This window comes from Heteronotia binoei, chromosome 16 (genome assembly GCF_032191835.1).
Source record: "Heteronotia binoei isolate CCM8104 ecotype False Entrance Well chromosome 16, APGP_CSIRO_Hbin_v1, whole genome shotgun sequence".
In the NCBI taxonomy this organism is placed as follows: Eukaryota; Metazoa; Chordata; class Lepidosauria; order Squamata; family Gekkonidae; genus Heteronotia; species Heteronotia binoei.
In genome coordinates, this window is record NC_083238.1 from 55,528,714 (window position 1) to 55,598,875 (window position 70,162).

General features: G+C 48.9%; 2 protein-coding genes across 2 annotated transcripts; one reads left to right on the forward strand and one right to left on the reverse strand.

Annotated features, from left to right (window-relative positions):
• Positions 1-2,984: 2,984 nt before the first annotated feature.
• Positions 2,985-39,962, reverse strand: LOC132585258 (ribosomal protein S6 kinase 2 alpha-like). Its single transcript, XM_060257061.1, has 3 exons — positions 39,027-39,962; positions 5,212-5,351; positions 2,985-3,901 (listed from the first exon to the last, which is right to left on the reverse strand). The coding sequence occupies exons 1-3, from the start codon at positions 39,856-39,858 to the stop codon at positions 3,023-3,025; spliced, it is 1,851 nt and encodes a 616-aa protein (XP_060113044.1). The 5' UTR covers positions 39,859-39,962; the 3' UTR covers positions 2,985-3,022.
• Positions 39,963-46,452: 6,490 nt separating this feature from the next.
• NABP1 (nucleic acid binding protein 1) lies at positions 46,453-66,255 on the forward strand. Its single transcript, XM_060257113.1, has 6 exons — positions 46,453-47,033; positions 48,845-48,983; positions 55,790-55,861; positions 60,760-60,835; positions 61,048-61,114; positions 64,091-66,255. Exons 1-6 carry the CDS (start codon positions 46,949-46,951, stop codon positions 64,279-64,281), a joined length of 630 nt encoding a protein of 209 aa, XP_060113096.1. The 5' UTR covers positions 46,453-46,948; the 3' UTR covers positions 64,282-66,255.
• Positions 66,256-70,162: the final 3,907 nt, after the last annotated feature.

Below are 70,162 nucleotides of genomic sequence, written 5' to 3' on the forward strand. Positions count from 1 at the left end.
CCCCCCAACCCCCCCAGTAAAAATTTTGCTGAACTCTAAGATTTCTAATATTTTCCCTCTCACAAAAAAGGGATGGGTGGGAAAGAACCAAAACATATAAGGCCACATAGGAGAAAGTAATTGAAAAAGTCCGATGGGAGTAAGGTTTTATTCCAACAAAGTCTCATTTATGTCAGATCCGGCCCTCATAACAAATGCGTTTGATGCCCCTGCTGTAGATTTTACTGTGCTTTCTTTCTTAACCCGCCCCGCCTCAAAAAAAAGTTTGCTTCTGGGCTTCGTTGTTCAACACTCCCCCCCCCCCCCAGTGAAAATTTTGCTGAACTCTAAGATTTATAATATTTTCCCTCTCACAAAAAAGGGGTGGGTGGGAAAGAACCAAAACATACAAGGTCACATAGGAGAAAGTAATTGAAAAAGTCCGATGGGAGTAAGGTTTTATTCCAACAAAGTCTCATTTATGTCAGATCCAGCCCTCATAACAAATGCATTTGATGCCCCTGCTGTAGATTTTACTGTGCTTTCTTTCTTAACCGGCCCCGCCTCAAAAAAAAGTTTGCTTCTGGGCTTCATTGTTCAACACTCCCCCCCTACCCCCCAGTGAAAATTTTGCTGAACTCTAAGATTTCTAATATTTTCCCTCTCACAAAAAAAGGAGGGTGGGAAAGAACCAAAACATATAAGGCCACATAGGAGAAAGTAATTGAAAAAGTCCGATGGGAGTAAGGTTTTATTACGATTCGAGAAGCATTTGAAGGTAGATGCTGAGCTGAGTAGATGGTGGGTCATCCAGGTCAGGGGAGAGACAAACAATGGTGGCTTGCCATTGCCTGCCTTTGCGTAGCATCCCTGGACTTCCTTGGTGGTCTCCCATCCAAGTATTAACCAGAGCCAGCCCTGCTTAGCTTCCAGGATCTGACAAGATTGGCTAGCCTGGGCCCATCCAGCTCAAGGCCCAACAAATCTAGATGACTCCTTTTAAAATCAGGAGCGGCCCTACACCATGGGTGTCAAACGTGACCCAGGGGCTGAATCAGGCCCCCAGAGGGCTCCTATCAGGCCCCCAAGCAACTGGCTCTTGTCTGCTTCCTTCTCCCTCTCTCTAGCTTCCTTCTGCATCTCAGCTTGCTTTGCCAGGCTTGCTCAATCGCACAGGAGCTACAGAGCAAAGCTTCTATTTTCTCCATTGGCTGAGGCTCCTCCCTTGGGGAGGAAGGGAAGGAGGAAGAGTTTGTTTTTCCAGGCTCTCCCAATCGCACAGCAGAGCTACTGAGCCAAGTCTCTCTTCCTTCTACTGGCTGTGGCTCCTCCCTTTCTCTGTCCTGAGGAAGGAAGGGAAGAGCCAGAGCTCCTTTGCCTATTCCCTAGCTCCCATGGGAGAGATACAAAGAAAGCTCCTTTAAGATCTAGTGCTAACTTTTAAGCATGTTTTTAAGGGTTTTTTAAAAAAAATTAATTGTGTTTGTCTGTGTCCTTTATAAAGTTTATCTCTCTGCTACCTAATCTTAAATAGGTACACACACGGCCTGGCCTGACATGGCCCAGCCCAGCAAGGTCACATTTATGTCAGATCCAGCCCTCGTAACAAATGAGTTTGACGCCCCTGCCCTAGACTGTCTGGCACGCTAGGCAAGGCTAATTTCTGCCCCCTCTCCCCCCGCACTGATAACATCACCAAGTCACATGGGGGGCCAATTCGGCACCCCCCCCAGAAGGCCGACGCCCTTGGCCAGCGGTGTCGAACTCATTTGTTATGAGGGCCGGATCTAACATAAATGAGGCCATGTCGGGCCGGGCCATGTGCGTACCTATTTAAGATGAGGTAGCAGAGATATAAATTTTATAAAGAACACAGACAAACACAAATATATATTTTTTAAAACTTTAAACATGCTTAAAACATTAGCACTCACTGGTCTTAAAGATGGCTCTTTCCTTCCTTCCCCAGGGGACCAGGAGGGGGAGGAACCTCAGCCAATAGAAAGAAGAGAGGCTTGGCTCAATAGCTCTGCTGTGCAACTGAGAGAGCCTGGCTCTGCCTCCCCACCTTCTTCCCCTCAAGGGAGGAGCCTCAGCAAATGGATAAAATAGAGGCTTTGCTCTGTAGCTCCTGTGGGATTGAGCAAGCCTTGCAACGCAAGCTGAGATGCAGAAGGAAGCAAGAGAGGTGGATAATAATAATAATAAAATTTTATTTATATCTCGACCTCCCCGCTGAGGCGGGCTCAGGGCGGCTAACATTTCACAAAATTATACAGAGTTTAAAATCACATTAACTTTAAAGAAGGAAGGAAGCAGATGACAGCCTGATAGGAGCCCTCTGGGGGCCTGATTCGGCCCCTGAACTGCATGTTTGACACCCCTGCCCTAGGCAATTGCCTAGTTTGCCTAGTAGCAGGGCCGACCCTGTTTAAAATAAAAGCACTCCTGGGTGCGCGTCTCATTACAAACTTGAGCTTGGGAAGCGAGACAAGAGATGAGGACAAGGTTCGGGAAAAGATGAGAAGCACAGAGAGGTCGCCACAAATGGGAGCGTCAGGGTTTATTTCTATTAGACTTCAGACAACACTTTGCAGCGGTAACGTCTCACTGCCTCACCTGCCCGTCAGCAAGCGGGGGGTTCTACGACCAAGTCGAAGTCTTTCGATGAGGGCCACGGCCTGTTTCTGCTGCCACGGCCTACGCTGCTGTCCACTCGTGCTCAGCTTTGGGTAGTTCGATGTTCTGTGTATTCTTTGGTCAATTTTTAGTGGCCCCTGCTTACTCGTACAACTGCTGATATACCGAGACGTGGAAACCTTTGGATGGAGCTTCCTATTCGAGGCTTCCTATTGTTCTGTCCAAGGCTCTCTCTCTCTCCTGTAGCACCCAATTAATATCATTTCTCTGAACACCACAAAATGGCCTCTCTCCTCTTTTTCCCTGGCTTCTGTCTGCTCCGCTTGGTCAATACTGATTTAAGCGTCCTTCCTTTTCCCGTCAGGTCAAGGCTGGAGCTGCGCAAGTTGATCTCAGCGCTGGTCTACCTGGGAGAGGCGTCTTTGCTGACATGTCCGCTTTTCAGCCAGCTGTTTTTGGCCACTTGACCCACCGCTGGTCGGGAAGCGGGATTGAACTGCAGCAACTGGGCGATCAAAGCTTTGCAGGGGTCGGACAAGGGGGGAATACCCTCTGGGTAGAAGACTCCCTTCTTTTGGCAGCGAGGCATGCTGTGGATGTGCGTGTCATCAAAGGGCATGCAGCCGGTCACCATCACGTACAGCACGACCCCCAAGCTCCAAATGTCGTACTTCTTGGGGTCATAGGGCAAGCCCAGGAGTACCTCGGGGGACGCGTAGGCGGCAGATCCACAGTAGGTGGTGCTCAGATCTGTATACCCGTGCGATTCCCTGCCAAAGCCAAAGTCGGTCAGCTTTGCCCTGCGGGTATCTGCGGACAGCAGCACATTCTCGCACTTGAGGTCGCGGTGCACCAGATCGCGGTCGTGCAAGTAGCGTACGGCTCCCACGACCTGGGAAAAGATGTCCCGGGCTTCCGGGCTGCAGGGCAGCGACCCCAGCTGTTGTACCAGTTGGAGCAGGTCGGTGGAAGCAGCTTCCATCACGATGTACAGTTTCCCATTGCACACCTCGATGAACTCAAAGACGCGCACGATGTTGGGGTGGCGGATGGCCCGCAAGATGGAGAGCTCCCGGGGGAGGAACTTGTGCACAAAGTCGGGGGGCGCCCGGCGTCGGTCCACCACCTTGATGGCCAGAGGTCCTTTGTACTTGGCTGAAGTGGCCACCTTCACCTTGGAGTAGCTCCCCTCTCCCAGCGTCTGGCCCAACTTGTAGCCGAGCTCGCTGAGCCACCTGTCCCCTCCGGAAGTCTTCGACATGGTGCAGGCTGCCTCCGAGAGCTCGGAAGGGAATCACCGGGGCCTGGATTTTAGAGCTAGGGTGGGCGGCTTTAACCCATCTTGTGTGGTAGGTGTTGATCTTCACCCCCCCATTTTCCTCACTAAGCGCCTAAGGGGAGGAGCATGATACAGATCAGCCAGGCATTGTGATGTCCCAGGGGTGTCATGGGTCACTCCCTCATCCAGTTGCCAGGGACATCTGGACTCTCTTCATTTCCTCTGTCTTTAGGAGAGCCAGTTTGGTGTACTGTTAAGTGTGCGGACTCTTATCTGGGAGAACCAGGTTGGATTCCCCACTCCTCCACTTGCACCTGCTAGCATGGCCTTGGGTCAGCCATGGCTCTGGGAGAGGTTGTCCTTGAAAGGGCAGCTGCTGTGAGAGCCCTCTCCAGCCCCAACCACCTCACAGGGTGTCTGTTGTGGGGGAGGAAGGTAAAGGAGATTGTGAGCCGCTCTGAGACTCTTCGGAGTGGAGAGCGGGATATAAATCCAATATCTTCATCTTCTTCTTAGGACATGTACGAATCCCAAGCTGTGTTCCCTCTAAACTGAGTTAGCGTGAGCTAGCTCACAATTTTTTAGCTTCTGGCTCACACATTTTTGTCTTAGCTCAGGAAGGAAGGCCTCAGAGCAAACTAATTTATGCAGTCATAATAAAACGTTACTCCCACCACAAATTTGTTGTTGTTGTTCAGCCGCACAGTCGAGTCCGACTCTTTGCAACCCCCTGGACCAAGTCACGCCAGGCCCTCCTGTCTTCCACCATCCTCCAAAGTCTGCTCAAATTTGTGCTTGTTACATCAGTAACGCTGTCCAGCCATCTCCTCTTTTGCCGTCCCCTTCTCCTTTTGCCTTCAGTCTTTCCCAGCATCAGGGTCTTCTCCAGGGAGTGCTCCCTTCTCATTGGGTGACCAAAAGATTGGAGCTTCAGTTTCAGCATCTGAACTTCCAGGGAACAGTCTGGGTTGATTTCCTTTAGGACTGACTGACTGGATCTTCAAATTACTTTCTCCTATATGGCTACAGATGAAGATTTCCATCTGTCTGCGTATGGGGGAGGAAGGTAAAGGAGATTGTAAGCTGCTCTGAGACTGATTCAGAGAGAAGGGTGGGGTACAAATCTACTGTCTTTTTCCTCTTCAACCTCATGCATTGCTTTTTGGTCGCCTGTATCCCAGCATCTCACAGTTGGCAATTTCCAAGGAAGCAGAAGGACTTAATACAGAAGTTATCTGTGTAGGAATGAGAACAGAGAAGGATTTATTGTGCCCTGCTCCGTGTCTCAACCCCTTTCCTGGGGCCAGACCCACAGAATCGTAGCGTTTCTCTTGAAGTGATTGAGCCAGAAACGTCTCTTGCTGCAGAGGCATCCCTCTGGCTTCTGAGGCCAAGAGGAGACGTGGAAGAAACGGGAGGTTACAGTCGCTCCAGCTGATAATTAAAACCAAAGCTGAGGAGAAAGAGCGGAGGAAGAAAGAGTCCAACTCCAAGATACAAAGTGAGGGAAAAGAGTCCAGCTCAGAGCTGAGGGATGCCACAACAAATATTCTTATTTTAGTATGAGGGGAAAAATCGAGTATTTGGCCAACCATAGGAAGCGCTTGCCTTTTGAGGGTAGCTGATTAATTCCAGGCGCTTCCTGTGAATCATAGCCACTTTGGACGAACTCTGGGAGAGAGATGCTTTTCAGCGTAGGCAAATGCAGAGGGGTTAGCTAAGAACGGCGAGCGGAACCCTTTGGAGCCAGTTTGGTGTAGTGGTTATCTGGGAGAACCGGGTTTGATTCCCCACTCCTCCACTTGAACCTGCTAGCATGGCCTTGGGTCAGCCATAGCTCTGGCAGAGGTTGTCCTTGAAAGGGCAGCTGCTGTGAGAGCCCTCTGAGCCCCACCCACCTCACAGGGTGTCTTGTTGTGGGGGAGGAAGGGAAAGGAGATTGTGAGCTGCTCTGAGACTCTTCGGAGTGGAGGGCAGGATATAAATCCAATATCTTCATCTACCTCACAGGGTGCCTGTTGTGGGGGAGGAAGGGAAAGGAGATTGTGAGCCGCTCTGAGACTCTTCGGAGTGGAGGGCGGGATATAAATCCAATCTCCTCTTCTTCTTCTTCTTCTTCTTCTTCTTCTTCTTCTTCTTCTTCTTCTTCTTCTTTTTTCTTCTTCTTCTTCTTCTTCTTCTTCTTCTTCTTTTTTATAAATCCAATATCTTCATCTACCTCACAGGGTGTCTGTTGTGGGAGAGGAAGGGAAAGGAGATTGTGAGCCGCTCTGAGACTCTTCGGAGTGGAGGGCGGGATATAAATCCAATATCTTCATCTACCTCACAGGGTGTCTGTTGTGGGAGAGGAAGGGAAAGGAGATTGTGAGCCGCCCTGAGACTCTTCGGAGTGGAGGGCGGGATATAAATCCAATCTCTTCTTCTTCTTCTTCTTCTTTTTTTTTATAAATCCAATATCTTCATCTACCTCACAGGGTGTCTGTTGTGGGAGAGGAAGGGAAAGGAGATTGTGAGCCGCTCTGAGACTCTTCGGAGTGGAGGGCGGGATATAAATCCAATATCTTCATCTACCTCACAGGGTGTCTGTTGTGGGAGAGGAAGGGAAAGGAGATTGTGAGCCGCTCTGAGACTCTTCGGAGTGGAGGGCGGGATATAAATCCAATATCTTCATCTACCTCACAGGGTGTCTGTTGTGGGAGAGGAAGGGAAAGGAGATTGTGAGCCGCTCTGAGACTCTTCGGAGTGGAGGGCGGGATATAAATCCAATATCTTCATCTACCTCACAGGGTGTCTGTTGTGGGAGAGGAAGGGAAAGGAGATTGTGAGCCGCTCTGAGACTCTTCGGAGTGGAGGGCGGGATATAAATCCAATATCTTCATCTACCTCACAGGGTGTCTGTTGTGGGAGAGGAAGGGAAAGGAGATTGTGAGCCGCTCTGAGACTCTTCGGAGTGGAGGGCGGGATATAAATCCAATATCTTCATCTACCTCACAGGGTGTCTGTTGTGGGAGAGGAAGGGAAAGGAGATTGTGAGCCGCCCTGAGACTCTTCGGAGTGGAGGGCGGGATATAAATCCAATCTCTTCTTCTTCTTCTTCTTTTTTTTTATAAATCCAATATCTTCATCTACCTCACAGGGTGTCTGTTGTGGGAGAGGAAGGGAAAGGAGATTGTGAGCCGCTCTGAGACTCTTCGGAGTGGAGGGCGGGATATAAATCCAATATCTTCATATACCTCACAGGGTGTCTGTTGTGGGAGAGGAAGGGAAAGGAGATTGTGAGCCACTCTGAGACTCTTCGGAGTGGAGGGCGGGATATAAATCCAATATCTTCATCTACCTCACAGGGTGTCTGTTGTGGGAGAGGAAGGGAAAGGAGATTGTGAGCCGCTCTGAGACTCTTCGGAGTGGAGGGCGGGATATAAATCCAATATCTTCATCTACCTCACAGGGTGTCTGTTGTGGGAGAGGAAGGGAAAGGAGATTGTGAGCCGCTCTGAGACTCTTCGGAGTGGAGGGCGGGATATAAATCCAGTATCTTCATCTACCTCACAGGGTGTCTGTTGTGTGGGAGGAAGGGAAAGGAGATTGTGAGCTGCTCTGAGACACTTCGGAGTGGAGGGCGGGATATAAATCCAATATCTTCATCTACCTCACAGGGTGTCTGTTGTGGGAGAGGAAGGGAAAGGAGATTGTGAGCCGCTCTGAGACTCTTCGGAGTGGAGGGCGGGATATAAATCCAATATCTTCATCTACCTCACAGGGTGTCTGTTGTGGGAGAGGAAGGGAAAGGAGATTGTGAGCCGCTCTGAGACTCTTCGGAGTGGAGGGCGGGATATAAATCCAATCTCTTCTTCTTCTTCTTCTTTTTCTTCTTCTTCTTCTTCTTCTTTTTTTTTTATAAATCCAATATCTTCATCTACCTCACAGGGTGTCTGTTGTGGGAGAGGAAGGGAAAGGAGATTGTGAGCTGCTCTGAGACTCTTCGGAGTGGAGGGCGGGATATAAATCCAATATCTTCATCTACCTCACAGGGTGTCTGTTGTGGGAGTGGAAGGGAAAGGAGATTGTGAGCCGCTCTGAGACTCTTCGGAGTGGAGGGCGGGATATAAATCCAATCTCTTCTTCTTCTTCTTCTTTTTCCTGGTTTTGCCTCCAGTGGGTCAGAATCCCTTTAACTTTGCTCAGTTCCCACTGAGAAACTCAGGAATGCTTTTCTTCCTTAGAGGTGCTGTTAGAAGCATCCTTCTGTGAGGGACAGTGTGGGCCAGCGAGGTGGGAATGTCTTGTGCGGGAGGACCCCCGCCCGGACCGGGGGATTTGCAGCCCTAAGTCCAGGGTTGCTACGCAGAGGCGGACAATAGGAAAACCACCTGTCCTAGTACTAACCAGCCAGAGATCCAGCCAGCCCAAGCAGGCCTAACCTTGGCCACCCCTGCCCCCCAGTCAAAAGGCCAGCAAGCCATCTGCTGCCAAAAATCACACAAGAAGTGGAGAAAGAGTGGCGTGGGCTTCTTCAGAGGTTAATAAAGGGTGCTGGAGTGTGTGGCAAAGCCCCTGGTGGCTGGCTGCCTGCCCGCTCTCCTAATCCAGGGATTGTTATGCAGCTGCACCTGCTATTCAATGGACAAGGGAGGTGGGGAGGAAGAGAGGGAACCTTCAGGAAGGTTCAGGAGCTGTGCTCCGGTGAGCTCCTGCTGAATTCAAGGCCTGCTTATACCCCAAACAAACAAATATAAAACTAATTCTCTCTCTCTTTCTCATGTTTTGTCCTGCCCTTCTTCCAAAGATATCACGGCAACGTGCTGAGTTCTTCTCTCTGTTGTTTTAGCTTTGCAACGGCCCAATATGAGATGGAGACAGGCTGCGAAAGTCAACCAGGGAGCTTCATGGTTAACCAGGAATTTGAACCCGGGTCTCTCTAGGATCCAGTCCAACGCTTTGATCGAGATACCCTGCTGGCTTCTTGGTAGTGAAAAGGCAAAGATTTTAGCCAAAGATTTGAGTTTAGATTTCAGTGGGAAAGGCTTTGCTTTTGAAATATGCTTTTCTTTTATCCGCTCGCTCACTGCCCTCTTGTGTTTATGCCTTTGTATTGCATGCACAATTGAGATGGAAGTGAAATGCAATTGCTAATGCAGTTGAGAATGAATGTTGTTCTTCAGTCGCACAGTCGAGTCCGACTCTTTGAGACCCCCTGGACCAAGACACGCCAGGCCCTCCTGTCTTCCTCCATCCTCCGAAGTCTGCTCAAATTCGTGTTTGTTACATCAGGAACTGACTGATTGGATCTTCTTGCAGTCCAAGGGACTCTCAAGATTCTTCTCCAGCACCACAGCTCAAAAGCATCTATTCTTCTGCGCTCGGCCTTCCTTATGGTCCAACTCTCACAGCCATACATTGCTACTGGGAATACCATCGCTTTGACTATACGGACTTTTGTTGGCAGGGTGATGTCCCTACTTTTATTATACTGCCCACAGCTGTCCTCCCAAGGAGCAAACGTCTTTTAATTTAATGGCTTCAATCACCATCTGCAGTAATCTTGGATCCCCGAAATGTGAAGTCTGTCACTACTTCCATGTCTTCCCCTTCTACTTGCCATGGTGTGATGGGGCTGGATGCCATAATCTTTGTGTGTTTTTTTATGTTGAGCATCCCATAGCTCTCCCCCAAAATACCCTCCAAGTTTCAAAAGGGTTGCACCAGGGGGTCCAATTCTAGAAGCCCCCAAAAGAAGGTGCCCCGATCTTTCATTATTTCCAATGGAGGGAAGGCATTTAAAAGGGGTGCGGTCCCTTTCAATGTGACGGCCAGAACTCCCTTTGGAGTTCAATGATGCTTGTCACACCCTTGCTCCTGCCTCCACCCCCAATGTCTCCTGGCTCCACCCCCAAAAGGACCGAGCTCCTTTTAAATACTTTCCTTCTGTTGGAAATAATGGTGAATGGGGGCACCTTCTTTAGGGTCTCATAGAATTGGACCCCCTGGTTGAATCTTTGTCGAAACTTGGAGAGGTTTTTTGAGGAGAGGCACAAGATGCTATGCGGAAAATCTGGTGCCCCTACCTAAAAAAAAAACCAGCCCCTCCAAAGCCCCAGATAACCATGGATTAATTCTCTATTATACCTATGGGGACCTGTCTCTATAGAGTATAACGGAGTGCCCAGTGGACACTTAACCCCTTCCCCCCTGCTTTCTGCTAACCCTGAAGTGGGGGGAGGGCTTCCAAACCAAGGGATCCCCTGCCCCCAACTGGGGATTAGATCAATAAGGAAACTTGCGGAGTGGAGTTTAGGCAAAGCAAGAAAAACGCCGGTGACCAAATGTTGCAATATAAGTGCAAATCACTCTTTTACTCAAACACTTTATCACTGTAATTCTTAAATGTCCTTTAAGGAAACATGAACTTGAACCGAGGACTCGTGTTGCTGCTACTACACCTGTGGAATTCCTCTTCCAAGAGGAACGGCCGGGCTATCTGCGTCTCTCAACAGAAAGATAAGGAGACAGCAGATTTTCACACCTGGCAACATTTAGAGTGCTTGTGCGCTTATACTGCAACATTTGGTGCGCGGCGTTTTTCTTGCTTTGCTCAACTGGGGATGGGCAACTTGAGCTCTTACCCAGTAGGGGTTTTCATACCAGAATGAAAGACACCAGGGCTTTTTTTTGGAGCAAAAACTCCTTTGCATATTAGGGCACACCCCCTGATGTAGCCAATCCTCCAAGAGCTCCTTTGCATATTAGGGCACACCCCCCCCGATGTAGCCAATCCTCCAAGAGCTGCTTTGCACATTAGGGCACACCTCCCCCGATGTAGCCAATCCTCCAAGAACTCCTTTGCATATTAGGGCACACACCCTGATAGCCAATCCTCCAAGAGCTCCTTTGCATATTAGGCCACACACCTCTGATGTAGCCAATCCTCCAAGAGCTTCCAGGGCTCTTCTTACAGGGCCTATTGTAAGCTCTTGGAGGATTGGCTACAACAGGGGTGTGTGGCCTCATGTCAAAGGAGTTCCTGCTACAAAAAAAAAAACAGAGAGAGAGAGAGAGAGAGAAAAGGAGAGAGAGAGAGAGACAGAAAGAGAGAGAGAGAGAGAGAGAGAGAGAGAGAAAGAAAGAAAGAAAGAAAGAAAGAAAGAAAGAAAGAAAGAAAGAAAGAAAGAAAGAAAGAAAGAAAGAAAGAAAGAAAGAAAGAAAGAAAGAAAGAAATCTAGGACCTAACCCAGATGTGGTAGCCAGGGCTTTTTTTTTTTTACCAGGAACTCCTTTGCATATTAGGCTCCACCCCACTGATGTAGCCAATCCTCCTGGAGCTTACAGCAGGCCCTGTGCTAAGAGCCCTGGAAGCTCTTGGAGGATTGGCTGCATCAGAAGAGTGTGGCCTAATATGCAAAGGTGTTCCTGATACAAAAAAAGCCCTGGTGGTAGCAATTTGATTAACCGGGTATCTCTAAGACCAGAGCTGGAAACAGGAAAAGCCTGACCTGACTTTGGAACCAGACCCTGTGAGTTTTGATGGGTGGTGATGAGAAAGTTGACAGCGGAAAGGACTCGAAGGTTATTTTTGCGGCCTGAAAAGTATTATGCGCATAACCGGAAGACTGTACAATTACAGCTATGTATCCAGTCATTCTCTTCCTCAGTAAATTCTTATGCCACCGTAGAGCAGCCAAGCCCCCGAGACAAGGGGGGGGGGTGGTTCTCCCAACATGGAGGTTCCCAACCTGCCAGCCTGCTTTGGGCCAGCGGGGCGAACCTCCCCCAACATCATCGGCACAATGATGTAACCTGAAAGTGATGCCATTGCGCCGGCGATGCTGCGCACCGGCTGCTCTAGGTGTTTCTGGGGAAACTCTATGGTTTTCCTGGACGCTCTAGCAATTTTTTTGGGGGGACACTCTATGGTGCAATAGGTACGATGACGTCACTTCCGGAGGCCACGGTGGACTTGGCATCCCTATGCCACCAGCAGATACACTTTTCCAATTAAGAATATTAAAAGTGTACTTAACCTTGAACTGCTGGCACGCCTTGTTATAATTAAAGACAGCCTTTAGAAGAAGAAGAAGAATTGCAGATTTATACCCCGCCCTTCTCTCTGAATCAGAGACTCAGAGAGGCTTACAATCTCCTATATCTTCTCCCCCCACAACAGACGTCCTGTGAGGTGGGTGGGGCTGAGAGGGCTCTCACAGCAGCTGCCATTTCAAGGACAACTCCTACGAAAGCTATGGCTGACCCAGGGCCATTCCAGCAGCTGCAACGGGAGGAGTGGGGAATCAAACCTGGTTCTCCCAGATAAGAGTCCGCACACTTCACCACTACACCAAACTCTTAACACTCTTAGTTAATGAACTGGAGGAGGGGGGGATATTTGGGAGATACAGGAAATCTATTTTCGGACGAAGCCGTAGGTATAAAAAGCCCGTTCTCTATTATACAGCAAGCAGAAAAGAAAATGCAAGGATGGGTAATTTTCTATTACAGTTAGATAGGAAGGCAAATATTTGAGGGATCAGTAAATGAAATAGATAAGGATTTGAATAAACGTGTTTCGGTGGCCTAATCTTTTTGTAAATTACAAAATTGTAATCGGTTCGAGAAGCACAGGAGAAAAATGCTACCCGGCGATATTTGATGAGGAACAAAACAATCCAGATTGAGAATAGAATTGCAGCTCCGTTGAAGAAAAAATAAAAGATAAGTGGCAAAGGATGCTGGTCCCATTATCGGTTTTAAAAAAGAGCAAATTGTTTTTGCATACGCACAAAACATAGGCTCCTTTTTCCTGGAGGCAGTTATTTTCTCACTACACGTTAAGGCCCCTTGTGAGATAAGAGAACCATAAAAGCAGGGTTTGGCAAGAGGCTAGTGAGGGGGGAGACGCAGAATTCCTGGGGCGATTTCCAAGGCAAAAGTAGTCAGCCGTGTTGGTCTGAAGCAGTAGAACAAAGCAGGAGTCAAGTGGCACCTTTAAGACTAACCAAGTTTTATTCAGAACATAAGCTTTCGTGTGCTTTAAGCACACTTCATGAGACGAGGAATCAGGCAGAGTGCGTAGAGCTACATATGGCTGGTAGGCAGTGGTTTAGAATGCAAAATGGTACAGATTTAAGATCCAGTGACAGAATAGTAAAATTAGCAGCATAGTAAAATTAACAAATTGAGCAAACCTTTGATCTGAGTAACATGAGCATGGGAAACCAATAAAGCAGTAACATGTCAAAATGTGAGAATGTCTGTTAATCACTCTATTGTTATAAGCCTGGGCCAAATTGAGAGCATTTCTTTCTCAGAAGTTTTTCCCATCCAACTAATTTACCTTTTAACACTTTGCTATTAGAAGAAAAATACATTAAAATATAGTGGAAGATGAGTTTAGTATACGTAATGAAATAAACAGCCAATCTCCCTATTTGAGTATGTCAGTACAGCTAAAAGAGAAATACATTGGAAACCACTGCCTGCCAGCTATATGCAGCTCTGCTCACTGTACCTGATTCACTGTACCTCATGAAAGCTGACATGCTGAATAAAACTTGGTTGGTTTTAAAGGTGCTACTTGACTCCTACTTTGTTCCAAGGCAAAAGGTTGTCAAACGGGAAGACTGCCCACTAAATAAAGTTAAATTTGCGTACATATTTATATACCCCCAAGGCTTTTTTAAAAGCAGGAACGCACAGGTACACAGTTCTGGCTGGCTTGGTGTCGGGGGTGTGGCTTAATATGCAAATGAGTTTTCACTGGACTTTTTCTACGAAAAAGCCCTATGTGAAACAACAGTGACATCGGGGTGTGTGGCCTAATATGCAAATGAGTTCCCTGCTGGGCTTTTTCTACCAAAAAGCCCTACTCAAAACAATGGCTCATGTAGAGGCATGGCCTAATATGCAAATAACCTACCTTGGGTGTGGCCTAATATGCAAATGAGTTCCTGATAGGTGTTTTCTACCAACCCCCCCACCACAAAACATCCATGTTCTCCAGGGGAACTGATCTCTGTGATCTGGAGATGAGCTATAATTCCAGGGGATCCCCAGGTCCCACCTATGACACAATGGATTCCTCACGTTCTGAGAATGGATTTTATATCCATTTATGATCAGTGCCCTTTCCCCAAATAATCCTAGCAACAGATGAAAGTGCAGAGAATCTACAGCCAACTACCTTCCCAGAACTACATTTCCCAGAGCTCCCTGGAACAAGGTAGTGAACCAGAGAGTTGCACTGTAGACATGTCCTTCCCAAGCAGCAAACCAATCCAGGCCTGCATGCGATGTGAAGTTTCACTGCATGCTGTAGGTGGCGCTGCTCATCTCTTATTCAGCAATCCCACCCTCATTCAACCTTTAGATATCTTTTTTTAATGGTATTATAATTTCTCATGGAGCACAATTTTGTGTTGTAAGCAGAGATGGAATTCTAGCAGGAGCTCCTTTGCATATTAGGCCACAAACCCCTGATGTAGTCAATCCTCCAAGAGCCTCTCTGCCCTGTTGTTGGCCCTCCAGAGGAACTGGCCGGCCACTGTGTGACACAGGATGCTGGACTAGATGGATCTTCACTGGTTTGATCCAGCAGGGCTTTTCTTATGTTCTTAGGAAGGCCTCAGCCTCTCTGCCCTGTTGTTGGCCCTCCTGAGGAACTGGTCAGCCACTGTGTGAGACAGGATGCTGGACTAGATGGACCCTTACTGGTCTGATCCAGCAGGGCTCTTCTGATGTTCTTAGGAAGGCCTCAGCCACCATGCCCTGTTGTTGACCTTCTGGAGGAACTAGTTGTCCATATTGTGAGACAGGATGCTGGACTAGATGGACCACTTGTCTGATCCATCAGGGCTCTTCTGATGTTCTTAGGAAGGCCTCAGCCTCTATGCCCTGTTGTTGGCCCTCCAGAGAAACTGGTTGGCCACTGTGTGAGACAGGAGGCTGGACTAGATGGACCACTGGTCTGATCCAGCAGGGCTCTTCTGATGTTCTTAGGAAGACCTCAGCCTCTGCCCTGCTGGCCCTCCAGAGGATTTGGTTGCCACTGTGTGAGACAGGATGCTGGACTGGATGGACCACTGGTCTGATCCAGCAGGGCTCTTCTGATGTTCTTAGGAAGGCCTCAGCCTCTATGCCCTGTTGTTGGCCCTTCAGAGGAACTGGTTGGCCACTGTGTGAGACAGGATGCTGGACTGGATGGACCAATGATCTCATCCAACAGGGCTCTTCTGATGTTCTTAGGAAGGCCTCAGCCTCTATGCCCTGTTGTTGGCCCTCCAGAGGATTTGGTTGGCCACTGTGTGAGAGAGGATGCTGGACTGGATGGACCACTGGTCTGATCCAGCAGGGCTTGTCTGATGTTCTTATTTCTATATTAAAACAGTCTCCGTCTCTGACAAACTTTACATTTGATGGTAACAACTTATTTATGGAGCTCTCTCAGCCTTGGCCTTCCTCATTTTTTTGTGGCCCTAACTGAAGAGAAACAGAAAGTGAGTCTGAAATGGGCCTTATTCCTGGTTCTTTCCAGGAACGACAACATCATCAGTTTCCCCCACATTTCAACGCCTTTGTTTCCAGTGATCCCCTCCTAGCTGGTGTTGTTTGGAAGCAGGAACTGTTTGCATCAGCGTTCCTTTTTTTATGACTTTATTTGAAGGAACCGCAGGACGGAGTGGTTGTCATAGCAGTAGAGGCCAGCCCTCACAGAGACAGAAATGTTCTGGAAATTAGGACAGGGTAGAAAGAGCATAGTCATGCTGAGAGCTGGGCTTAAGCCAGGGTAGGGTTGCCAAGTCCAATTCAAGAAATATCTGGGGACTTTGGGGATGGAACCAGGAGACTTTGGGGGTGGAGCCAGGAGACATTGGGGTGGAGCCAAGATCAAGGCTGTGACAAGCATAATTGAACTCCAAAGGGAGTTCTGGCCACCTTTTCCATTCCTTCCTTCCATAGGAAATAATGGATAGGGGCACCTTCTTTTGGGGCTCATAGAATTGGACCCCCTGGTCCAATTTTTTTGAAACTTGGTGGGTATTTTGGGGAGAGGCACTAGATGCTATATTGAAAATTTGGTGTCTCTACCCAAAAAAAACAGCCCCCCCAGAGCCCCAGATACCTACAGATCGATTCTTCATGACTTTCTATAGAATAAATCTTCATAGGGAATAACAGAGTTCCCAGCAGACATTTCCCTCCCCTCCCCCTGCTTTCTGACGACCCTGAAGCGGGGGGAGGGCCTCCAAACCGGGGGATCCCCTGCCCCCACCTGGGGATTGGCAACCCTAAGCCAGGGCAATGGACTTTCCTATAGCTTTCGAGGGCCAAAAGAGACATGAGGTTTGTACTTGCGGTCACCACGGGGTCTTGAAGCCATACACCAGCTCCAAGTACCTTAGGGGCTCTAGAAAAGGGCGAGAGACCATTTAGGGAGCCCCTATTATTATGCTTCAATGATTTAGCTTTTGTCTCTTTAACTTTAAGAACATAAGAACACAAGAGAAGCCATATTGCATCAGGCCAATGGCCCATCCAGTCCAACACTCTGTGTCACATAAGAACATAAGAGAAGCCATATTGCATCAGGCCAATGGCCCATCCAGTCCAACACTCTGTGTCACATAAGAACATAAGAGAAGCCATGTTGGATCAGGCCAATGGCCCATCCAGTCCAACACTCTGTGTCACATAAGAACATAAGAGAAGCCATATTGCATCAGGCCAATGGCCCATCCAGTCCAACACTCTGTGTCGCACAGTGGCCAAAAAAAAGGAGGTTCACAAGTGGGGCTAGAAGCCTAGTGAAAGCTGCTTTTAAAAAAGCCCTGGGGGTATATAAATATGTACACAAATTTAACTTTATTGATTGGGCAGTCTTCCGTTTGACGACCTTTTGCCTTGGAACAAAGTAGGAGTCAAGTGGCACCTTTAAGAGTAGGAGTAATGAAGGCTAGGAAGGCAAATATTTCAGGGATCGGTAAATTAAATAGATAAGGATTTGAATAAACGGTGGCCTAGTCTTTTTGTAAATTACAAAATTGTAATCGTTTGAGAAGAGCAGGAGAAAAATGATACCCGGCGATATCTGATGAGGAACAAAACAATCCAGATTAAGAATAGAATTGCAGCTCCGTTGAAGAAAAAAAAAAAGATAAATGGCAAAGGCACCTTCTTTGGGGGCTCATAGAATTGGACCCCCTGGTCCAATCCTTTTGAAACTTGGAAGGTGATTTGAGGAGAGGCTTCGGATGCTATGCCGCAAATTTGGTGCCTCTACCTCAAAAACCAGCACCCCCACCAGCCCCAGGTACCCGTGGATCAATTCTCCCTTATGCCCTATGGAATTGGTCTCCATAGGGAATAATGGAGTGTCCAGTCGACATTTCTCCCCCCCCCCCACTTTCTAATGGCCCTGTAGTGGGGGGAGGGCCTCCAAACCAGGGGATCTCCTGCTTCCACCTGGGGATTGGCAACCCTATGGAGATCTCCAAGCCCCACCTGGAGATTACAACAATAAACAAAGACCATGGAATTGTTAAGGACACCAAATTTATGAATAAAGATTACTTTGTACCCTTATATAAAATCTCAGTGCTTTTTTTGTAGCAGGAACTCCTTTGCCTATTTGCCAATCCCCAGGTGGGGGCAGGGGATTCTCTGGTTTGGAGGCCCTTCCCCCGCTTCAGGGTCATCAGAAAGCGGGGGGAGGGGAGGGGAATGTCTGCTGGGCACTCTATTATTCCCTATGGAGACTGATTCCCATAGGAAATAATGAAGAATTGATCTGTGGGGCTCTGGGGCTCACGGGGGGCTGGTTTTTTTGAGGCAGAAGCACAATATTTGCAGCATTGCATCCGGTCATTCTCCTAAAAACACCCTCCAAGTTCCAAAGAGATTGGACCAGGGGGTCCAATTCTATGAGCCCCCAAAGAAGGTGCCCCTGTCCTTCACTATTTCCAATGGAGGGGAGGCATTTAAAAGGTGTGCGGTCCCTTTCAATGTGATGAAATGGGCTCCACCCCCAAAGTCTCCTGGCTTCACCCCCAAAGTCCCCAGATATTTCTTTAATTGGACTTGGCAACCTTAATTAGGCCGCACCTCCTGATGTAGCCAATCCTCCAAGAGCTTATAGCTGGGTTTCCCAAACTTTTCTTTCCCGTGGCCTGGTTATTTTTACACTTCTCCTTTGTGACCCACTAAAATTTGGGGGTGGAGCCAGGAGACAGGAATTATGTCATTTCTTGTGGTGTCAAGGGCCAAGTGATGTCACTTCTGGGGCACACTAAACCAAAACTCCACCTTTTCCTGTGATGTCACTTCCAGTGTGGCCAGGGCACTAGAAGCCCTCCCAATGTTGCTTCCCCCCCTCCCAGCACCAAGAATACAGACAGAGCATCACTTGCAGGGAAAGAAAGAAAGAAAGAAAGAAAGGAAGAAAGAAAGAAAGAAAGAAAGAAAGAAAGAAAGAAAGGAAGGAAGGAAGGAAGGAAGGAAGGAAGGAAGGAAGGAAGGAAGGAAGGAAGGAAGGAAGAAAGAAGAAAGAAAGAAAGAAAGAAAGAAAGAAAGAAAGAAAGAAAGAAAGAAAGAAAGAAAGAAAGAAAGAAAGAAAGAAGAAAGAAAGAAAGAAAGAAAGAAAGAAAGAAAGAAAGCCTTCCTCACCATCAGATGACCCCAGCCAGCAACAATTCTGCCCAGGGGTCATTTGGTAAAAAACATAGCTACTGGAATGCCCACTCCCTGCCTCTCCCAGCTGAAAAAAAACACACACATCCTTCTTTGCTGTCCAGGCCTCCCGGGGAAATCTCCCCAAAAGAACATACTGGAAGGCACAGGAAAGCTCATACCTTGAAAAACACTTCATGGGTCTAAAGTGCCAGTGGACGCCAGCTTTTCTCTGCATAGCAGAGAGATGGGGGAAGGAAGGAAGCCAAACGGAGCTCAGGCTTTGCAGCCTGTGTCAGTCTTCAAGGCTAGCTGTTATCTGCACAACAGAGACGGGGGAAGGAAGGAAGCCAAATGGAGCGCAGGCTTTGCAGCATTTGTCAGTCTTCAAGGCTAGCGTTTCTCTGCACAACAGAGACGGGGGAAGGAAGGAAGCAGAGCAGAGGTCATGCTTTGCTGGGGGTGGGGCTAGCTTTGCTGGGGGCGGGGCTAGCTTTGGCTTTTCTTGTGACCTGGTAGTGAGGCTTCGGTACCGGGCCATGATCCTGCAAATGGGAAACGCTGGCTTAGAGAGCTCTTTGTACAAGGCCTACTGTAAGCTCCAGGAGGATTGGCTACATCAGTGGGGTGTGGCCTAATATGCAAAGGAGATCCTGCTACAAAAAAGTCCTGCAGTTCATATTAAGCTCAAGTATATCTGGTTTATAAACACGGTCCACTTCAGCCACTCACCCCAGAAAGCTTGTGAGAAGCGGCGTGTCTCACAGTGGATGGGAAAGGGTTGCCCCCCAGACTTTTTAAAAACAGCTCCCCGACTTTAGAGATCCTGGCTACGCCCTTTCCTGGCATTCATTGCCCCAACGGTTGGCTTTTCCCAGGCAAAACATTTCCTCAGAACTGTCTGTCCAACCAGCTGCCTCATCAGGCAAATATCTCACCAATAGGAATGAATCATGTAACCTCCTCATTTGAAGGATGGTTGAGGGAACACCCTGTGTTGTTGGCCGGACACAAATCATGATGGCTGAGAGCCAGAACGTTGCTGTTTTTCAAGAGGGAAGTCTGCATTTCCTGGGTCTGATTTATGTTTTCTTGAAGCTGAACGGCTTCTAAAAAAAAAAAAAAATGAGATTGTATGCTGGTACTATAAGTACCATACAGTTTTTCCCTTCCAAAATGCTAGAGCGGCTGGGAAAAACATAGAGTATTCCCAGAAATGCCTGGAGTGGCCGGCACATGACATTGCGATGATGTCACTCGCAGGTGATGTCATTACCAGAGGCTGGGGGATGACTTGGCAACCCTTAAGGCAGAGTATAAATACTAATAATCGGGCCTTGAATTCAGCAGGAGCTCACAGGAGCATAGCTCCTGAACCTTTCTGAGGGTTCCCCCTTTTCTTCCCCACCTACCTTGTCCCTTGAAGAGCAGGTGTAGCTGCATAACAATCCCTGGATTAGGAGAGCAGGCAGCCAGCCAGCCACCAGGGGCTTTGCCACACCCCCAGCAGCCCTCATTAACCCCTGGAGAAGCCCACGCCCCACCCTTTCTCCACTTCTGATGTGATTTTGGGCAGCAGGCAGCTTGCTGGCCTTTTGATTGGGGACAGGCAGCCCAGGAGAGCCCTAGGTGAGCAAGGCCTGCTTGGGCTGGCTGGATCTCTAGCCAGCCCAAGCAGGCCTCGCTTGCCCGGGGCTCTCCTTTCTTGCATCGGGTTGCTTTTGGCTGGTGGGAGGCAGCATGTGCTAATGAGTTACGCTCATGAGCTCGACCACCTATTTTTCTACAAAATGGCCCCTGCTAATAATGCTAATAATAATATTAATAAGAAAACTTTTGGGAGGGAGGGAAGGAAGTGGTCTGGACTTTGGAGCACAAAAGTGGAAGGTGAGGAAAGGGTTAAGTCCTTTGCTTCCTCAGACTCGTCACTTGTTTGCATCCCATTCATGTTTATTCAGAAGTGAGTTCTTTTTGTTCCTCTGATACGTAAACACCGAATTACAGCCTTCCTTGGTTATATTAATTTGTGTGCTCTGCTTAGGCTGGGTCAGTTGGGTTTTAACCGGTCTTGTTTAGCCACGTTAACATTTTGGCATGATCAAAAGGCTGGAGGTAAATATTCCTATGCACAACAATAAATTATTACCTCCCTTCCACTACCTTCCAATACTGCAAAGACCAGGGCTTTTTTTTTTTTTTTTGTAGAAAAAGCCCAGTAGGAACTCATCTGCATACTAGGCTACACGCCCCTGACCCCAAGCCAGCTGAAACTGCATTCCTGTGTATTCCCGCTTAAAAAAAAAAAGGGTAGGGCTGCTAAGTCCGCGGCCAGGGTGGGGTTCTCCTGCCCTGGAGGCCCCCAACCCGCCAGCCCACATTGGGCCAGTGGGGGGAACCTCCCCCGACATTGCCGATGCGATATGATGTCACCTGGATGTGACGTCATCGTGTCGGCAATGTCTTTTGCCGGCCGCTCTAGCCATTTCCGGGAAAGCTCTATGGTACCATAGAGTTTTCCCCTCCCAAATCACTGGAGCATCTGGGGAAACCATAGAGTGTTCCCAGAAATGCCTAGAGCGGCCGTCATGGGACGTCCCTCCACTGGAAATAATGAAGGATAGGGCTGGTGTGATGTCATTGCGCCACATGTGTGAAGCAAGTCCCCAGCCAGAGCCTGCAGTAGTCTTGGCAACCGTTAAAAAAAGCCCTGGTAAAGACCAAACCATTTTGCAGCTCCTTTTGCGCACAACATATGAATAGCCCATAAAAGTACTTGAGACTTTTTGGGTTTATTCACCCCCCTCTCTTTTGCCCCTCTTCCACGCAATTGTCCTGCTTCCACTCCCTGCTAAGTGGAGGAGTTCGGAAGGGCCAAACAAAAAGTGGGAAAGAAGTGGGAGGCTGAGCTTGCTTTGCCAGGCTCTCTCAATCACACAGCAGAGCTACTGAGCCAAACCTCTCTTCTTTCTATTGGCTGAGGCTCCACCCCCTCCTGGTCCCCAGGGGAAGAAGAGATGCAAAGAAAACACCTTTAATACCAATGAATGCTAATGTTCTAATCATGTTTTGCTTTAAGTTTTTTAAACAAAATATTTGTGTTTTTTCTGTGTCCTCTAGAAGTTTATCTCTGCTGCCTGGCATTACATTTTATGACACACGCGGCCCAACCCAACTATGTCTCATTTATGTCAGATCCAGTCCTCGTAACAAATAAGCTCAACACCCCTCGGGTTCCCCAGTCCCCTGCGGGCTCCAGCGGGGGATTTGCACAAAGCGCACACAGTGCGATGACATCACCCGGATGTGATGTCATCACACCGGTGACATCCCACGCCAGCTGTTCTAGGCGTTTCCAGGAAAACTCTATGGTTTTCCTGGATGCTCTAGCAATTTGGGAGGGGAAACTCTATGGTACCTCACTGGCACTGCCACCGAGAAGGCCCTTGCTCTTGTAGAGCTCAGTATGGCCTCCCTTGGTTCGGGGATGGATGACAGATTTTGCCTCCCCGAAAGCACTTCTTGTAGGGAATGCCAGCCTCCAGGTGGGACCTGGGGATCTCCCAGAATTCCAGCTCATCTCCAGACTACAGAGATTAATTCTCCTGGAGAAAATGACTACTTTGGAAGGTGGTATTCTTCCCCTCTGAATCCCTGTATTCTCCAGGCTCCAGCCCCAAATCTCCAGGTGTTTCCCAACCCAGAGTTGGCAACCCTGCCCCCTGTCCCCCACGTAGGGTTGCCAAGTCCAATGTAAGAAATATCTGGGGACTTTGGGGGTGGAGCCAGGAGACTTTGGGGGGTGGAGCCAGGAGCAAGGTTGAGACAAGCATGACTGACCTCTGAAGGGAGTTCTGGCCATCACATTGAAAGGGACCACACACCTTTTAAATGCCTTCCCTCTGCTGGAAATAATAAAGGATAGGGGCACCTTCTTTGGGGGTTCATAGAATTTGACCCCCCCAGTCCAATCTTTTTGAAACTTGAGGGGGGTTTTGAGGAGAGGCACTGATGCTGCATATGTGGTGCCTCTACCTCAAAAAACATTCCCCCCCAGAGCCCCAGTTACCCAAGGATCAATTCTCCATTATACCCTATGGGAATCAGTCTGCGTAGGGAATAATGGAGTGCCCAGCAGCCATTTCCCTCACCCTGCCCTGCTTTGATGACTCTCAAACAGGGGGAGGGCCTCCCAACTGGAGGATCCCCTGCCCCCACCGGGGAATTGGCAACCCTACGCCCTCCCCAGCATCCATTTTCTCCAGGGCAACTGATCTCTGCAGTCTGTAGACGCGCTGTAATTCCAGGAGATCTCCAGGCCCCACCTGGAGGCTGGCATCCCTTGTTCCCAGGCTCCACCTCCAAATCTCCAGGGCTTTCCCCCCCTCAGAGTTGGCAACCACACGACAAGCCAGTTTGAAAGTAAGTGGACCTTCAGCAAGTTACACCTCAGGCTTGCAGGTAATTATACCATTATGGGCTGTATCAACAGAAGTATAGTGTCCAGATCACGTGATGTGATGGTATCGCTTCACTCTGGTCTGGTAAGACCTCACCTGGAGTCTTGTGTTCAGTTTTGGGCACCACATTTTAAGAAGGATCTAGACAAGCTGGAAGGGGTCCAGAGGAGGGCGACGAAGATGGTGAGGGGTCTGGGGACCAGGTCCTATGAGGAAAGGTTGAAGGAGCTGGGGATGTTTAGCCTGGAGAGGAGGCGGCTGAGAGGTGATAGGATCACCACCTTCAAGTACTTGAAGGGCTGTCCTAAAGAGGATGGTGTGGAATTGTTTTTTGTGGCCCAGGAAGGTAGGACCAAAACCAATGGGTTGAAATTAAATCAAAAGAGTTCCCGGCTCAACATTAGGAAGAACCTCCTGACCGTTAGAGCGATTCCTCAGTGGAACAGGCTTCCTTGGTTGGTGGTGGGCTCTCCTTCCTTGGAGGTTTTTAAACAGAGGCTGGATAGCCATCTGACAGCGATGAAGATCCTGTGAATTTGGGGGGAGGTGTTTGTGAGTTTCCGGCATTGTGCTGGGGGTTGGACTAGATGACCCTGGAGGTCCCTTCCAGCTCTATGATTCTATTACTGTTAAGAGCGGTTCCTCAGTGGAACAGGCTTCCTCCTAGGGAGGTGGTGGGCTCTCCTTCCTTGGAGGTTTTTAAACAGAGGCTAGATGGCCCTCTGACAGCAATGACGATCCTGTGAATTTAGGGGGAGGTGTTTGTGGGTTTAGAGCGGTTCCTCAGTGGAACAGGCTTCCTCCTCGGGAGGTGGTGGGCTCTTCTTCCTTGGAGGATTTTCTACCAAGGCTAAATGGCCATCTGACAGCAATGAAGATCCTGTGAATTTAGGGGGAGGTGTTTGTGAGTTTCCTGCATTGTGCAGGGGGTTGGACTAGATGACCCTGGAGGTCCCTTCCAACTCTATGATTCTACGATTCTATGATGTTGTTTTGCAAAAGCTATTTTTGGGCTCCAGCGATGGTGGCACAGCAATTTCTCCCTCTAATTGTGCCATTCGGCTCAGCTGGGAAAAGGCCCTGGGTACCTCCTGAGCACTTAGGAGCCCAGCCTCCCTCCGTGTTCCGGCTGCCATGGCAACCTCTGTTTATCACAGACGAGGAGGTAAGCCTGTTCCATCCCTCCCTGGGTAGCATTGCCAGGCCTCCCTTTTTATCAAAGCAAACAGGCCTCCCTTCGCCAAAGCGGATTTAATTGCCAGTTCTGGAAATTATCAGGCTGCCTGTTTGGAGGAGCAGGGAAGATTAACCTTGAGAACGCCGCAGATTAGGCGGAAAGAAGCCATGGTTTTTTTGATCCACACGCTAACATTTTTTCTCTTGGATTTTCACTTGGCCCAAACTAACAGGAACAACAATTCTGCTTCCCCTTCCTCCCCACCAAATTAGGGTTGCCAACTCCCTCCTGGTAGGGTTCTCAGGTCCCGCCTGGTCACCAGCCCCCGCCAGTTAATAGCTAGGTTGGGGGGCTTGATTCAGCCCCCGGGCCGCATGGATTAGGACAGTGGTCTCCAACCGTTTTGGCACCAGGGACCGGTTTTGTAGAAGACCATTTTTCCATGGACCGGGAGTGGGGGGCAATGGTTTCAGGATGATACAATTGTGCACTTTATTTCTATTAGTTTGGTGTGGTGGTTAAGTGTGCGGACTCTTATCTGGGAGAACCAGGTTTGATTCCCCCCTCCTCCTCTTGCACCTGCTGGAATGGCCTTGGGTCAGCCATAGCTGTCGCAGAGTTGTCCTTGAAAGGGTGGCTTCTGGGAGAGCCCTTTCGGCCCCACCTACCTCACAGGGTGTTTGTTGTGGGAGAGGAAGGTAAAGGAGATTGTGAGCCGCTCTGAGATTCTGAAATTCAGAGTAAAGGGCGGGGTGTAAATAGAACGTCATCGTCTTATTCTTAGTATTATTACATTGTAATATATAATGAAATAATTATACAACTCATGGCCTTGTTGTTAACAGGCTACGGACCAGGACCGGTTCACGGACTAGGCGTTGGGGACCCCTGGATTAGGGTATCCATTCCCACACCCACCCACTTCCCTTCTCTTCTCAAATGTTCAGCCAAGATCTTGGAGAACACTGAGTGTCTTTCATATGCATCAGCAGTGGTGGTGAAGTCACAACTGACTTTATGGTGTCTTTCCGTGGGGTTTTCAAGGCAAGAGATGACTGGAATACTTTTGTTAATATAGCAGAGTTTGCCAGTTATAGAAGTGGGACACGGAGCGTAGTCAAGAAATCTCCCAAAGAAACGTATTGCCAAAAAAAAAGAAAGAAAGAAAGAAAGAAAGAAAGAAAGAAAGAAAGAAAGAAAGAAAGAAAGAAAGGAAGGAAGGAAGGAAGGAAGGAAGGAAGGAAGGAAGGAAGGAAGGAAGGAAGGAAGGAAGAAAGAAAGAAAGAAAGAAAGAAAGAAAGAAAGAAAGAAAGAAAGAAAGAAAGAAAGAAAGAAAGAAAGAAAGAAAGAAAGAAAGAAAGAAAGAAAGAAAGAAAGAAAGAGGTAGACTTCCATTTCTTCAAATAGATCCAGACACTCTCCCCCACCCCATCTGAGGCCCACAAATCATGTCACTGCTTCCTCACCTTTACCCTGTTGGAATATCGTTGAAGCTTGGAATCTGACCGAACGAGACAAGCTACGGTTGAAAATGCCTAACCGGGCAAACCACCAGCTTGCTCTTACCCTGTGATTTACTCTCTGCAGAAGTGCCCTGGTAATGATGTCCTGCGGAACTGGTAAAACTGGATGCTAAGTCCTCCCTGAGCCAGAGTTATGCCACTTGTGACAAAAAGCAAACAAAAAAGCCCATAATTTTCATAGAGTTCTTCGACTCCTTACAATTATTTCCCTTTAGGTAGACCCAAGCGGGCAGCCGCGTTGGACTGAAGCAGTTGAACGAAGCAGGAGTCAAGTGGCACCTTTAAGACCAACCAAGTTTTATTCAGAACGGAAGCTTTCGTGTGCTCATCAGACGAGGGGATCAGGGATTGTGGGCCGAAATACAAGCGGTTTGTTGATTAAGTACGCAGACTGATCGCATGGTAAACCGGCGTGGCTTGGCCGTTTGGCAGAATGATGTTTATAATGCATAGATTGATGCTGATAAGTAAATTAGGTGGACTACAACTAGGAAATACACGTCCTTTTGTGATTCACCTAGATTTACAGCAACACCAATTGGCGGAGGACTTTGTTACCGTTTATGGCTGTCCAGACCAAATGGCCAAGCCCGCTGGTTTACCATGCGACCAGTCTGCATACTTAATCAACAAACTGCTTGTATTTCAGCCCACAATGCCTGATCCCCTCGTCTGATGAGGTGTGCTTAGAGAGCCCACGGAAGCTGACGTTCTCAATAAAACTTGGTTGGTCTTCAAGGTACCACTTGACCCCTGCTTCGTTCAATTATTTCCCTTGACGCTTGAGGAATTCGACGATGTTTCGATCGTTACACATTTCGGCGTCGTTTCCCACAGGTCCCCATCTCATTGGGCCCCGACTGCAAGCTGCTTTGAAATCTTTCTTTGAGATGAAGAGTAGGGGGCAGAAATGTTTTGGCAAAGAAACAAATATTTTGGCAGAACTCGCAGGGCACTCTAGCCTGAGTGGCTTAAGTGGTTTGCTGGGGCCTGAGACCAAAGTTTACAGCGGTGACTAAGTACAGCTGTTGGATGCTGAGGCAAACTCTGCCGAACGGATAAAACCAGAGACGGTGTCTACTGGGCCTGTTACCTCAATACAGGCCTGTTACCTCAATACAGGCCTTTTTTTGTAGCAGGAACTCTTTTGCATATTAGGTCACAGCCTCCTATGGCTGCCAAGCCCCTGGTCCGGGCAGGGAATCCCCCCCCCCCCGGGAGGTTCCCAACCTGCTGACTTACATTGGGCCGGCGGGGGGAACCTCCCCCTACATCGCTGGCATGGTGACGTCACCCGGAAGTGACGTCATCAGAATGCCAGTGCCTGCGCGGGGCCGCTCTAGGCGTTTCCAGGAAAACTCTGTGGTTTTCCCGGACGCTCTAGCCATTTGGAAGGGAAAACTGTGGTACAATAGGTACCATAGAGTTTTAACCTCCCAAGTGGCTAGAGCGTCCAGGAAAACCATCAAATTTTCCCGGAAATGCTTAGAGCGGCCCCGCGTGGGCCCCACCATTTTGATGATGCCACTTCCGGGTGACATCATTGCAAAGCGTGTGTGCATCGCATGTACGAAAGTCCCCCGCTATGGGAAGCTGGGGACTTGGCAACCCTACACCCTCCTGATGTAGCCAATCCTCCTGGAGCTTACGGTAGGCCCTGTACTAAGAGCCCTGTAAGCTCTTGGAGGATTGGCTGCATCAGGGGGGAGTGGCCTAATATGCAAAGGAGTTCCTGCCACAAAAAAAAGCCCTGCCTCAGCGGCATGGAACCTCCATTCTGTCTCTCTCCTGTAACCCAAGAATCTGTGGTCATATCTAAGGAGGTGACAGCTACTTTTCATGCCACGATTACCCTTGTCTCACCCAACTTTGGGATTCCTGCAGTGGCTTCTGAGGCTGCCAATCTCCAGAGGAGACCTGGAGATATCCTGGTATTACCACCAATCTCCAGACGGCAGAGATCTATTCCCGTGGAGAAAACGGCAGCTTTGAAGGATGGCGTCTTTGGTGTCAACATCTCTGTTGAGTTCCCACGCTTTCCCAACCTCTGCCATCCCCCTGGCTTTGCTCCCCCAAACCTCCAGGCAGTAGAACAAAGCAGGAGTCAAGCTGCATATTTAAGACCAGCAAAGTTTTATTCAGAATGTCAGCATTCATGTGCATGCCCACTTCTTCAGACGAGGAATGAAGTGCAGTGAGCAGAGCTACATATAGCTTGTGGGGTTTGGAATGCAAAGTGGTACAAAGTTAAAAATCTAATAGTAGAATAGCAAAATTAACAAATTCAGAAAACCTTTGGCATCAGCTGGATGTCATGCCTTGAATAAATCTTTGTCCTTGTTTGGTGTGGCCGGTTTGGTGTAGTGGTTAAGTGTTATGCAGGAATGCTCTGGCATTTGGGTAAACTCTATGGTTTTGAGGGTGAAGTCATAGAGTTCCACCCAGATACCAGAGTGCCCCCACGTGATGTCCCCATCCACTCCCAGAATGCCTCCCAAATCCTTCCGCCTGATGGGTGAGGGGATCTGGCGACCCTAATGAAAACTCATACCTTGAATAAATCTTTGTCTGTCCTTGTTTGGTGTAACCAGTTTGGTGTAGTGGTTAAGTGTGCAGACTCTTATCTGGGAGAACCGGGTTTGATTCCCCTCTCCTCCACTTGCAGCTGTTGGAATGGCCTTGGGTCAGCCATAGCTATCGCAGGAGTTATCCTTGAAAGGGCAGCTTCTGTGAGAGCCCTCTCAGCCCCGCCCACCTCACAGGGAGGTGAAGATAAAGGAGATTGTAGGCCACTCTGAGTCTCTGATTCAGAGAGAAGGGCGGGGTATAAGTCTGCAATTCTTCTTCTTCTTTTGGTCTTAAAGGTCCCACTGGACTAAGAAGATGTCTCTAATATGCTTTGTGGACATACATAACACTCCCAAGAAGGGGTATAAAATTACAAGTACAGGGGAAGGCAATAGCAAACCACCCCGTAAAAAGTCTGTCGTGAAAACGTTGTGAAAGGAACGTCGCCCCAGAGCTGGAAACGACTGCTGCTTGCGCACCTTGACCTTTCTTACTAACAGACAGGGCCCTTTTTTTGCAGAAAGAGCCCAGCAGGAACTCATTTGCATATTAGAGCACACCCCCTGATATCACCATTGTTTCACAGGAACTATTTGCCCAGCAGGAACTATTTGCATACTAAGCCACACCCCCTGGCACCAAGCCGGCCGGAACTGCGTTCCTGTGTGTTCCTGCTCAAAAAAAGCCCCGCCAACAGGTAATGGCAGGGACTGTTTCTGTATGGTTGCTTATGAATGAAACTTCTGCTTAGGTGCGATACTATAAGGCAGGGGTCGCCTTTCCTGGTGCCCACAAAGTCTTTCAGAATGTGGGTGTGGCCAGGGTCAGTCCTGCAGCAAGGCAAACTAGGTAATCTCCCAGGGTGCCAGCCTTCTGGGGGCGCTGATTGGGCACCCCCATGTGACTCCATGATGTTATCAGTGCAGGAGGGAAGGGCATTAGAAGTTAGCCATGTCTAGGGTGCCGGAGAGTCTAGGGGCGACCCTGGGCGGGGTCAGAGTGGGGCTTTTGCCCAGCAAGGCTTTTGGTTGGTCACTGGCGATTTGATTGGCTGCACAGATTTTGGAGAACGTTGCTTTCGCGGTAGCTGCCGCCCCGGCACAAGGAACTTCACTGCGTAACTGAAGGTGAGCTGGTATAACGTGGCAGGACAAAAATGGACGACGCCTTTGACACAACGGCGGGCCGAATCCTCAGCTGATTCAGTATCCTTGTTTCTAAACTACTAGTCCAGGGGTGTTAAACTCATTTGTTACGAGGGCCGGATCTGGCATAAATGAGACCGTGTTGGGCCAGCCCAGGCTATGTTGGGCCGGGCCATGTGTGCACCTATTTAAGATTAGATAGCAGAGAGATAAATTTTATAAAGAACACAGGCACAATTTTTTTTTTTTTTTTAGAACTCAAAACATGCTTAAAACGTTAGCACTCATTGGTCTAAAAGATGCTTTCTTTGTATTTCTCCCATGGGATCCAGGGAACTGGGCAAAGGAAGCTCTGGCTCTTTCCTTCCTTCCTCAGGGTACTGGGGAGGGGGGAGCCTCAGCCAATAGAAGGAAGAGAGGCTTGGCACAGTAGCTCTGCTGTGCGACTGAGAGAGCCTGGCAAAGCAAGCTATTCCTTCCCCCTTCCTCCCCAGGGGAGGAGCCTCAGCCAATGGAGAAAATAGAGGTTTTGCTCTGTAGCTCCTGTGCAATTGAGCAAGCTGTTACGCAGAGGGAAGCAAGAGAGAGGGGGAAGGAAGCAGACAAGAGCCAGTTGCTCGGGGGGGCTGATAGGAGCCCTTCGGGGGCCTGATTCAGCCCCCAAATTGCATGTTTGACACCCCTAAACTAGTAAATCCAAGAGTAGAAAATATACTCATTTTAGCTAAATGTTTCATTCAAGCCCTGGGAGTTTGGGTAATTTACAAGGGACCAGTTGTCTTTGTAGCATATGTATTCATCCTTTTTGGCCTGAATTCTTCCTTTCCTGTTCCCAGTTATGTCTGATAAATGCTACTTGATATCTTTAGGTCAGAGAAGTAGAGTGAGTAAGCAGGGGAAGGGGTCACATTGACCGATCGCGGACCCGTTTGCTCACAAACATGCCCGTTTCGTCCAGCAAAAACTGCCTCCCACTTGAGTGTACCTAGGACAGCTGCCAACACAGCTTCTGCTTTTTGAACTTTAGCCACGCGGTGTATCTGTACATTCAGATTATACCGTTTCCTTTTCTGGAAGGACCTTTCTTGTTCCTGCACGCACCGTGCTTGAACGTTGTAAGGCATTAACAAAGGTACGGTCCTCGGACCCATCGTTAAGGGAACCATCCCGCGGCAGCCAATGGGACTCCTCTGGGGTAAATGGCAGGATGACGGCAGCCCAGTAATTTTGTTAGTGTGACCAGCGCCTATTATTAATGGCTCAGCTGTGCACTGAGGAATCCAGAGCCACATGGCAGAGCTGGGTGGAACGTCAAACGCATTCTGAATAGACCTGTGTCCTTTGTGAATATTTGGAGCTGAGAATCTAAAACCCATGGACAATTCTTTGACCAAACTCTCTCTTTTCCTTTCTGCGTTTTGACCAAGCTCAAAATGGAAGCTCTCTCAGCCACAACTTAGTTGCAAAGCATTTGGTAGGAATGAGGAAGGTCCCTCCGTTTGATGTGCTGGATAAGTGGGTGAACTCTAATCTGGGAGAACCGGGTTTGATTCCCCACTCCTCCACTTGCACCTGCTGGAATGGCCTTGGATCAGACATAGCTCTCGCAGAGCTGTCCTTGAAAGGGCAGCTTCTGGGAGAGCTCTCAGAGCCCCACCCACTTCACAGGGTGTCTGTTGTGGGGGAGGAAGGTAAAGGAGATTGTGAGCCGCTCTGAGACTCTTCGGAGTGGAGGGCAGGATATAAATCCAAAATCTTCATCTACCTCACAGGGTGACTGTTGTGGGGGTGACTGTTTTGGGGGAGGAAGGTAAAGGAGATAGTGAGCCGCTCTGAGACTCTGTGATTTGGAGTGGAGGGCAGGATATAAATCCAATATCCTCTTCTTCTTCTGCATTTATTTATTTATTTGATTCATTTATACCCTGCCTCTCTCTCCGATGGGGATCCAAAGCGGCTTACGCCCCTCTCCTCTTCTCCGTTTTATGCTCGCAACAGCCTTGTGAGGGAGGACAGGCCAAAAGAGTGGGACCGGCCCAAAGTTACTCGATGAGCTTCTGCAGCGCAGATGGGGATTCGAACTCGGGTCTCCCAGATACTAGACCGACTCTTACAACCATTACATCACACTGCTCTGACTCAATAGGCAGTGGACCAGGCTTGCACAGAATGAAGGGGCTAGCACGCACGGTGTTTATTCCAATATAGAGGGCTCCGGGGCTTTTTTTGTAGCAGGAGCTCCTTTGCATATCAGGCCACGCCCCTGATGTAGCCAATCCTCCAAGAGCTTACAGGGCTCTTAGTACAGAGCCTATCATAAGCTTCAAGAGAACTGGCTACATCAGCAGTGTGTGGCCTAATATGCAAAGAAGTTCCTGTTACAAAAAGAGCTGTGGAGGGCTTCCTATATAAACTGTCTGCTTTTTTGAATTCTTGGGAATGTTGTGGAGGAGGAGGAGGAAGAAGAAGGAGGAGAAGGAGAAGAAGAAGAGAAGAAAGAAGAAGGAGAAGAGGAGGAGGAAGGAGAATAAGAAGAAGAGCAGGAGGAGAAGAAGAAGAGGAGGAGGAGAAGAAGAAGAAGAGGAGGAGGAGGAAGAAGGAGAAGGAGAAGAGGAGGAGGAGGAAGAAGGAGAAGAAGAAGAGGAGGAGGAGGAAGGAGGCGGAGGAGGAAGAAGGAGAAGAAGAAGAAGAAGAGGAGGAGGAAGAAGGAAGAAGGAGAAGAAGAAGAGGAGATTGGATTTATACCCCATGCTTCACTTGGGTCATTTTCGCACTCACCTTAATCAGCAGCGACGACCCTCTTCACCGCGCAGGATCTGCGCGGATTTCGCACTAATTGCCGCGGAGCACCCAGAAGAGCCGGAAAGTCCCGGCGCTTTTGCGGCGCAAACGGAAACCGCCAAAAACCAGTTTCCGTTTGCGCCGCAAAAGCGCCGGGACTTTCCGGCTCTTCTGGGTGCTCCGCGGCAATTAGTGCGAAATCCGCGCAGATCCTGCGCGGTGAAGAGGGTCGTCGCTGCTGATTAAGGTGAGTGCGAAAACGACCAAGATGTGCCCTGTGGCACAGAGTGTTAAAGCTGCAGTACTGCAGTCCTAAGCTCTGCTCACAACCTGAGTTCGATCCCCGGTGGAAGCTGGGTTTTCAGGTACCTGGCTCAAGGTTGACTCAGCCTTCCATCCTTCCGAGATCAGTAAAATGAGTCCCCAGCTTGCTGGGGGGGGGGGGAAGTGTAGATGACTGGGGAAGGCAATGGCAAACCACCCCGTAAAAAAGTCTGCCGTGAAAATGTGAAAGCAACATCACCCCAGAGTCAGAAATGACTGGTGCTTGCATGGGGGACCCTTCCTTTCCTTCACTTGGAGTCTCATAGCAGCTGACAACCCCCTTCCCTTCCTCTCCCCACAACAGACACCTTGCGAGGCAGGTGGGGCTGTGAGAGCTCTGAGAGAACTGGGACTGGCCGAAGGTCACACCAGCAGCTGCAAGTGGAGGAGTGGGGAATCCAACCCACTTCTCCCCTATTAGAGTCGGTGCACTTAACCACTACACCAAACTGGCCCCTCTCTCAAGTTCAGGTCCGTTGTTACCATTTTTGTGGCCACACTGTTAACAGCCAGTATGGCAGCGGTTAAAGTGTCGGACTATCTTCTGGGAGTCCCAGATTCAAATTCCCCACTCTGCCCTGGAAGCTTGCTGATCCCTCTCCGGTCCCTCCCACCTCTCCAGTGCCGATCAGCTGACTGGTGGAGGAGGAACACCCGTTTTAGCGACATGCCTACGTGACTTCAACGTGACCCAGAAGCAGGGGTGGAATTCTAGCAGGAGCTCCTTTGCATAGTAGGCCACACACCCCTGATGTAGCCAATCGTACAAGGCTCTTTTTTTGTAAGCTCTGGGAGGATTGGCTACATCAGGGGAGGGGTGGCCTAATATGCAAAGGAACGCCTGCTAAAATTCCACCTCTGCCCAGAAGTGATGTAGGCATGGCAGGGACGTTGCGGTAATGCTCTGGTTTCGGGGCCAAAACACTATGGTAGAACTGGGTCGCATTGGAAGTCTTGTGGGCGCATCAGAGAGCCAGTTTGGTGTAGTGGTTAAGTGTGCAGACTCTTATCTGGGAGAACCGGGTTTGATTCTCCAATCCTCCACTTGCAGCTGCTGGAATGGCCTTGGGTCAGCCATAGCTCTCTTGTCTGGGAGAACCGGGTTTGATTCCCCACTCCTCCACTTGCACCTGCTGGAATGGCCTTGGGTCAGCCATAGCTCTCGCAGAGGTTGTTCTTGAAAGGGCCGCTTCTGGGAGAGCCCTCTCAGCCCCACCCGCCTCACAGGGTGTCTGTTGTGGGGGGAGAAGATAAAGGAGATTGGAAGCCGCTCTGAGTCTCTGATTCAGGGAGAAGGGCGGGGTATAAATCTGCAATTCTTCTTCTTCACTAAAACATCAGCTTAAACTCCCTGCTCCCAATACATACACTCTCCATCCCCCACCCACTGCCAACAGGGGCCTGGCAACCCAAGTGATACATAGAATCCTAGAATCACAGAGTTGGAAGGGACCATAGAGGTCATCTAGTCCAACCCCCTGCTCAATGCAGGATCGGCCTAGAAGAGTATCCCTTGACGAGGGTTTATCCAGCCGCTGCTTGAAGACTGCCGGGGAGGGGGAATTCACCGCCCCCCTAGGTAGCCGAGTCCACCGTCGAACAACTCTTACTGTCAAAACATTTTCCCTGCTGCCCGTTCCTGGCTCAAAGGACGTCCGACTTGCCTCCAGCAGGGTCAGGGCTTTTCAGCCCCAGCCTGGTGGAATCAGCTCCCTTTAGAGATCCGGGCCCTCACTGAATTGTTATTTTTTCATAGGGCCTGCAAGATGGAGCTATTCCTCCAGGCCTTTGGTTGAGACAGCGGGCGTCCGACTCCATCGGCTGGCCCTATCCTACGGTGCCATCTCTGTTGTAACGTGAATTTTACCCGATCTGCTGTTTTAGACTCTCAGTTTATATAACATGAGCCCAGCTGAGCTGCTATTTATAACGTACGTGACCTATCAAATTGCCTTGTTACGTTGATTTGGTTTTAACTGTGGTTTGCTATTGTTTTTAGAATGCTGTGATCCGCCCTGAGCCCGTTCTGGGAAAGGGCGGGATAGAAATTGCCTAACTGGAGAGCCAGTTTGGTGTAGCGGTTAAGTGTGCGGACTCTTATCTGGGAGAACCGGGTTTGATTCCCCACTCCTCTACTTACGGCTGCTAGCATGGCCTTGGGTCAGCCATAACTCTGGCAGAGGTTGTCCCTGAAAGGGCAGCTGCTGTGAGAGCCCTCAGGACTGGCCCAAGGTGTCTGTTGTGGGGGAGGAAGGGAAAGGAGATTGTAGGCCACTCTGAGACTCTGTCCCTGAAAGAGCAGCTGCTGTGAGAGCCCTCTCCAGCCCCACACACCTCACAGGGTGTCTGTTGTGGGGGAGGGAGATAAAGGAGATTGTGAGCCGCTCTGAGACTCTTCGGAGTGGAGGGCGGGATATAAATCCAATATCGTCATCTACCTCACAGGGTGTCTGTTGTGGGGGAGGGAGATAAAGGAGATTGTGAGCCACTCTGAGACTCTTCGGAGTGGAGGGCGGGATATAAATCCAATATCGTCATCTACCTCACAGGGTGTCTGTTGTGGGGGGAGGAAGGTAAAGGAGATTGTGAGCCACTCTGAGACTCTTCAGAGTGGAGGGCGGGATATAAATCCAAAATCTTCATCTACCTCACAGGGTGTCTGTTGTGGGGGAGGAAGGGAAAGGAGATTGTGAGCCGCTCTGAGACTCTTCGGAGTGGAGGGCGGGATATACATCCAATATCTTCTTCATCTTCATCTTCTAAATAAATAAATAAATAATATCCAGCCTGTACCTTCTTGCCATTAACTTAGGCCCATGATTGTCACCTCAATCACCTCTTATCCAGACTGAATGGTCCCAAGTTCCTCAGCCTTTCCTCATTTATTTTATTTTATTTCCTAAAGCTTAGTCTCCCGGCCCCCAATCATCACATGAAGCTGCCTTATAATGAATATAATATTTGGTCCATCTAGATCAGTCTTGTCTACTCCGACTGGCAGCGTCTCTCCAGGGTCTCAGGCCGAGGTCTTTCCCATCACCTACTGCCTGGTCCTTTTAACTGGAGATGTCGGGGACTGAACCTGGGACCTTCTGCTTCCCAAGCAGATGCTCTGCCACTGAGCTACAGCCCCACTGTATGTCTCTCCAGGGTCTCAGACTGAGGTCTTTCCCATCACCTCCTGCCTGGTCCCTTTTAACTGGAGATGCTGGGGATTGCAACTGGGACCTTCTGAGTGTCAAGCAGATGATCTACCACTGAGCTGCAGCCCCACATCATGGCTTTCCAGGGCCTCAGGCCGAGGTCTTTCCCATCACCTCCTGCCTGGTCCCTTTTAACTGGAGATGCCGGGGATTGAAACTGGGACCTTCTGAGTGTCAAGCAGATGATCTACCACTGAGCTGCAGCCCCACTTCATGGCTTTCCAGGGTCTCAGGTTGAGGTCTTTCCCGTCACCTCCTGCCTGGTCTTTTTAACTGGAGATGCCGGGGATTAAACCTGGAACCTTCCGTATTCCTAGCAAATGCTCTGCCACTAAACTGTGGCTAATCACATGTTCACTACCTAACTTGCCTCACAAGGCTGTTGTGAGGAGAAAATAGGAGAGGAGAATGACGTAAACTGGTTTCAGTCCCCACTGTGAAGAAAAGTAGGTACAAACGAAGTGTGTAAGTAGATATTACACTACGCACGGTCCTCTTGATACCTGACGAGTCCATTTTATGTGAACAGGGCAATCTGCATATTTCCCAGTTTCAGTACATGGTACTTGCAAATCCAGATTTTTTGAGAGCATTAATTTATTTACCTCATTTAAATTCTGCCAATGTGGTGTAGTGGGTTAAGAGCAGTGGACTCTGACCAGAATTTCTTCCTATTTTCCTTTTCTTTTGTTTTCAAGATTGAGGACATTGTGATCCGGCTTTGTAATATGACAGATATAAATTGGGTGTTTGTTATTAAATGCTTTGCAGAACAGTAGGATTTTATAACAAAAAACTAAAAGGTCACAAAATGTTTGTCGAATCTAAAGGTAATACTTGTGCAATAACTGTGAATACTTGCAGGTATAATGAACTATATACTTTTTTTTTTTAAAAAAGTAGAAATAATTGTATTCTATCTTTCTCCTTTTTGGTATTCATTCCCTTACTCTTTCCCCACAACCCCCCCAATTTTCCCTGTATGAAACTTAATAAAAAATCTCGCAACAAAGAGCTGTGGACTCTAATTTGGAGAGGTGGGTTTGATTCCCCACTCCTCCTCCACATGAGGCCTCCTGGGCGACCCTGGGCCAGTCATAGTTCCCTCAGGACTCTCTCAGCCCCACCTGCTTCACAAGGTGTCTGTTGAGGGGAGAGGAAAGGGAGGCGATTGTCAGCCATTTTGGGACTCCTTAACGTACAGAAAAGCAAGGTAAGGTAACAAGTAGGGTTGCCAAGTACAATTCAAGAAATATCTGGGGACTTTGGGGGTGGAGCCAGGAGACTTTGGGGTGGAGCCAGGAGACATTAGGGGTGGAGCCGAGATCAAGGCTGTGACAAGCATCATTGAACTCCAAAGGGAGTTCTGGCCATCACATTTAAAGGGACGGCACACCTTTTCAATGCCTTCCTTCCATAGGAAATAATGAAGGATAGGGGCACCTTTTTGGGGGGCTCATAGAATTGGACCCCCTGGCCCAATCATTTTGAAACTTGGGGGGTATTTTGGGGAGAGGCACTAGATGCTATACTGAAAATTTGGTGCCTCTACTCCAAAACACAGCCCCCCTCAGAGCCCTATATACCTGAGGATCAATTCTCCATGATTTCCTATGGGAATAAATCTTCATAGGGAATAATAGAATTCCCAGCAGACATTTCCCTCTCCTCCCCCCGCTTTCTGACGACCCTGAAGCAGGGGGAGGGTCTCCAAACCGGGGGATCCCCTGTCCCCACCTGGGGATTGGCAACCCTAGTAACAAGAGCCAACTCTTCTTCCTCTTTTCCTTCCATCATTCCTCATTTTATCCTCCCACCAACCTGGTGAGGTAGGCTGAGAATGTGTGACTGGCCCACGGTCACCCAGTGGGCTTCCATGGCAGAGTGGAGATTTGGTTTTCGAGAGACCACATTCCTGTGTCCAGGAGCTATAAAATACGTATGTTGCTCTATTCACTCAAAAGGGTGACTGCGTTATCAGGAGTGTCATATAAGGTTGCCAGGACACAAAGAAAGGCCTAGGCCTCATTGCCAGTGTCACACAGGAAGTGATGTCATCATGCCAGCGATGTCAAGGCGGTGCTCTCATATTTGAGCAAATAAACTCTATGGTAGAAGCTGGTTTTACCATAGACTTTTTGACCAAATACCAGAACACCCAGTTGTCGCTGGTGAGATGACATCACTTCTGGTGTGATGCTGGCAACGAGGCCTATGCCTTCTCCTTTCTCCTGATAAATCCCTCTGCCAGCCAGCTAACTAGGGTTGCCAATCTCCAGGTGGGGGCAGGGAATCCCCCGGTTTGGAGGCCCTCCCCCTGCTTCAGCGTTATCAGAAAGTGGGGGGAGGGGAGGGAAATGTCTGCTGGGAACTCTATTATTCCCTATGGAGACATATTCCCATAGGAAATAATGGAGAATTGATCTGTGGGTATTCGGGGCTCTAGCAGGGGCTGTGTTTTGAGGAAGAGATACCATATTTTCCGTATAGCATCCAGTGCCTCTCCTCAAAATACCCCCCCAGGTTTCAAAAAGATTGGACCAGGGAGTCCAATTCTATGAGCCCCCCCAAAAAGTGCCCCTATCCTTCATTATTTCCAATGGAGGGAAGGCATTTAAAAAGAGTGTGGTCCCTTTCTATGTGATGGCCAGAACTCCCTTTGGAGTTCAATTGTGCTTGTCACACCCTTGCTCCTAACGCCGCCCCCAAATGTCTCCTGGCTCCACCCCCAAAGTCCCCAGATATTTCTTGAATTGGACTTGGCAACCCTACAGCTAACTGGCAGCTCTGAGTACGGTCTGGCAGTGGGGGACCCCTGCCTCCACTGGGGGTCTGGAAACCCCCGTATTGTAAGAACGTAGTGCCACTAAGCAAGTTTGGAATCCTGACATACTATTGACCAGAGTTCCTTTTGTTGGTCATAAACAAACCATCCTCACTTTATTCCTGTCCATTTAAAAAACATGCCTCTTGCTCCAAACCAATGAGAAATAATAAAGAGAATCACAGCCAACACAAGAATAAGGGAGGTTTAAAAGCTCTCATTCGCACCCCAAACTTAAATACATTTGCTAAGAAGCGAGTCCCTTAATTTCAGAGAAACCTGTGTCAAAGTTGTCTTTCCCCCCAAAACTGATTTACCCACTCATTGCCCATGCTCAATATCTTTGGACCCTCTTTCCAGCAACTCTACATGCTCACTGTTCCGTTAAACATGTTCCCCTTCAAAGGGACCGCCTCTGCTCGGAGTCGTGGTCGTACCGACGACACAGGAGTAGCGAAGCTTGTCCCGCTTAGGTGTCCCCCTTTAGCCAGCTGTTTTTCGCTACTTGTCCCACGCAGGGTCGGGATTCGGGACTGTACTGGAGCAGCTGAGTCACGAGCCCTTTGCAGGGTTCCGATATGTCAGGTAGTTCTTGGGGAAATGTGGGTCCTTTCTTCTGGCGGCAGGGCATGTTATGGATGTGGGTATCATCAAAGGGCATGCATCCTGTAATCATCACGTAGAGCATGACGCCCAGGCTCCACACGTCATACTTTTTGGGGTCATAGGGGATGCCCATCAGCACCTCAGGGGAAGCGTAAGCAGCCGACCCACAGTAGGTGGTGCTGAGTTCTGGATATCCCCGCGACTCCTTGCCAAAGCCAAAATCGGTTAGTTTTACTCGGCGGCCATCGGATGTGAGCAACACGTTCTCGCATTTGAGATCGCGGTGCACGAGGTGCCTGTCGTGGAGATAACGCACGGCGCTCACGACTTGGGCGAAGATGTCCCGCGCTTCTGGAGCGCAAGGTAGTTTCCCTTCTCGCTGTACCAGCTGCAACAAGTCCGTGGACGCTGCTTCCATGACGATGTAGAGCGTCCCGTTGCAGACCTCAATGAACTCGTAGACTCTCACGATGTGCGGGTGCCGGATCCCACGCAAGATGGACAGCTCTCGTGGCAGGAACTTCTCGACAAAGTCCCGGGGGGCTCGTCGCCGGTCTACCATTTTGATTGCGAGAGGACCCTTGTACTTCGCTGAAGTGGCTACTCGGACCTTGGAGTAGCTGCCTTCTCCGAGGGTTTGGCCCAGTTTGTAACCCAGGTCACAGAGAAGCTTATCTCCCCTGGAACCTTTGGACATGGTGACCTAGAAAGGCTGAAACGATCTTCAGTTTCTTTAATTTCTTTCTTCTGGGACTCAGTGCTTCAACCCATTGTGATCAGCGCCTCCAGATCTTGGCTCCCCACGTGTCCTCTGAAGACCTGGCTTCGAAGTCATCACTACTCATGGCAGGTATTGTGAAGTGGTTAGAGTGTCATGTGTCCCTGCGCATAATCAGTGGTGTCAGGCAGCTAACCTCTTTGGGGAAACAGGTAATGATTTCAGTTGAGCTCTCCCAGGGTTATCTGAAGAAGTGAGCACCTATCCTCCTACAAATTTTGTTAAGTCTTGAAGGTGCTACTGGGCTCCAGCTCTTTTCTACTGCTACAGACAGACTAACTCAGCTATGCATCTTGAATCCCCATGATCTATCTCTACTCTATCTATCCCCTGATTCAAGCCTATCTCCCTGTCTTTTCAATTACTATTCCAGTTCTCGTCAAGGGATCTAGTCTGTACTAGGTTCCACACTAGATTCGATAGAATCATGAGAGTTGGAAGGGACCTCCAGAGTCATCTAGTCCAACCCCCTGCACAATGCAGGAATCTCACAAACACCTCCCCCTAAATTCACAGGATCCTCATTGCTGTCAGATGGCCATCTAGCATCTGTTGAAAAACCTCCAAGGAAGGAGAGCCCACCACCTTCCGAGGAAGCCTGTTCCACTGATGAATCGCTCTAACGGTCAGGAAGTTCTTCCTAATAGAATCCTAGAGTTGGAAGGGACCTCTAGGGTCATCTAGTCCAACCTGCTGCTCAATGCAGGAAACTCACAAACACCTCCCCCTAAATTCACAGGATCTTCATTGCTGTCAGATGACCATCTAGCCTGTTTAAAAACCTCCAAGGAAGGAGAGCCCACCACTTCCTGAGGAAACCTGTTCCACTGAGGAACTGCTCTAACGGTCAGGAAGTTCTTCCTAATGTTGAGCTGGAAACTCTTTTGATTTAATTTCAACCCATTGGTTCTGGTCCTACCTTCTGGGGCCAATTCCACACCATCCTCTATGTGACAGCCCTTCAAGTACTTGAAGATGGTGATCCTATCACCTCTCAGCCACCTCCTCTCCAGGCTAAACATGCCCAGCTCCTTCAACCTTTCTTCATAGGACTTGGTCTCCAGACCCCTCAAGTGTGAGTCACCAAGTTTTGACCATTCCGTGTTGAGATATACCTGGGGAGATATCTCAACGCACTATGATGCCATACACTCCACTCTCCCAAGCTGCCATTTTCGCCAGGGGAACTGGAGGTCAGTTGGAAGTCCCGCCAGGAGAACGTTAATAATTGGTCTTCCAAACAAACAAACAAAAATCCCCTCATACATAAGTCTGGGAGACGGATTCTTGTTTTCTTCCTGTTAGTTGTCTATGTAGGAATTAAGGTAGCCAACCTCCACATGGTGGCTGGAGATCTCCTGATATCACAACTGATCTCCAGCTGACCAAGATCAGTTCCTCTGGAGAAAATGGCTGCTTTGGAAGGTGGACCCTATGGCAGCATAGTCCATTGAAGACCCTCCCCTTCTCAAGTAGGGTTGCCAATCCCCAGGTGGGGGCAGGAGATCCCCTGGTTTGGAGGCCCTCCCGCTTCACGGACATCAGAAAGCGGGGGAGGGAAATGTCTGCTGGGCACTCCATTATTCCCTATGGAGACTGATTCCCATAGGGTACAATGGAGAATTGATCCGTGGGTATTTGGGGCTTTGGGGGGGGTATTTTTTCAGGCAGAGGCACCAAATTTGCAGCATAGCATCCAATGCCTCTCCTCCAAACACCCTCCAAATTTCAAAAGGATTGGACCAGGGGGTCCAGTTCTATGACCCCCAAAGAAGGTGCCCCTATCCTTCATTATTTCCAATTGAGGGAAGGCATTTAAAAGGTGTGCAGTCCCTTTAAATGTTTTGGCCAAATCTCCCTTTGGAGTTCAATGCTCGTCACACCCTTGCTCCTGGCTCCACCCCCAAAGTCCCCAGATATTTCTTGAATTGGACTTGACAACTCTGTCCTCAGGTCCTGCCCTTCTTGGCTCCACCTCCAAAACTTCCAGTTATTTCCTAACCCAGAAGTGGCAACCACCGGATAAGAATGCCTTCAGACTGTGAGTCAGGCTCACAAGTGTGCTGTGACTCTCACGTGGGGTGGCACAAAGCCAGGAGGAAGGAACAGGGAGAACTTGGGAAGGAACCTTCGGCAGGCTTGAGGGCAACTGAAGTGTTTACTTCTGAAATGGCCGTGAAGTAAAGCCTGTTACTCAGATCCAAGCGGGCAGCTGTGTTGGTCTGAAGCAATGGAACAAAGCAGTAGACAAGTTGCAAAAAACATTGGAGGGTGATAAAAAGTACCTAAAATAGTACCTAAAAAAGCAGCGGCACTTCCTGTAACTTCGGCGCAGATAGTGGGAAATCCGACCAGACGCTGCAGAGAGAACAGGATTGGGGCTGCGGAGGGAACAGGATTGTGACTGCGAGGTGAGCTGTGTGTGAAAACGGTTTTAGTTGATCATAAAGGTGCAACTTTTCTACTGCTTTAGCCTGTTACTCAGTAATGCTTTGCCTTTATAAGCAGTACACGAAGTATATAATATATTGCCATCCAAGCCTTTGAGTCAATCAGCGACTGACCTAATTCAGAACAGATAACCAAATAAGACACACATCTTGAGACACCTAAGAGCTGCCTAAAAAAGAAGGCTTGAACATTTTCTACTTGAATTTTTGTCATCTGGATGAAAACCCCCGTCAGGAATTGTTTCGCACGTTCTCCCTTCCTACCGTCAATCCGAACGATTGGTCTTTCCGTCAGTTTTCCCCGAATGACTCTAAGAGATCTCCAGGCCCCACCTGGAGGTTGGCAACCCTAGTTAATAGCAACTATTTACCATTTTGGGCAGAAACTATGTTTACCGGGATGCCTTTTAAAATGAACACATTATTTCGAAACATTTTCTTGCTGGCCCGCAGCTTACCTCCAGCCACGCAGCGACAACCTTTTGTGCTGAGACGGCAGCGGTTGTCAAAGCTACGTCAACCGGCAGCGGTTGTCAAAATATCTTCACAGTCAATCAGATCTCCGGTGGACCATCAGAAGTCCTGTTGTGCAAAAAGCCCCATTTTGGCACCACCCGTGTTTTTAAAAGCACTTAGTGGACGCCCAGAAAGGTATTGGTAGGGGGTATGGCGCCCCTGAACCAAAACCTCAGAGTATGAGAACTCATACAGAATGACGTATGGAGCAGAGGTCCATCAGCGGCTGTTAGCCACAAGCTATAGATCAGGGGTGGCCAAACTGCAGCTTGGGAGCCTCGTGTGGCTCTTTCACACATATTGTGTGGCTCTCGAAGTCCCCACTGCCCTGTTGGTTGGCTTGGAGAGCCAGTTTGGTGTAGTGGTTAAGTGTGCGGACTCTTATCTGGGAGAACCGGGTTTGATTCCCCACTTCTCCCCTTGCAGCTGCTGGAATGGCCTTGGGTCAGCCATAGCTCTGGCAGAGGTTGACCTTGAAAGAAGAATTGCAGATTTATACCCCGCCCTTCTCTCTGAATCAGAGACTCAGAGCGGCTTACAATCTCCTATGTCTTCTCCCCCCACAACAGACACCCTGTGAGGTGGGCGGGGCTGAGAGGGCTCTCACAGCAGCTGCCCTTTCAAGGACGACTCCTACCAGAGGCTATGGCTAACCCAAGGCCATTCCAGCAGGTGCAAGCGGAGGAGTGGGGAATCAACCAGGTTCTCCCAGATAACAGAGGGCAGCTGCTGTGAGAGCCCTCTCAGCCCCGCCCACCTCACAGGGTGTCTGTTGTAGGGGGAAAAGATGGAGGCGACTGTAAGCCGTTCTGAGTCTCTGATTCAGAGAAGGGCGGGGTATAAATCTGCAGTCTTCTTCTGCACTTTTCTTGGAGAAGGTCTTTGTCTCTTTAAAGCACTTCTCCAGGCCATACCAACCAGCAGCTTGGAAAATGTATTTAAAGTTGCTTTCTTTTCACCTCCTCCCCATCTATTTGCCTGCCTTCCTTCCTTCCTTCTCTCAAACATCCAACGTTCATGTCTTGCGACTCTCAAACATCTAATGCAGGGGTGGCCAAACTTGCTTAATGTAAGAGCCACATACAATAAACATCAGATGTTTGAGAGCTGCAAGGAAGGAAGGAAGGAAAATAGATGGAGGAGTGGTGGAAAGAAAGTAACTTTAACTTTAAATGCATTTTCCAAGCTGCCAGCTGGCTTGGCTTCCAGAAGTGATTAAAAGAGAAAATTGCCTTCCTTCAAACCTGCAGGCAGGGTGGTGGGGTTCGGAGAGCTGCACAGTATGTATGAAAGAGCCACAGTTTGGCCACCCCTGATCTATCTATCTAATGTTTATTCTAGTTGGCTCTTACATGAAGCAAGTTTGGCCATTACTCTCTGTCTGGGGCAGTGATGCTCTGTATTCTTGGTGCTTGTGGGGAAGGGGCAACAGTGGGAGGGCTTCTAGTGTCCTGGCCCCACTGATGGACCTCCTGATGGCACCTGTGGTTTTTTGGGCCACTGTGTGACCCAGAGTGCTGGACTGGATGGGCCACTGGTCTGATCCAACATGGCTTTTCTTATGTTCTTATGTGACCCACAGTGCTGGACTGGATGGGCCATTGGCCTGATCCAACATGGTTTCTCTTATGTTCTTATGTGATACAGAGTGTTGGACTGAGGGGGCCATTGGCCTGATCCAACAGGGCTTCTCTTATGTTCTTATGTGACACAGAGTGTTGGACTGGATGGGCCATTGGCCTGATCCAACATGGCTTCTCTTATGTTCTTATGTGACCCACAGTGCTGGACTGGATGGGCCACTGGCCTGATCCAACATGGCTTCTCTTCTGTTCTTATGACAAGTTCTCAGCCACTATAAGTTCCTCCTCCTATTGGTAGTGAGGAGACCAGACTATTAAGCCAGGACTTCTGAGAGAGGAACTGGGGAAGAAGAAGCAGAACGCTGGTTGCACGCAGCAATCCCACACACTCCGTCCTGGGGGTGCAAGATTCGGAGCCAGCAGCACTCTGAAAGGCTTACAGTGACACATTTAATTTTTTCTTTTAAAACCCAAATTATTCCCATCGTAACGACCCACTTCTCCCCCCCTTCTGCCGTATCCTCTTATCCTCCATCATGAGTTATGTTTTGCTTGCTGCATTCTGGAAGGTGGGGTGGGGAGGAATGAAGACGAGGGAATGCAAAAAAAAATGCATTCTCTTCTCCCTGGATGGGGGCGAGCCAGACAGCCCAGGATGTTTGCATGCAATCCTACGCCAAGCCCGCCCCCGACCTCTTTGCATGATGAGGCTGCAGGCGCCGACCTGCCCCACCCCCAAGTCCAATTAAAGAAATATCTGGGGACTTTGAGGGTGGAGCTGGGAGACTTTGGGGGTGCAGCCAGGAGACTTTGGGGTGGAGCTGGGAGACTTTGGGGGTGGAGCCAGGAGCAAGGGTGTGACAAGCATACTTGAACTCCAAAGGGAGTTCTGGCCATCACCTTTAAAGGGACCGCACACCTTTTAAGTGCCTTCCCTCCATTGGAAACAATGAAGGCTAGGGGCGCCTTCTTTGGGGGCTCATAGAATTGGACCCCCTGGTCGGATCCTTTTGAAACTTGGAGGGTGTTTTGACCAGAGGCACAGGATGCCATGCTGCAAATCTGGTGCCTCTACCTAAAACAAACAAACAAACAAACAAACCAGCCCCCCCCCCGACCTCTAAGATACCCACAGATCAATTTTCCATTATACCCTACGTGGGAATTGGTCTCCATAGGGAATAATGGAGTGTCCAGTAGACATTTCCCTCCCAGCTTTCTGATGACCCTGAAGCGGGGGGGGGGGGGAGGGCTTCCAAACTCGGGCGGGGGGGGGGAATCCCCGGCCCCCACCTGGGGATTGGCAACCCAAAACCATTCCTATCATAATGATCAATGTGTTTCCCCTCTTCTGTCGTAGCTTCTTCTCCTCCCTCAAGAGTTGTGTTTTGCTTGCTGCATTCTGGAAGGCAGCAAAGGCGGGGTGGGAATGAAGAAGAGGAAATGCAAAAATGCATTTTCTCCCTAGAAGTGTGGGGCGAGTCAGACCGTTGCAGGACTTTTTGCATGCAACCCTATACCAAGCCCCGCCGCGACCTCTTCGCCTGATGAGTCTGCAGGATCTGACTTGCCCCCACCCCACCCATGGGGTGTGTGTGTCAACATTCTAAGTCAGAGGACAAAAGGAGCCCCGCCAGCCAATCAGCGCCTCTCCCGGGGCGCTCGGCCACATTCAGTTCCATTCTGGTGTCTCCGCGTTCTAAAGGGCGCGTCCATCCCGGTCGTGGGGGGGGACACGGCCCCTTCGGACCGCTCCATCCCTAAAACGGGCACCGCTCGGGGGAAGAGGAGGGTCGGAATAGGATTGGGGGGGAGAACAGCATTCCACGTGTAACAGGCGACCGTCTTTTTCGCCCAATTTCTCGGCTTTCCCTCCCCCGTCCTGGTTCTGTCCCCCCCCCCGGAGCTTTGGAGAATGGTCCGGCTCGAGCGTTTAAAAGCCGGGCGCAGCCACATGCTGCCTTTAGAAAGAGGGGGAAGCGCTAAGCGAGCGGAGAGTAGGGGGATCGACACGTGTCTGTTTCGAAGCACGTGTGAAGGCGGCGCTTAAGCTGGGAAGGGGGATCTGGGGAAAAGGAAGCCCCCAGTTTCGGTCGTCGGCCAAAATTAAGGGAGAAAGAGCTGCGGGAGTGGTTCTGGGGGGAAAAAAAAGGAGATCTGGAAAGTGCCGGCTCCCCGCATCTCTCCAACACCCTCCTTCTCCCTTCCGGCCTACTCGCGAGTAGGGGCGAGCGTGCCTTTCGCAGCCTCCCCTTCCCCGCAGGCTCGAACCGCCCGCGATCCTAATCCCCCGGGGCCGGTCCCGATCCAAGCCTTGCCGACCTTTAAAGAGGGTGGATCGTGCCTGCCCTGCCCCCCTCTTGCTTTTTGTCTCCCTGGCCCCGACCCCCCCCCCCCCAAAAAAACCCTTCAACGCCTTCCTTGCGCCCACCTCCTCGCGAGTAAGCCCGCCACACCCCAATGGCCAACGACACGTACCACTTCATAAAAGACATAAAGCCCGGACTGAAAAATCTCAATGTCGTCTTTATTGTGCTGGAGATCGGTAAGTGAGCCCCGCTGCACGAGGGCTCCTCGAGAGCAACGTGGGGGTGTAAAGGCTCGGGGACACGTGGTCTCTTGGGGGAGGGGAGGGAGAAAGCCCCCCCCTTGCATACGGGGGCTGCGCTCCTTTCATGCCCTGTAGGGGGCAGCAGAGAGCAGCTTTCCTATAGAATTCAAAGAATACATATATAGGCATCCAGTGGCATACGTGTGTGTACACACGCACACATATGCACACGCATGTATGTTTGCATATATATATATAGTTGTATTTGCTTTTCTCTTTTGTTTGCTAAGAACGTTGCGCCCCGGTTTTAGCTTTGGACGCCCACCCATATCCATGTACATGCACGTACGTGCATTTTGAGATGTGCGCAGGGGTCGTTTTGTAGGAAAATAGGTGGTGGAGCCCATCCAGGGATTGTTATACAGCTGCACCTACTAGTCATTGGACAAGGTGGGGAGGAGGAGGGGGAACCCTCAGAAAGGTTCAGGAGCTGCGCTCCTGTGAGCTGCTGAATCCGAGGCCTGGATGTGTATATATTCATGTATGCGTTGTATTTATACATGTCTTTGTATTTGTATTTCTCTTTATTTTTCTAAGTTTGCTCCCGAGTTTTATCTCTGAACACACACACACATGCATATATACACACGTACGTGCATTTATATATGTGTATATATTTATGTTTGCATTGTATTTGTACATTTATTCATATTTGTGTTTCACTTTATTTTTCTAAAAGGTTTGCTGCTGAATTGCAGCTCTATACACGCACATAGACATACAAACATGTACATATATTTTATACGTATATATATTTATATTTGCATTCTATCTATCTATGCATGTATTTGCATTTCTCAAAAATTGTACATGTATTCGTATTTGCGTTTCTGTTTATTTTTTTTAAAGGTTTGCTGCCGGGTTTTAGCTCTATACACTCACACATATCCATATACACACACGTACGTGTACGTGCATTTTTATATGTTTATATATTTATATTTGCATTGTATTTATGCATGTATTCGTATTTGCATTTCTCTTTATTTTTCTAAAAAAGTTTGCTCTCGGGTTTTAGCTCTGTACACCCGCACATATCCATATACGTATACGTACATGTATTTTAATATGCTTATATATTTATACTTGCATTGTGTTTATACATTTTGTATTTGTATTTATACATTTATTCGAGAGCCAGTTTGGTGTAGTGGTTAAGTGTGCGGACTCTTATCTGGGAGAACCGGGTTTGAGTCCCCACTTCTCCACTTGCACCTGCTGGAATGGCCTTGGGTCAGCCATAGCTCTGGCAGAGGTTGTCCTTGAAAGGGCAGCTGCTGTGAGAGCCTTCTCAGCCCCACCCACCTCACAGGGTGTCTATTGTGTCTTCATCTACCTCACAGGGTGTCTGTTGTGGGGGAGGAAGGGAAAGGAGATTGTGAGCCACTCTGAGACTCTTCGGAGTGGAGGGCGGGATATAAATCCAATATCATCATCTTCTTCTTCTTCTATTTGAGTTTCTCTTTTTTTTTCTAAAAAGTTTGCTCCCGGTTTCAGCTCTATACACACACACACAAACACATACTTGTATTTTAGATGTATATATATTTATATTTGCATTCTATTTATGCATGTATTCTCTTTATTTTTCTAAAAATTTTGCTCCTGACTTTCAGCTCCCAGCAGACTTTCCCCTTTAAAATAATAAAAGGTTTGCAGTTATGCCAATGCCCTTCTCGAACTCATTCAGGGTCGTGCCTCTCTCTGCCCCCCCTCCTTTGACTTCTCTTCCCCCCCCCCCCCAGGGCGAGTCACCAAGACCAAAGACGGGCACGAGGTCAGATCCTGCAAAGTGGCTGACAAGACGGGAAGCGTTACCATCTCGGTGTGGGACGAGTTGGGGGGTCTCATCCAGCCAGGCGACATCATACGACTGACCAAAGGGTACGATGGAAAAGGGTCGCTTGGGGACATGGGGTACGCCGGGAATCCCTGGCTCTTCAGGACAGTTTTTGAAATTTAATTAATTTATGCTCCTGCTTTCTTCCCAACGCGGACCCAGAGCGGCTTACAAATTCTCTTTTTTCTCTCTTTTGTTTTCACAACCCTGAAGGAGTGTAACTGGCCCAAGGTCCATCCAGCGAGCTTCCATAGCACAAGCAGGGATTTGAACCTGGATGTTCTAGATACCAGTCTGACCTGCTTAACCACTAAGGAACTGGGTGGCTCCTGTGAGAGACAGGAGGCTGGACTAGATGGACCACTGGTCTGATTTGGCAGGGCGCTTCTGATGTTCTTAGGAAGCCTCTATGTTGTTGGCCCTCCAGAAGAACTGGCTGGCCACTGGATGAGACAGGAGGCTGGACTAGATGGACCACTGGCCTGATCCAGCAGGGCTCTTCTTATGTTCTCAGGAAGGTTTCAGCCTCTATGTTGTTGGCCTTAAGGAGAACTGGTTGGCCTCTGTGTGAGACAGGAGGCTGGACTAGATGGACCCTCACTGGTCTGATCCAACAGGGCTCTTCTGATTTTCTTAGGAAGGCCTCAGCCTCTCTGCCCTGTTGTTGGCCCTCCAGAGGAACTGGTTGGCCCCTGTGTGAGACAGGATGCTGGACTAGATGAACCCTCACTGGTCTGACCTAGAAGGGCGCTTCTGATGTTCTTCCACTACTTCTGAGTATTCCTGTTAACTCAAACCCAGGCCCTTCACTGGGAGAGGAGTGAAGTCTCGCTTCTCAAAAAGAGACCCAGTGTAGGGTGCGCCAAACTAGGATCTGGGATGGGGCCAGGTTTGAATCCTGGCTTTGCCTTGGAAGCTCACCAAGCGACGGTGGTCCATTTGCATACTCTCAGCCTAGCTTGCCTCACAAGGTTGTTGTGAGGATAAGACAGAGACCAGGCGAATGAAAGAAGCCATGTTGGGTCGGCTTGGGGGAGAAAAACAGGGTATAAGTGATAGATCCAAGTAGGCAGCCGTGTTGGTGTGAAGTAGCAGAACAAAATAGGAGTCCAGTTGCACCTTTAAGACCAACCAAGTTTTATTCAGAACGGAAGCTTTCGTGTGCTCTAAGCACACTTCATCAGACGAGGAATCCGGCACAGTGAGCAAAGCCATACATAGCTGGTAGGGAGTGGTTTAGAGTGCAAAATGGTACAAATTTAAGGTCCAATGACAGAATAGTAACATTAACAAATTGAGCAAACCTTTGATCTGAGTACGCATGAGCGTGCAAAAAAGCAATACAACGCTAATATGTCAAAATGTGAGAATGTCTGTTAATGGCTCTATTGTATTAAGCCTGGGTCCAAAGGAAGGTATTTATATCTCAGAAGATTTCCCATCCAACTAATTTACCTTTTAACATGTAACACACATATAGCTTGCCATTAGGGGAAAAATGCATTAAAATTAGCGGGGGATGGGTTCGGTATATGTAATGGGATAAGCAGCCGATAAATGGGATGAAATAAATGGTATTTAAGTAAATAAATAAATGAGAAGATATCTCAGAAGAAAACAGCCCAAAAGGGTATAAGTGAAGTAAACACATTAGAAGGGGAATTTAATATGGAGTGGTAGGAGAATAGGAACAGGATTACTTTGCTGGTCCCTGCAGAGCCAAACTGATTCGGGTTGCTAATCGGTTGCTGTGAAACCAGAGAGTCCTGTGTCATCTTTTGGGCTGACACATTTATTGCAACACGAACTGCTTCCAGCAAAGTGGACTCGACAGAATTATCCCCCCTCCTTTGTTTCTCCAGGGCTCTTGCTATAGGGCGAGGGCTGCTATCTCTTGGGTGGGAAATTCCTGGAGATTTGAGGATAAAGTGCCACAGAACCCGCCCTCCAAAGCCGCCATTTTCTCTAGGGGAACTGATCTCCGTAGTCCAGGGATCAGTTGTAACTTCAGAAGATCAGGAACTGTAAAGAAGAAGATGACCGGAGATTTACACCCCGCCCTTCTCAGAGTCTCGGAGAGGCTCACAATCTCCTTTATCTTCTTCCCTCACAACAGACACTTTATGAACATATGAAGCTGCCTTCTACATCAGACCCTCGGTCCATCAGTCAGTATTGTCTACTCAGACTGGCAGCGGCTCTCCAGGGTCTTAAGCGAGGTATTTCACACCTATTTGCCTGGACCCCTTTTAGCTGGAGATGCCGGGGATTGAACCTGGGACCTTCTGCTTACCAAGCAGATGCTCTGCCACTGAGCCATCATCCCTCCCCACCTTGTGAGGTGAGTGGGGCTGAGAGAGCTCTCTCAGAAGCTGCCCTTTCAAGGACAGCTCTTGCGAGAGCTGTGGCTGAACCAAGGCCATTCCAGCAGGCGCAAGTGGAGGAGTGGAGAATCAAACCCGGCTCTTCCCAGATAAGAGTGTGTGTGCTTAACAACTGCACCAAACTGGCTGTCCTTTGTGTGTTACTTTCGGCCTGACGGTCCTCAGAAAGTAAAGCCTTTTTGGACTGAGAATCCGTGGGAATGACAGGACCAAACTGAGAGCCAGTTTGGTGTAGTGGTTAAGTGCGCAGACTCTTATCTGGGAGAACCGGGTTTGATTCCCCACTCCTCCACGTGCACCTGCTGGAATGGCCTTGGGTCAGCCATAGCTCTGGCAGAGGTTGTCCTTGAAAGAGCAGCTGCTGTAAGAGCTCTCTCAGCCCCACCCACCTCACAGGGTGTCTGTTGTGGGGGGAGAAGATAAAGGAGATTGTAAGCCACTCTGAGTCTCTGATTCAGAGAGAAGGGCAGGGTATAAATCTGCAATTCTTCTTTTTGTGGCCCCAACGTTGCTTTATACACAAGATTGTATGCTGGACTTGGGTTTTGACACACAGCTCTGCGTCTGCCATACCTAGCTTCTTGTCATTGAGGCCTTGTAAACGGAGCGGTCTGTGACTCATTTCTTTGAAATGTGGTGACTTAAGAAAGAACAGTCAACTTCCTTTTCCTGCCCTCTGTCTTGTTCTCTTTCTTTTGCTGAGTTAAAGCAAGCCCAGATTTTTCACTGGGCCAAGCTCCAACTTCTTCCAACACGTGAAAAATTGAATGCCTTTGCATCTGTGGAATGCCTTTGAGAGCCAGTTTGGTGTAGTGGTTAAGTGTGCGGACTCTTATCTGGGAGACCTGGGTTTGATTCCCCACTCCTCCACTTGCAGCTGCTGGAATGGCCTTGGGTCAGCCATAGCTATTGCAAGAGTTGTCCTTGAAAGGGCAGCTGCTGTGAGAGCTCTCTCAGCCCCACCCACCTCACAGGGTGTCTGTTGTGGGGGGAGAAGTTATAGGAGATTGTGAGCCACTCTGAGTCTCTGATTCAGAGAGAAGGGCGGGATATAAATCTACAGTCTTCTACTTCTACTGGAATTGGCACCAAGTCTATTTTGGATATAAGAAATTGATACTTTTTGATGTGTTTCATCCAGGGGACTTGTTTCTCTTTAATGTAATTTTGTGTAATGTAATGTGATTTTATACAGATATCAGTCATTCATCACTATAACCTTTGTGTTGGTATTTCTGGAGTGACTTCTGTCAATTGTATTTTAATCCCCAGTTGGGGGCAGGGGATCCCCTGATTTGGAGTCCCACCCTCTGTTTTAGGGTTATCAGAAAGCCGTGTGTATGTGTGTGTTTTTTCAATGTCCACTGGGCACTCCCATTATTTCCTGTGGAGTCTCCATAGGGCAGGGGTGGCAAAACTTTCTTAATGTAAGAGCCACATAGAATAAATATCAGATGTTTGAGAGCTGCAAGACATGAATGTCTGATGTTTGAGAGCAGGTAGGCAGAGAGGCAAATAGATGAGGGGAAGGAGGGGGGAGGAAGAAAGAAAGCAACTTCAACTGCCTTCTCTAAGCTGCCAGCTTGAAGAAGTGATTTAAAGAGAGAAATGCCTTCTGCCAGCCAGCCGGTGGGGCAGTGGGGGCTTTGAGAGCCACACAATATGTGTGAAAGAGCCACATGTGGTCCCCAAGCCGCACTTTGGCCACCCCGCCATAGGGGATAATGGAGAATCGATCTGTGAGTATCTGGGGGGCTGTTTTTTGAGACAGAGGCACCAAATTTTCAGCATAGCATCTGGAGCCTGTCCCCATCCTTCATTATTTCCAATGGAGGGAAGGCGTTTAAAAGGAACACGGTACCTTTAAAGGATGGCCAGAACTCCCTTTGGAGTTCCACTGTGCTTGTCACAGCCTTGCTTCTGGCTCCACCCCCAAAGTCTCCTGGCTCCACCCCCAAAGTCCCCAGATATTTCCTGAATTGAACCTGGCAGCCCTCATTCTAGGTTAATGTAGAGGATGCAGCTGCAAAATGGCTGCCGCAGGGGGTGAAGCCAGACAGGAAATGGCTGCCCAGTTTCCTTCCAGCCACACAGCGAAGGGCTTTGTGCCGTGGTAGCAGCTGCTGTCAAAACAGCATCCGATGGTAAATCAAGAGGGGAAGAAGCCATGGCTAGCCCCTCTACTCAGTGGGCCTGAGGAAAGGGGCAGAGAGAGAAGGAAGGAGGGAAGGAAGGAAGGGAAGGATGGACGTTCAAGAAGCTGATTTCCCACCAGGAGGGATATGGCTGAGGCAAAGTAGATTTGGGGGTGGGGTGGGGGGAATGATCGAGCCGCTCAACTTCTTCCTGTCTGCGTACTGAGGATGCTACTTAGAATGGCTTTCTGATGTAACATTTGCTTTGGCTGCAGCTGTCTCGGCTCCTGGGATTAGTTGGCGGAGTCCACCCTCTGCGCATGTTTCTAAATATTTTAGAAGGATGCGTAAAAACCTTAAAAGCTGATTCAGCTGTCATGTCTGTTACTAGAGCTAAAACTTGGAGGCCTGCTAGTCTTCCCAGCTGTTTGTGCGTTTGTCCTCTAGAATAAAATCTGCAGAAACAAGTCTGTATTACCTTCCTCCCTCCCTCCCTCCCTTCCTCCCTTCCTCCCTTCCTTCCTTCCTTCCTTCCTTCCTTCCTTCCTTCCTTCCTTCCTTCCTTCCTTCCTTCCTTCCTTCCTTCCTTCCTTCCTTCCTTCCTTCCTTCCTTCCTTCCTCCCTCCCTCCCTCCCTCCCTCCCTCTCTCCTTCCTTCCTACCTAACTACCATCTTCCTTCCTTCCCTCCCTAACTACCATCTTCCTTCCTTCCTTCCTTCCTTCCTTCCTTCCTTCCTTCCTTCCTTCCTTCCTTCCTTCCTTCCTTCCTTCCTTCCTTCCTTCCTTCCTTCCTTCCTTCCTCTTTGGGACTGAAGGTGAATTACGGAGAGCGAACTGATACAAGCAACAAATCAATAAAAATGATAAAATGGGGGTTGGGTAGTTGGGCCGACCAGAAGTCTAGTAAAAGAAGCAGCTTAAAAGATGCTAAGGGCATTAGCGCGATGGATAGGGCTCCCATGTCACGCGGTGATTGTCCCCCCACCCCCTGGTCACAATCAGATAATCTCTCTCCTCCCTTGGTGGGTGATCTTTAAGCAAAACGAAGAATCTGGTCGCATTATAGGAGAACTAGCAATTAGCAGAGAAAACGTGTTCTCTGCGCTGTAGCCGTGTTTGAGACAGATGCCGGGGGAATGCAGATGGATTGGCAGAGCGACTTTTTTGTTTTTGGAGGTCATTCCGAAAATAATTCAATATATTTGCTCGCTTGTTCTCATTAGTAGATGCGTTGCTTTCAATTTCCCGGTTTCGAGAGGCAGGTTGCTTGATGTTTGTTGCATGGGATGTGAGGAGCTTGTGTTGCTTTTTCTGTTGTATAGATTTGTATAGGAACTGAACCTGGGACCTGCTGCATACCAAGCAGATGCTCTACCACTGAGCCACAGACCCCCCCCCCCCCCCCGTACTATAGGTCTTGGTCCTGATCAAACGAACATTTGTGTAAACTATGAGCTGATCGGTTGTCTGCTGACAAAGCTACAAATCGTCCTGTCGCATTCAAAACCAGTGTTCTCTGAGTTAGCGTGAGCTAGCTCACACATTTTTTGTCTTAGCCCAGGGAAAATGGCCCCGGAGCAAACTTAATTCCTGCAGTAGCTCACGACTTCAGTGCCAGGAGCTCGCAGAGTAGAATTTTTGCTCACGAGACTCTGCAGCTCAGAAGGAACATTGCTCAAAACACAACCTGTTGAAAGTTAATCTCATAAGGACCCATCTGGTTTCAGCAGCTGAGAATTAATCACCTGGCAAACTTACCTTTGCTGACCATTGAACATATGAACATCTGAAGCTGCCTTCTACTGAATCAGACCCCTTTCGGTCCATCAAAGTCAGTATTGTCTGCTCAGACTGGCAGCAGCTCTCCAGGGTCTCAAGCTGAGGTTTTTCACACCTATTTGCCTGGACCCTTTTTAGTTGGAGATGCTGGGGATTGAACCTGGGACCTTCTGCTTACCAAGCAGATGCTCTACCACTGAGCCACCATGCCTCCCCTTAGACATATGAACATATGAAGCTGCCTTCTACTGAATCAGACCCTGGGTCCATCAAAGTCAGTATTGTCTACTCAGACTGGCAGCGGCTCTCCAGGGTCTCAAGCTGAAGTTTTTCATGCCTACTTGCCTGGACCCTTTTTAGTTGGAGATGCCGGCGATTGAACCTGGGACCTTCTGCTTACTAAGCAGATGCTCTACCACTGAGCCAGCATCCCTCCCCTATTGAGATGTACGCAAGTCAAACTTTAGCCGGGGCCCTGTCTTATTTTGCTTGTCAAAACTGGATTCACTCTTCTGTTTTCCTTCTAACACCGCTGGTGCTCTTTCGATTAGGTATGCATCTCTCTGGAAAGGATGTCTCACACTTTACACTGGAAGGGGAGGAGATCTTCAGAAAATAGGAGAGTGAGTACCCTGTTCTTACGCTCTTCAAGGCCTCGTGTTTTTCAGGCTGAACTGGTAGGTATGAACTGTGGTCGGCGGACAGGCCCAAAGGGAACATGTGTCCCTTGGTCTCTTTCTTGGCTTAATATCCACACCAAAGAGTTTTGCTTGTGAGCGTTTGGCTCAAAAAAGTGTGTGGAAGTCCCAGTTGTTAACTCTAACCGCTCTTCAGGAATTAAGCCCTCACGCAGTACTTCTTTTGGTGAGAAGCCCTGTCAAATGAAACGGTTGTCGAAGATCCACTTTATCTGGGGTGCGCTGCACTTGTGCGTCTCAGTTTTCCAGTGTTCGTCTTCCAAAATCTCTACCTTTTTACATGTATCTCTACCTTCTTACATGTATCTGTTGGCTGGTGTTTCCTCAGAGCTGAGTTAGCATGAGCTAGTTCACAGATTTTTAGCCTCCAGCCCACACATTTTTGTTTTAGCTGAGGGAGGACGACCCCAGAGCACACTGAACATAAGAACATAAGAGAAGCCATGTTGGATCAGGCCAGTGGCCCATCTAGTCCAACACTCTGTCACTTATGTATATACACACACACACACACACACACACACACTGTGGCTAATAGCCACTGATGGACCTCTGCTCCATATTTTTATCCAATCCCCTCTTGAAGCTGGCTATGCTTGTAGCTGCCGCCACTTCCTGTGGCAGTGAATTCCACGTTAATCACCCTTTGGGTGAAGAAGTACTTCCTTTTATCCGTTTTAACCTGACTGCTCAGCAGTTTCATTGAATGCCCACGAGTTCTTGTATTGTGAGAAAGGGAGAAAAGGACTTCTTTCTCTACTTTCTCTATCCCATGCAGAATCTTGTAAACCTCTATCATGTCACCCCGCAGTCGACGTTTCGGCAAGCTAAAGAGCCCCAAGCGTTTTAACCTTTCTTCATAGGGAAAGTATTCCAAACCTTTAATCATTCTAGTCGCCCTTTTCTGCACTTTTTCCAATGCTATAATATCCTTTTTGAGGTGCGGTGACCAGAATTGCACACAGTATTCCAAATGAGACCGCACCATCGATTTATACAGGGGCATTACGATACTGGCTGATTTGTTTTCAGTCCCCTTCCTAATAATTCCCAGCATGGCGTTGGCCTTTTTTATTGCAATCGCACACTGTCTTGAGTTATCTACCATGACCGCAAGATCTCTCTCTTGGTCAGTCTCTGAGTCATGCAGCAGCTCCCAACTTTAATGCCAGTAGCTCATAAAGTAGAATTTTTGCTCACAAGACTGCAGCTTAGAGGGAACATTGCTGCTGACCTGTCCCAAATCTTTTAAACGCTCTCGTGCTAGCCAGATTTAATGCCCACTCATTGATAGTTGTTACAGGTAAGTTTTTGTGCTTTTCTTACAACAAATTTGCTCCTGGGGCTTCAGAAGATGCTGTATTTCACCATGCGTTTCAGCCTGCGAAGGTTCCCCTAGTTTCAAAGCACTCCACCCGCCAGCATTTAGCAGGCTGCTTGTGGGATCCTTGCCCTTAAAGACCTCCGTTAAGCACGGCATGTGCAGGGCAGTGACGTCACCCAGAAGTGATTGCGCCGGGCACGTCACACAGGGACGCTCTAGCAATTCGGTGAAAACTATTGTTTCATGCGGGGACTCCCTGGTAATTTGGTGCCATAGAGTCCCCCCCTCCGAATTGCTAGAGTATCCCTGCATGAAACCATAGAGTTTTCACAGAATTTCTAGAGCGTCCCTGTGTGACGTGCCTGACACAACGGCATCACTTCCGGGTGATGTCATCATGCCACACATGAAAAAAAACTCCCCTGCTCACAGTCTCCGGGGACTTGGGCGACCCTATTCATACAAGATGGTTGCATTTCTGCTTGCTGCACCCTCCCCCCACCAACCCCCCCCCCACAAAACCGTAGTAGCTCCAAATATTTGTTACTCTTTTTGTCATTTGGGTAAGAAGCAGAAGACCACAGATTTATACCCCACCCTTCTCTCTGAATCAGAGCCTCAGAGCGGCTTACAGTCTCCTTTGTCTCCTCCTCCTCGCCCCCACAATAGACACCCTGTGAGGTAGGTGGGGCTGAGAGAGCTCTCCCAGCAGCTGCCCTTTCAAGGACAACTCTACTAGAACTATGGCTGATCCGAGGCCATTCCCGCAGCTGCAAGCGGAGGAGTGGGTAATCAAACTGGCTCTCTTTGATTTGTAATTATTCACCGCTCGAGAGTTGTGCAGCATAGAGCTCTTACTGGATTTAAGGAAAGGGGGATCCTTCTTGGGACGAAGGGACAATTTGTTTTCTGTCGGGGGCTCTTTCTGGCCCAGGTTCTTCACCTAAATCCATTTGTCAACAGGTAAATGCGCTGTGCCATCAGTGACTTCTGGGTTGGCCTGTGAAAGGACTGGCAGCCTGAGAAACTGAAGTCCTCTATTTATCCACAGGGTAGGTCTGGTAGAAGCAGCTGCTTTGTGAGCTTCTGCAGCTACTCTTGAGCCAGCTTCTGCCAGGGGTGTAAAGGTAAATTTCCCCCTCTGTCTACTGGGTCGTGATGATTGGTCATCCCCCCTCTGTGGGCAAGGCAGGTGGTTTGCTTCACCTGCATGGGCTTCAGATTGAATTAGTGAAAAAACAGGGACGGGGAGAAAGACTGAACAGCCAGAAAACACCAGGTATCTGCCTTGTGAGAGAGCCAGTTTGGTGTAGTGGTTAAGTGCGCGGGCTCTTATCTGGGAGAACCGGGTTTGATTCCCCATTTGCACCTGGTTTGATTCCCCATTTGATTGCTCCACTTGCACCTGCTGGAATAGCTTTGGGTCAGCCGTAGCTCTGGCAGAGGTTGTCCTTGAAAGGGCAGCTGCTGTGAGAGCCCTCTCAGCCCCACCCACCTTACAGGGTTTCTGTTGTGGGGGAGGAAGGTAAAGGAGATTGTGAGCCGCTCTGAGACTCTGAGATTCAGAGTATAGGGCAGGATATAAATCCAGTATCATCATCATCATCATCATCATCATCATCTCTCTCTCTCTGAGAGCCAGTTTGGTGTAGTGGTTAAGTGTGAGGACTCTTTATCTGGAAGAACGGGGTTTGATTCCCCACTCCTCCACTTGAACCTGTTGGAATGGCCTTGGGTCAGCCATAGCTCTGGCAGAGGTTGTCCTCGAAAGAGCAGCTGCTGTGAGAGCCCTCTCAGCCCCACCCACCTCACAGGGTGTCTGTTGTGGGGAAGGGAGATAAAGGATATTGTGAGCTGCTCTGAGACTCTTTGAGTGGAGGGTGGAATATAAATCCAGTGTCTTGTACAATTAAAACAGTGCCCTTAATATCTCCAGCACATAAATAATACACAAAACGCTAGTATTACTTATGAGAAAAATTCAAAATGTTGTAACACACACTGTTGCCAATAAATATAATATCCAGAATCACATAAACCAAACCACCAAGTTCCATTACAATTCCAGGCTTCCGAGGAATATGTAAAGACCAGCGTTCCCTTGAAGCTGAGTTAGTGTGAGCTAGCTCACAGATTTTTAGCCTCCAGCTCACACATTTTTGTCTTCGCTCAGGAGGGATGACCCCGGAGCACAATAATTTATTCAGTAGCTTGCGACTTTAATGCCAGTAGCTCACAAAGTAGAAGTTTTGCTCGCAAGACTCTGCAGCTTAGAGGGAACATTGGAAAAAACTTGTACAACACTCAAAGGTGATATGAATATATTCCCCTACTGTGCATAATGTAGGTTCTCAATGGAATTTCTATCGTTATATTTCCCATTTCGATTAGTATTTTTGTCAAGAGATGCACGTATGAATAACTTAAGCCTTTACTCTGAGGCTCTCTAAACCAGTGTTTCCCATTTGCAGGGTCGTGACCCGGTACCGGGCCACGGAAGTCTCACTACTGGGTCACAAGAAAAGCCAAAGCTAGCCCCGCCCCCAGCAAAGCATGACCTCTGTTCTGCTTCCTTCCTTCTCCCATCTCTCTGTTGTGCAGAGAAGAGCTAGCCTTGAAGACTGACACAGGCTGCAAAGTCTGAGCTCTGTTTGGCTTTTTTCTTCCCCTCGTCTCTCTGTTGTGCAGAGAAAAGCTAGCTTTGAAGACTGACACAGGCTGCAAAGTCTGAGCTCTGTTTGGCTTCCTTCCTTCCCCCGTCTCTGTGTTGTGCAGAAAGGAGCTGGGCTTCCTCTCCTTCCTTCTCCCTCCATTTTTACCAAATGACCCCTGGGCGGAATTGTTGCTGGCTGGGGTCATCTGATGGTGAGGAAGGCTTTTTTTTCTTTGCCCCCCTCCCTTCTTTCTTTCCCTGCAAATGATGCTCTGTCTGTATTCTTAGTGCTGGGATGGGGGGAAGCAACAGTGGGAGGGCTTCTAGTGCCCTGGCCCCACTGGTGGACATTCTGGAAGTGACATCACAGGAAAAGGTGGAGTTTTGGTTCAGTGTATCCCAGAAGTGACATCGCTTGGCCCTTGACACCACAGGAAATGACATAATTCCTGTCTCCTGGCTCCACCCCCAAAGTCTCCTGACTCCACCTTCAAATTTTAGTGGGTCATGAAGGAGAAATGTAAAAAAAACCAGGCCACGGGAAAGAAAAGTTTGGGAAACCCTTCTCTAAACCATGTCAGCTTCAAAAACATTTATTTTAATATTTCTTATCTCTGGAGCCTCACAGCCTCTGTAGTATTCACAACTCAGTGGTACATACTTCCTGCTGAGCCAGTAGCTCTCGCACAACACGAGCCTGACCACAACACGGCCAGGTGAGTGCGCCCTTCCTCCCATGCTCCCGGAGACAAAAGGGACGGCGCCGTCTCCAGAAACGAAGCAAGATGAGAATCTCCACTCGAGGCTTCTCGCTGTGTCTGACAGTCGTGTTTTTATCGTCGATAGGTTCTGCATGGTGTATTCCGAAGTGCCCAATTTCAGCGAACCCAACTCTGATCACCAGGGGCAGTCCAGTAAAGGGGTACGTTTTGGGAACTGCGTAAAGAGCCGACGATCCGAAGGGTGGCCCGTGAGGTTGTTGGGTGTAGCTTGGGTGGTGCCAGGCATTCAAACGATCTGAAGATCATTTGGACTTCTTTCACAGATGCTGCGGGGGCGGAGGGAGGAAATCATGTACTCCTTGGGGATTGGTTATCTTTACTTTATCTGTCTTTTGTCTGTGTTTCTCTAAAGGGGCAGAATGAACAGAGCAATTCTCTTCCACCAAGTCATATGGGTACTTGTACTTTTGGGCCAAGTGGTAAGTCTTTAATTTTTTTTAATCTGTGGAAACAGCATGAACACATGAACAAGGTAGAGAGGCCAAGGTCTTCCTAAGAACATGATGCTGCCTTCTACTGAACCAGACTCTGAGGCCATCAAAGTCAGTCTTGTCTACTCAGACTGGCAGCGGCTCTCCAGGGTCTCAAGCAGAGGTTTTCACGCCTACTTGCTTGGACCCTTTTTAGTTGGAGATGCCAGGGATTGAACCTGGGACCTTCTGCTTACCAAGCAAATGCTCTACCGCCGAGACACCGTCCCTCCCTAAAGTCAGTCTTGTCTACTCAGACTGGCAGTAGCTCTCCAGGGTCTCAAGCAGAGGTTTTTCACGCCTACTTGTCTGGACCCTTTTTTGTTGGAGATGCCGGGGATTGAACCTGGGACCTTCTGCTTCCCAAGCAGATGCTCTACCACTGAGCCACTGTCCTTCCCCTTTAGTGGCTCTCCAGGGTCTCAAGCTGAGGTTTTTCACACCTACTTGTCTGGACCCTTTTTAGTTGGAGATGCCGGGGATTGAACCTGGGACCTTCTGCTTACCAAGCAGATGCTCTACCACTGAGCCACCGTCCCAGCACTCTGGACTTTTCGCTGGTTGGATCCCAGCCATCAGCCTGCTTTGGTTTCTCTTCGCAGATGCTTCTTTGCCTTGTGCTAGCGTGAGAAATGGGAAATCAAACTTGTTATCCCGGGCAGACTTAGGAAGAAGTCCCGTGAGACTCGTAAGGCCTTGACATGCTTGGAGAAACGTTGACTGAGGGGTGACATGATAGAGGTTTACAAGATCACGTATGGTATAGGGAAGGCAGAGAAAGAAATACTTTTCTCCCTTTCTCACAATACGAAAACATGGGGACATTCAATGAAATTGCTGAACAGTCGGGTTACAATGGATAAAAGGAAGTCCTTCACCCAAAGGGTGATGAACACATGGGATTCACTGCCACAGGAGGTGGTGGTGGCTACAAGCATAGACAGCTTCAAGAGGGGATTGGATAAGCATCTAGAGCAGAGGTCCATCAGTGGCTATTAGCCACAACATATTGTTGGAACTCTCTGTCTGGGGCAAGTGATGCTCTGTATTCTTGGTGCTTGGAAGGGGCACAGTGGGGGGGGGGTTTCTAGTGTCCTGGCCCCACTGGTGGACCTCCTGATGACACTTGGGGTTTTTGGCCACTGTATGACATGGAGTGTAGGACTGGATGGACTATTGGCCTGATCCAATATGGCTTGTCTTACGTTGATTCCGCATAAGTATGCAGAGGATTGGAATTTAAAGGCAAAGATGTCTTTCAGTTGCAGGTGTGGAATAACGTGAATGCTACAAAACCTTCCCGTTACTGCGTAAACCTTTAAACCCCCCCCCAAAAAACCTGTTTTCAGAACAGCATTGGCTATTTTTCTTTTTTAGGGTTCTGTAAATCCAAACCCTATGTGCCCGGAAACAAAACTTCTTAAGAGCCAGTTTGCTGTAGTGGTTAAGTGTGCAGAATTTATCTGGGAGAACCAGATTTGATTCCCCACTCTTCCCCTTGCACCTGCTGGAATGGCCTTGGGTCAGCCAGAGCTCTCATAGCTGTCATAAATTGTAGTTTGCTTGCAGTGGAAATGACCCCCAAGTAGTTAAGAATATCCAAGAGTCCTAACAAGGTAGAGAGGCCAAGGCCTTCCTAAGAACATCAGAGGAGCCCTGCTGGATCAGACCAGTGTGGGTCCATCTGGTCCAGCATCCTGTCTCACACAGTGGCCAACCACTTCCTCTGGACGGTCAACAACAGGGCAGGGAGGCTGAGGCCTTTGTAAGAACAGAAGAAGAACCCAGCTGGATCAGAGCAATGGTCCATCTAGTCCAGCATCCTCTCTCATACAGAGGCCAGCCAGTTCCTCTGCAGGGCCAACAACAGGGCATAGAGACCTGAGGCCTTCCTACGAACATAAGAAGAGCCCTGCTGGATCAGAGCAGTGGTCCATCTAGTCTGACATCCTGTCTCACACAGAGGCCAGCCAGTTCCTCTGCAGGGCCAACAACAGGGCATAGAGACCTGAGGCCTTCCTACGAACATAAGAAGAGCCCTGCTGGATCAGACCAGTGGTCCATCTAGTCTAGCATCCTGTCTCACACAGAGGCCAATGAGTTCCTCTGGAGGGTCAATAACAGGGCAGAGAGGCTGGGGACTTCCTAAGTACACCAGAAGAGCCCTGCTGGATCAGACCAATGGTTCCTCTAGTCGAGCATCCTGTCCCACACAGTGGCCAGCCAGCTCCTCTGGAGGGCCAACAACAGGGCAAAGAGGCTGAGGTATAGTGAGAGAGCCAAGAACAGGGCACAGAAGCCAAGGTCTTAATTAGAACACTAAAAGAGCCCTGCTGCCTACTGTGTTGCTACAAAGTGTTGGACTGGATGGGCCATGGCCTGATCCAAGATAGCTTCAGTTATGTCGGGGTAGTGAGGATCTGTTTTCTTGGTGCTGGGAGGTCAACAGTGGGAGGGCTTCTGGAGTTCTGGCCCCACTGGTGGGCCTCCTGATGGCCCCTGAATTTTGACCACTGAGTGACAGAGTGTTGGACTGGATGGGCCATTGACCTGAACCAACGTGGCTTCTCTTGTGTTTTCACGTACCTTTTGATGCAGTATCTGAGCTTTAAAGAGCGCTCTGAGAATATATGTTATGTTCTCATGTACCTTTTGATGTAGTATCTGAGCTTTAAAGAATGCTCTGCTACGTCTCTGCTTTGTGTAGCAGCTTGTTTTTTCCGCGCACTGATTACCCTCTCATGGGAGTTTGAAAAAGCAAGTTTCCCTTTGAGATTTTGTGGTCTCCTCTTATGCCTTCCCCAGCCCTCTGAGCAGCCTGTTGTTAGATGTTCCCTCACCAAGGAGAAAGACTAAAGACTTGTCCCCCCTGAAACAGTTCTCATTCCGTCTTCTTCTGTTCCTTCTTTCTCTTCTCTTTCTCAGGAAATGGCGTACACACGGGGTCCGAGTCGAGTGGAGTGTCGGTGGGGTATAATAACTCTACCTCCTATGCGGGTACGGGGAGGGCCGGCGGCCGGGGCCCCACCTCCACGCTGGCACCGGCGAATAACCCTCGCCCCATCCAAGGCTCCATAACTAACGGGCGGGATCCTCGCAGGGCTTCCAAAAGATGACCCAGACCGGCCGCCTCGCTGTCCGTCAAAACTGTACCACCCTACTTGAACACTTACCTGCACTTTTATTTATGGCAACTGTGAGAAAGGTTCCTTGTTCCTTTCCTCCTTCCTTCCTTCCTGTTGTATGGAGAGAAGGATTCTTTTGTGTCTCCCCCCCCCCCCCCCCTAATTCCCTCTCATCAAGAAAACACAGTGACGCTGCTGACGTCTTATATTTCAAGGAGGGAAAGATCTTAAAAATTCAGGGGTCCTAGTCTGGAAACCCCGGGGTTCTTTGTTGAAAATTAGAGGTTGATTCTAAAACAAAAGCTGATTTTTTTTGTTTGGGTGTTTCTTTTAGAGGTTTTTTTTAATTTTTTTTTGGGGGGGGGGTCCCGTTTGAATTCAGCCAGCCCCACAGCCTTAAGAAGGTCTCTTTCCTCTTTTTGTGAGTCCTGCACAGCTACTGGGAGCTCACAAACAAAAGGGACCCAGGTTTCCTGAGTCGTTCGACCTTGCAATAAATCTAGACGGAATTGTCCAGTTCTACTAGCAGAGAGAACTATTAAGTTTCTTTGGTTTTTGGGGGGGATGGCTGTGATTGGCTGGAGAAGGCAAAATCTCTCTTGGAAAACCACGCACACTTATTCTTCCCAGAGCCAGTGTAGCTTACTCTAGAGGAAGTTCAGACAGATCCATGGGAAACATAGTTCAGCGAGTCATCCGGGTTAGGCAAGAAGTATTAAACATGGTTGGGAAAATTCAGATGAATGCGAACCATACATTTCAGAGCTATTTCCTTCAGCAGGTCATGTCTGGTAGGCGAGAAATGCTAAACGCGGCTTTTAAGAGCTGAGTTTTAATCCCTCCTCAAGGTTGCCATAGAGCATTTGCCGTCAGTAGGAATCCCGCTGGAAAATCAGTAAGGGCGATTAGCATAATAGCCGTTTTCTATAATCAGAGTCACGTATAGCACAGCTGTTAATGACTATGGTTTCTTGGTGACATTTGAACCCCGAAAGAAGGTTCACTGAAGCTGGGAATGTTTCCCTGTGTCAGACTGGAAAACCCAATTCCTTTGCTTAAGTTGGAACATCTGGGTTCCTTGGCTTTTCTTTTTGCACAGTATTCTCTTGTTTTGCAACAGGAGAGCATTTGGATTTCCGGTGCAGTTCTTAGCAGAGTTTATGCTCTTCTGAGCCCTTAGAAGCAGACTTACAAGGGTGCAATTCTTGTTTTCTGACTACACCGGCAAACCTTGCAGCTGCCGTAAAAAGAGGACAGTCAAGGGCAAACTTGGGGCTTTTTTGGAGCAGGAACTCCTTTGCATATTAGGCCACACCCCACTGATGTAGCCAATCCTTCCAAGACCTTACAGGAGTCTTAGTACAGGGCCTAATGTCAGCTCTTGGAGGATTGGCTGCCTCAGGGGTGTGTGGCCTAAAATGCAAAGGAGTTCTTGCTACAGAAAAAAGCCCTGGGCAAACTCGAACCACTTCATTACCGGTGGTTCATTTTAAATCGGGCCAAAATCTACTCAGGTGAGGAGCTGGCAAAGAAAAACTGGTCGGTACTGATGGGACCCCTCCTGGGAGACTATTTCCAGCTGAATTCTCAAGTGCCTGGATGAGACACGCCCGGTTTTACTTACAGCGCTGATAACTTTAATGTCTCGAAATGCAGCGCCAACGCCGATCGTTTTGAAGCTAGCTAAGCGTGAAAAGGGAGGAAAGCTTGCGGACTCGGAAGGAGTTGTCTTACAAAAGAGATGTGCATTTTTTTTTAAGTTTTGGATAAATGTAAATGTTCTTGGGGGCTTGCACCAAATAGCCCTGAGAATTCAGTCTGTCTGCTCTGCGTTTAGGGAATCGCCTTTGGAATCCGCAAGGTGTGCTGTAAAAAGACTGACCGTCCCTCCCCTTGGGTTTTGTTACATTTTTCTTGAAGCGGACCTCATAAATAAAAGTTGCACTAACGACGTTTAAATAGAAACATCTTAACTTTTTTCCCCTTCTTTGGCAAGATCGCCCTCAAAGAAATCAGATGCTTTTGTTTGTTCGTCCTCATTGTACTTGCTTGAAAGCAATTCCCATTGACTTACTTCCAGAGCTCTCTTTCTAATGAGCTGCTCTGCATATTAGGCCACACACTCCTGATGTAGCCAATCCTCCTGGCGCTTACAGTAGGCCCTGTACGAAGAGTCCTTTAAGCTCTTGGAGTTTTTTTGGCCCTTGTGTGACACCGAGCGTTGGACTGGATGGGCCATTGGCCTGATCCAACATGGCTTCTCTTATGTTCTTATGTCTGGGGCAATGATACTCTGTATTCTTGGTGCTTGGGAGGGGCAACAGTGGGAGGGTTTCTAGTGTCCTGGCCCCACTGATGGACCTCCTGATGGTACCTGGGGGTTTTTGGCCACTGTGTGCCACACAGTGTTGGGCCATTGGCCTGATCCAACATGGCTTCTCTTATGTTATGTTCTCTTGGTGGATTGTCTACATATGGCTTAGCATGCAGAGGAGCTCATGCTGGAAAGAGCTCTGCTTACTTCTGAGTACGCCCATTTACGAATCGGACACTTCTTCGCTTACCCATTTAAGAAACGCGCTTTGTCTTTTCCTGCTATTGGGTTGTGGGGATTTTTTGGTCATGCGCAAATTTTCTAAAGTTGCAGCCAAAACACAGTTCAGCCACCCCTGGCATAGACCTTTCTGGTAATAGGACTTCTGAGTAAAGTTCTTTTAGCAGTAGTCGCAAAAAAGGAAGCCATCTATGGAGGGAATGTCTTCTTTCGAACAGTAGTTTTGCTTCTGTGGTAATCTTGCTAGTTGTGGGTCAAAGAGCTTCACATCTGAGCTGCTCTCGAAAGACGCCACAGTGATAAGAACATAAGCGAAGCCATGTTGGATCAGGCCAGCGGCCTATCCAGTTGAACACTCTATGTCACATAAGAGAAGCTATGTTGGATCAGGCCAGTGGCCCATCCAGTCGAACACTCTGTGTCACACAGTGGCCAAAAAAACCCAGGTACCATCAGGAGGTCTACTAGTGGGGCCAGTTCACTAGAGGCCCTCCCACTGTTCCCCACCCCCAAGCACCAAGAATACAGAACATCACTTCTTCAGACATAAGAACATAAGAGAAGCCATGTTGGATCAGGCCAGTGGCCCATCCAGTCAAACACTCTGTGTCACACAGTGGCCAAAAAAACCTCAGGTGCCATTAGTGGGGCCAGGACACTAGAAGCTCTCCCACTGCCTGCCCAAGCACTAAGAATACAGAGCATCACTGCCACAGACAGTTCCAACAATACACTGTGGCTAATAGGCACTGATGGACCTCTGCTCCAGATGTTGATCCAATCCCCCCTTGAAGCTGTCTATGGTTGCAGCCGCCACCACCTCCTTTGGCAGTGAATTTCATGTGTTGGTCACCCTTTGGGGTGAAGAAGTACTTCTGAGTAAAGTCTTTTCAACGGTGGTCACACAAATGGAAGCCATCTGTGGAGGTAACGTCCGCTTTCCAACAGTAGTTCTGCTTCGGTGATAATCTTGCTAGTCGCGGGTCAAAGAACTTCATGTGAGCTGTTCTAGAAAGACGCCACTGTGGTGGGATTCATACACAGCGTGTGGCTTGCCTGAGCGATAAGGGTCAAAACCCCTCAGGAGTGAATGAAACGGCTCACTGCAGATTTTTGGTTTGTAGGATGTTTTCTTTAAGGGCATTTGGCTTGACGTCTCTGGCCAAACAGTGGCCATTCAACTTTTGGGAAGAAATTTGCAGAAACCAATGAACCCCAAAACCTCTACATCTCTGGTTAGATCATTTTATTTTTCTAGTGCAGGGGTGTCAAACATGCAGCTAGGGGGCTGAATCAGGCCCCTGGATGGCACCTATCAGACCCCTGAGAAACTGGCTGCCGTCTGTTTCCTCCTCCCTCTTGCTTCCTTCCGCATAGCAGCTTGCTTTATCAAGGTTGCTGAATCGCACAGGAGCTACAGAGCAAAGCCTCTCTTTTCTCCATTGGCTGAGGCTCCTTGGGGAGAAGGGGAGAGAGAGCTTGCTTCACCAGGCTCTCTCAGTCGCCCAGCAGAGCTACTGAGCCAAGCCTCTCTTCTATTAGCTGAAGCTCCTCCCCCTTCTGGTCCCCTGGGGAAGGAAGGAAAGAGCCAGAGCTTCCTTTGCCCAGTTCCCTGGATCCCACAGGAGAGATACAATGAAAGCACTTTTGAGACCAACAAGTGCTAACGTTTTAAGTTTTTAAAAAATCTTTGTGTTTGTGTCCTTTATAACGTTTATGTCTCTGGTACCTGGCATTGCATTTTATGGCACACATGACTCCCCCCGACAAGGTCTTATTATTATTCGGCCCTCGTAACGAATGAGTTCGACACGCCTGTTCTTGTGCTTTAATTCTGTATTATTGCTTCTGCTTTAATCACTTCTTTTTTTTTGTTTCAAAGGGGAAAAACCCACACCAGCCTGGAATGCAACTGTTCATTTTGCTGAACCGTTTAGGAAGCTGTGGCTAGGCTGGCAGAATACTGTGTGGGGCTGAGGTCAGGGCCTCGCAGCGTGTTGCTTGTGGGTGCCGTGGGGCCTATCACCACCTTTCCTCATGCCATCCAAGTGTCTTTAGAAAGCAGCTGGGGCCAAGCTGGCCTTTTCCTAGAACAGCTTGATTGGCCACTGGAGATTTGATTGGGTGTGCAGTTGTTTTTTTAAAAAAACAGCGTCAGCAATCATCTATGTGCAGTGGCCATTTTGTGGCTGGCTGCACCTCCTGCAGTAGCCATTTTGTGGTCTCCAGCTCTAGGGTGGGCACCTCTCTGGTTTAGGAACATGGAAAGTGACTTGAATCAGGTGGGGAGGAAATACCAGCTGATGAGAGAGGTGTCTTTTTGGAACCTCTGAATTTGAGGAGAACGAGAGAGCTCTTCAGGCGCATAGATGTTGTCGTTCTTGTTTCAGTAAATGTGTTAACAAGGTAAGTGTACTGTGTCCCTTTATTGGCCACACAAATTCTGTTGGGAGCTTTTACGTCGTGGCTCACAGAGAGTTGCATCTGTACTTGCTGTATTCCACCACGCCAACACACGTTTGCGACACAAATAGGCTTGCCAATCCCCAGGTCCCAGTGGGGGTTCTTCCGCTTTCCCAGTCTCCTTCCCACCCCCAGTCAGCTGGCCAGTGGAGGGAAGTCCCACCCCCCAAAGCCCCCATGTGATTTTTTTCCCCCTCCAGAGGCTCCAGTCTCCGATTGGAAAGGCTTCATTTTGGGATGGGGTGTCTGTGTTACTTGGAAGAAGTTGGCTGCAACTCATTAGAGAGGCCAATCCCCCTTCAGTCGCCAGAAAACGGGGGGGGGGGGGGAGGCAGGAACGTCTGCTGAACACTTCATTCCCTATGTGGCAATCGATTCTCATAGGGTATAATGGGGAATTGATCTGGAGATTTCAGGGGCTCTGGGGGAGCTGTTTGAGGTAGAGGCACCAAATTTTCAGTATAGTATCGTGCCTCCCCCCAAAGTACCCCCCCCCCCAAGTTTTAAAACAATTGGACCAGGGGGTCCAATTCTATGAGCTCCAAAAGAAGGTGCCCCTATCCATTATTTCCTATGGAAGGAAGGCATTTTAAAAGGTGTGTTATCCCTTTAAACGTGATGGCCAGAACTCCCTTGGAGTTCAATTATGCTTGTCACACCCTTGTTCCTGGCTCCACCCCCAAAGTCCCCAGATATTTCTTGAATTGGACTTGGCAACCCTAGACACAAAATACTACACAACTTCTAAATTAACAGAGCTATGTCTGGGCATAGAAAACTGGCTCGTGTCAAATGTCCGTCAGCCTCTATTGTGACGGAAGGACTACGAAGCAAGTAGCCTAAAATTATGCAGGC

What these genes read in the sequence shown, in the direction of transcription:
- LOC132585258 (XM_060257061.1), bottom strand. Translation starts at nt 39,858, where the DNA reads ATGTCCAAAGGTTCCAGGGGAGATAAGCTTCTCTGTGACCTGGGTTAC. An exon ending in CTGGCTAAAGGGGGACACCT is followed by an intron (nt 5,352 to 39,026) that starts AAGCGGGACAAG and finishes CTTTCTCCTCAG; the next exon opens with CTTTGGTTTTAATTATCAGC. An exon ending in AAGAGAAACGCTACGATTCT is followed by an intron (nt 3,902 to 5,211) that starts GTGGGTCTGGCC and finishes TTCCCTTCCGAG; the next exon opens with CTCTCGGAGGCAGCCTGCAC.
- NABP1 (XM_060257113.1), top strand. Translation starts at nt 46,949, where the DNA reads ATGGCCAACGACACGTACCACTTCATAAAAGACATAAAGCCCGGACTG. An exon ending in ATCATACGACTGACCAAAGG is followed by an intron (nt 48,984 to 55,789) that starts GTACGATGGAAA and finishes TCTTTCGATTAG; the next exon opens with GTATGCATCTCTCTGGAAAG. An exon ending in TTGTACTTTTGGGCCAAGTG is followed by an intron (nt 61,115 to 64,090) that starts GTAAGTCTTTAA and finishes TCTCTTTCTCAG; the next exon opens with GAAATGGCGTACACACGGGG.